The sequence below is a fragment of the Vanellus vanellus genome (genome assembly GCF_965231255.1).
Source record: "Vanellus vanellus genome assembly, chromosome: 2".
Classification (NCBI taxonomy): Eukaryota; Metazoa; Chordata; class Aves; order Charadriiformes; family Charadriidae; genus Vanellus; species Vanellus vanellus.
In genome coordinates this window covers 139,625,410-139,697,498 of record NC_138906.1, presented here as the reverse complement: position 1 = coordinate 139,697,498, position 72,089 = coordinate 139,625,410, and positions in this window count along the sequence as shown.

Sequence of the window (72,089 nt, the reverse complement as noted above, 5' to 3'; positions counted from 1 at the left end):
ACCACTCTGAGCTCTGCTTTATAGCCCAGTTAAATAATAGAGGATGAGCCCACACAAATATTTTTGTTGCCAATATCGACTTTAATAAATAGAAATTACATTTGGAGATGCAGATGCCGACATACTTCTCTGCAGCTGTGTCTGAGCTACAGAGGTTTCATTCTGTCTGCTGGAAGGAATCAGCACTGATAATCTGGGCCATTAAAATGCTGTTCTTTTTTTTCTTCTCCTTGAGGCTCCATTATACAAACCTTCCCTATGGTTGTGCTTTTCTTCCATATAGTGATATGCAATTATTCACAAACTGAACCAACCTTGTTAATAACATTTTTATAATCAGAGACTTGTTTTCTACTGTCCAATCCATGGCTGATTATCTTTAGCTTCCTTCCTGCATTATATCTGGCCTAAGTAATAGAAAACATCATTTGCCAAATAGGAACACTCACAAAGTGTTTCAGTAATGAGTTTTGAGGGTAATTATGTCCTCTTTTTCTTTTTCCTAGTCATTTCAGTTTCTTTTCAAATAATGATCTCAGTTTTCTGCAAGAGATAAATATGAATTTAGATATTATTTAGATAGGTTCTGTTAATTCTTTGGTAAAGTTTCTTGATTTCAATTGCAGCAGTGCCTGAGCTATTTGTGTGAAGAAATACCATATACGTGGAATAAAGGAACTACTGAAGATCTTCTCAAAATTTTAACAATAAACTCAAAATGAGACAAAGAAGTATTATTACTATGGTTGCAATTATGTTAACACTTTCAGTCAGAATGACCCAACTACATCTTGTTCAAAACAATAATGTACTTACAACTAACATATGCAGCCTTTCTAGTATCTATCCCTTTCTCTGCTGGTCAGCACTCTTCCAGTATGTCATTGGGTCCTGAGATCAACCATCAGCCTTTCTCAATGGGAAAGGTGTCAAGGTAAGCCCTCAGTTCCCCGAGTTCTTTACAGTCTTCTGTTGGGGTTCATTCCTCTTTGGTTGTAGTTCCACTTGCATATATTTTTGTGTTTTCAGTCTGTTTGACCACTCATTTTTCTTATTGACCCTCAAGTTCAGTTAGGCAATGATCACTTAGTATTGTTAAACTTTATTATATGTGGTGAAATTTTTATAGAGTAAAATCAGATTATTTCACAAAGCTAAAGTGAGGTGTAAGTCCCTAAATATTGGACAGTTTGCTCCATTAGCTAAAACAAGCTGTAATAAGCTAAAGAACAGTAAAGGCTAATCCAGAAAAGGTCTGACAAGCCCTCAAGCCTTGCATCGTTGAGTTAATGAAAAACCTATGCTCTGCGACTAGCAGTGGTGATACCATGCTTGCTGGGCTACAATGGAGTACAGATGAATTTAGAGACACAAGAAAAAAGGGGTAGAATGAAACTATTAGGGAATCTAGCTTCTTGCTGAGTTGTATGGAAGAGCAGAAATTAATCTCTTAATCAAATCTTCCATGTTTGTGTATTTTTCTCTTTGTTTTAAAGACAACTCTTCATTCTGGTGGGATGCAAAAAATCATCAGCTGCAGTAATTTAATTTATACTTCATACCATGGATCAAGTAGGGAAAGGCTGACTTTTAGCGTTGGTTTGCAATGCATATTAGATCAAGTTTTCCACAGTCATACACCCATTTGAACATGGAATGAATCAGCCAAAATTCTGAAGTGCATCCCTGCTGGGGTATCCTAGTCTTCTCCATGTGTTTGATGCTCACTCTGCTTAAATGATTGTCTCCAGATCTAAGCACTGAGACACAGTTACTGAGACCATCATCAGGATGAAGCTCTCATATAACTGACTCACACATATTCAGGATATACACAAGTTTAGGATTTTACTATAAACCCACAGATTACTGCCACTGGGTTTCATTGGCAGTGATATGTGAGAAATGGAATGAAAGACATTTCTACAGATCCAGCAAATTCAGCCCAGTTTATTGAATTCTCTATGTTGGCAGTAGCAGATTTCTTATTCCCAATTGCTGCTAGATAAGCATGCTTCATAGGAATAATTTCTGACAAGATAAATGCTGGAAACTGAAAAAAACTAAGCATTTTTTTCTTCTTCACCTTTATCATTCAAAAAGAGCACATCATTTATTTCCTTTGTAAATGTCACAGAGAGATTGGTGCTCAGCTGGAAACTTCCACCGTGGTTTTTAATCTCTGCACAATTGTCTTGAGCTGGCTTATAAACACTGGCAAATGGAAAGTATTGCTGATCATTTTAAACAGTATTGGCACAAACATGCCGCTAGGATAATAGATATACCCTCTTTCCACTTCCTATGACAGCAACTTAGGAGAACTTTTAACTGTTCCTTCACTTGCCAAGAGATTAGGGAAGACTACATTAAGTGGTGGATTTCAGCTCCTCTAGGTGTAGAAGGTGTCATCAGCTCAGCAATATTTGTGCTGATTCAGCTAAACGTGCAGAGCTCAAAGCATTAATTTAGTTTTAAAAGTGTGCTTGGAAGCAATTCTGTTTCAGAAATAGGAACAGTCAGCTGAAAAACTGGAGTCAAATTCTATTTTAAAAGGAAATAAAAAAAATCAATTTCTTGTAAATCGTTATTTATGGAGGAAAAGCTAATACTCTACTCATCCTAATTTTTTATGATAAAACTAATTTAGTGTATTCTTTAGCACTAGTGCTTTTCAGGTGAGGATATGTAACAGTTAACCAGTTCTTTAACTTGAACCCTTGGTCTCAGTTGCCAGCCTCAGAAGATTTGACTGAAATACTGTAAATTTCCTGCTTATACTACATTTTTCCCCCTAAAACAACTGACAGTAAAGAAAGGAAAAAGGCAAAGAATTTTGAATAAAAAAAAAAATAAATTCCTGTAACTCCCTTTCCTAATAAAGTCTCGTCTAGTGAATATCCACTAATTTATCTGTCATGCTAATCTTTTACTAAGCTAGAGTACTTCTATACAATGCTTATTATCAATGTCTTTGCTTTAAGTCATTCCTTCCTCATCTCACAGAATTTGTGAGTGGTTTAGAAAACACTGTACATACAGAATTCTACATAGGCACCGTTCCACTGCACAGGGCTTGTTTCAGGTTCACTGAAATGGAAGATAAGCACAGGCATGACAGGATAAAAGGATAAAAAAATCAGCATTGATAGTGAAGCATTTCCAAAGCATCATCAAAAAGTAAATTTGCCTGCCTTGTCCAGTCATGTCTGTGAACTTCAAAACTGCAGTTGCGTAGAGAGTGGCTATTTACTGTGGTTACAGGTATGAATGAAAAATAATTCAGCAAACATGGAAGATAATCGAATCTGAAACTCTTTAACCATATCCCAACTCATTAGTAAACCACTATTTCAACAGATGAAGAAAGCGATGCTTTTGAGACACTGAAAGAAAGGGGCAGTTTTAATGCCCTTTCTAATCAAGAACTATGTGAATATCTATTTTACAAATATATATATATATATAAGGGAATATGTAAAAATGATGAATGCTTACCATAAAATATTATGGAATGAGGGAAGAGGAAATCTGCCTTCATCACATTTCCACATTTCCAACATAATTCTATCACGAGTGGCTCTTTCTACTCTGTTGGTCACTTAGGTGGAAATGGAGGTCTCTCTACAGCATCTTTTTGCTAAGAAAGTGCTCAGTGATGCAGAGTTCTGAAACCTCTGTGGACTACTTAAGGCAGTGCTACCTCACTTGTAGAAAATGAATTCATAGTCTACTAGAATACTGGTGTGTGTCTTCCTTCCATAAACCAATTGCCAGGTTGATGAGGTTTCAGAGGGCATGCAAGGAATGTTTTTCAGATCCTCAAGGAACACACTTGTTTTAAAAAAAAAGAAGAAGAGTAACATAAGAAATCTCAGTTGTGCCTGCACACCCTCAAGATTTCATTGGAAACAGAAAATGTTTTACATGTTTCCGGACCTGGAGCCCTCCCTGCAACCATCATTTGCATCTCAAAGCTAATGCAGAGAGGCACTGGAAGAGACTCTATGATATTTTTCTTTGGCAGTCAAGTCCTTCATTCTCTGGAAGTTTTCCTTTTTATGAAATGAGTGATGCCTAAGGTCAGATATATTGAAATCTTACAATCTAGATGTCTGTCTGTGCCATCATATACAGAAAGCCATCTGCTAATTTGATGTTCAGTCTGTACTCTGGAAACACAAAGAGTTCTTTATAAAAGTAGCAAACTTCTAACACCAGGATACTTTACATTTACCAGTAATTTCAGTTTTCAATCATAAAAAAGGCTCAGTTCCCTATCTTCAGTGTATGAGTGGCTCTATTCAAAAAGGAAACTCACTTTCAGAAAGAGAAACAGAAGCAGTTAGGATGTGAACTTGTGGACATTACAAATAGACACACACACACACACACACCATCTACCATACTTTGAAATCAGATGGCCTATTTGAGGAGAAAAACCTGGAGGAAAATCTGGGTGCCATTATAGACAATCTAATGAAAACTTCTCACTGGGGAAAAAAAAAAAAACAACCCAAACCTAGAGAAAAGAAACTGTTATAGGGCAGACAGAAAATGGGAAAAAAGCAACCAACACACCCCCCCCCCAAAAAAACAACAAAAAGTCCCAAAGCATTGTAGCAGTACCTTAAAAATATTTTGCATACTGGAAACCCAAAACAGTCTTCGTTTTTGAATGCAGAAATTAAGTTATTTATCAAAGGCACACAGTTCAGTTCAGGGTTGGAGTCATGATAAGAGCTTGAGAGTTAATAACCTTTCATTTTCTCTCAAGCAAGCAATACAGTTTTCTTTTGAATGGTGTCACAGATTTTAAAGAACACAATGAATACAGAACACTTTTCATGTTGCATTTTGTCATATATGCCACCACACTGACCTTCCTTAAACACCTATAGTTTGGATTTTTTTCCCCAGTGACAACAGAGACAAGGTCTGCTTTAAACATTCGTGCAACTTTTCTTTGCTTCAGCACTTCCTCTGCAAACCATCTTTGGGGAAAAAAAAAAACAAACCAACAACAAAACCCCCCTCCACTACTTAATATTATTCCAGCAGAGCAAGCATTTAAAAATTGATAGCAGTGTTTCCTACTAGGCTGTAATTTTTACCTCCTTGGTAAATGAAACTCTAAAAGAGCCAATCTTAATTTCAGGGATGTGGGAGTATTAAGGTGCCTGCTATCTGACACTCACATGAAAATCGCAAGATTTATGTATTGGTGGAAAGGTAGATAGGAAGGAAAATAATGAAAAAACTCTTTTAAATGAAGTTTCCTTGAGAATGTTACCCCTTAATATAGAAATAAACATTTTTATCAATAAAAATATAATCTCTGTTTTGGTTTTAAGGCATTGCTTATGAATTTATTTTGCTTACAAATTTTGTATACAATGGGTTTGCATTTTTTGTGGAAAAAAATTTGACAGTTACCACAGATTTTGCTTTTCCCTCATAACATACTGGATGAGGTGACACAGTAGTCACATTCTACAGAGAGAAAAGTGTTTGGAGTTCTTACAGGAAGTTTATAAACCATGTTCACTCTCCACTCCAGTGTTTGTTGAAGATGGGTGTTGGTGATGCTCTAACTACCGAGTTTATCTTGTCCATCTCTCTGCACGACTGTTTCACAGCCAGGTGATTTGGTCCTGCAGTCAGCAGGGGACAAAGATCTTGACCTTACCAGACAGATAGGATTTATAAAGGCTTAACTTGCTTTTCATTATTATTTAATAGATAAGTTACTATTTAATTTTAATGGCTGAAAGTCATACAATTTATGTATAGCTTTGTATAGAACTTGATAATAGCAGTCATGATAAATGATGCAACATCAAGTATAAGAACAAAACCTGATACATTCTAAATATCCCTGGTGGCTGTAAGTCAAGTTTGTTCTGAGTAGCATTGACTTGTTCATTTATTTGGGCCTTGACACTGCAAAAATTATGTACCTAACATTCTCTAAAATAAATTCTGGAATGTGATCTTGGGTTTTGTCATGCTTATCATATGAATATTTTGACTTAATTTGATATAAGAAATAGGGAAAAGAAAGCGAGAGACTGATGAGATGAAAAACACTCTTGTCATAAACCAATTCTTGATCTCCAGAGATTCTGAAAAGGAGAATCTTCTGATAAGGGGAAGAGTTGATAAACTAGATGGATACACTAGCTTATCGAGTATGAAGAAGCAAGTGAAGTAAGACCTGACTAGCATCCTATCTGGTGATATTAAAACTTAAATAAGAGAGATGAACATGTATAGACTATCTATCATTTAAAATGCTTTGTTTGCACTGTAAGAATAAATGATAACACTTTGTCTTAAAGAGAACTTTCTCAGCATGAAATATGACTATTCCACACATTTCATTGAGGAAAAGGAAGACACCTTCAGTTCAGGAGGGCCAAGGTCAGGAGCACTGTCCTGGTTTGAGGCGTAAACCATAACAAACTGGCCATACACAAGTCACTGGGATCTGATAGGATGCACCATTGAGTACTGAGGGAGACAACTGATCACATTACAGGGCCACTCTAGATTATCTTTGAAAGGTCATGGCAACTGGAGGAGGTTCATGAGGAATGAAGGAAGGAAAAAGTCACTCCTATCTCGGAGAAGGGCAAGAAGGAAGAGACAGGGACTACACTGCTGGTTAGCCTCACCTCTATTCCCAAGAAGGTAACTAATCATGGAAAACGTTTCAAAACATCTTAAGAACAAGAATGTGATTGAGAGTAGTCAGCATTGATTTATGAAAGGCAAATCATGCCTGTCCACCCTGATAGCCTTCTACAGTTAAGTGACTAGCTCAATGGATGAAAGAGGGGAAGAGTGAATTTTTTATTTTTAGTGAGGTTTTTCACACTGCCACTAATAATATCTTTAGAGACAAACTGATGTTACATAAGCTAGATAAATGGACAGCAGGATGGACTGAAAATTGGCTGAACTGCTGGGCTCAGAGAGTTGTGGTCAGTGACACTAAGTCTAGCTGGAGGTCAGTCACTGGTGTTGAATCCCAGGGGTCAATACTGGGGTCAATATTATTTAGCATCTTCATTAATGAAGAACAGATTAAGGTGATGGGACAGAGTACACCCTTGGCAAGTCTGCAGATGATACAAAACTGGCAGGAGTGGTTGATATCTGAGATGATTGTGCTGCCATTCAGAGGGACCTCAACAGGCTAGAGAAATGGGCTGAGAGGAATCTCATGAAGTTCAGCAAAGACAAATGACAAATGACAAGTCCTGAACCCAGGTAGGAATAAGTCCATGCTCTAGTAGAGGCTTAGAGGTTAACCATATGGAAAGGTTTGCAAAAAAGGACCTGGGGTTCCTGGTGGACACCAAACTGAACACGAGCCACCAATGTGCCCTTGCAGCAAAGGTGGCCAATGGCTTCCTGGGCTGTATTAGGAGGAGTGCTGCCAGCAGGTCAAGGGAGGTGATTGTTCCCCTCTACTCAGCACTGGTGAGGCCACTCTTAGATTACTGTACCCAGTTTTGGACAGTACAAAAAGCACATGAGCAAACTTCTTTCCTTTAAAGTCATGCTCAAGGCATTATTTTTTTTATTGGTGTATATGAAAGTTTGTCCTTTCTTTTTTTTGGGGGGGGTTATCATGTTTTAACCCCAGCCAGCAACCAGGCACCACACAGATGTTTGCTTACTCCTCCTTTCCCACCCTGCCAGCCCCCCCCAAGCAGTATGAGGGTGACAGGAATCATAAGGGTAAAAGTGAGACAACTCATGGGTTGAGATAAGAACAGTTTAATAAAATGATAATAATAATAATAATAATGAAAAGGAAAATAACAAAGAGAGAGAAATAAAGCCCAAGAAAAACAAGTGATGCAAATGAAAACAATTGCTCATCACCAACAGACTGATGCCCAGCCTGTTCCCGAGCAGTGGCCTCTGGCCAACCTTCTCCTTAGTTTTATTGCTGAGAGTGATGTAATATGGTATGGAATATCCCTTTGGTGAGTTAGGGTCAGCTCTCCTAGCTCTGTCTCTTCCCAACTTCTTGTGCACCCTCAGCCTGCTCACTGGTGGGGCAGTAAAAGGAGCAGAAAAGACCTTGACTCTGTTTAAGCATTGCTCAGCAGTAAGGAAAATATCCCTGTATTATCACCATTGTTTTCAGCACAAACGTAGCCCCATACTAGCTACTATGAAGAAAATTCTCTACCCCAGCCAAAACCAGCACAGGGTGGAGAATGGCTTGAGAGTAGCCCTAAGGAGAAGGACTGGGGATGTTGGTGGATGGGCACGCTATGAGTGCCCACAGCCCAGAAAGCCAACTGCATCCTGGTCTGCATCAAAAGAAGTGTGGCTGCCTCTCTACTCTCCTCTCATGAGACCACACCTGGAGTACGGCATCCAGCTCTGGAGCTCTGAGTACAGGAAAGACATGGACCTGTTGGAGCAGGTCCAGAGAAGGGCCATGAAGATATCAGAGGGGATGGAACACCTGTTCTATGACAGCAGGCTGAGAGAGTTAGGGTTCTTCAGTCTGCAGAAGAGAATGCTCCAGGGAGACCTTATAGCAGCCTTCCAGTATCTGAAGGGGGCCTACAGGAGAGCCGGGGAGGGACTTTTTACGAGGCCATGTAGTAATAGGACAAGGGGTAACAGTTCTAAACTGAAAGAGGATAGATTTAGATTAGATTTTAGGAAGAAATTTTTCACTGTGATGGTGGAGAGACAGTGGAACAGGTTGCCCAGAGAAGTTCTGGATGCCTCATCCTTGGAAGTATTGAAGATGAGGCTGGATGGAGCTTTGAGCAACCTGGTCTAGTGAGAGGGGTCCCTGCCTATGGCAGAGGCGTTGGAACTAGATGATCTTTAAGGTCCCTTCCAACCTAAAGCATTCTGTGATTCTATGATTCTATATGAAAGTTTTTCAGCTTTCTGTACTGATGAAAAGGTTTAAGGCAACTAAAACACAAAAAGATGTGAAGAAAAGCTTTTTCCCAAACAATCCTTTGTTTTCTCTTCCCTAGTTCCAGAAGCCTTCAATAATCTATTTCGATAGTACTTACCCTAGAATTATGTAAAAATTAGCATATTTTTCTCCAAGGTATACACTAGCTTTAAGTCCAAACAGTAAGTATCTGTACTTGTCTTTTCTTTTCCTGAAAATGTCCTACATATTGTTGAATATAAAGAACCCCTACCCAAAGTACGTTGTTTCACCTTCATGACATCAAACTTCTATTGATATCAGTAAAGTCTGGATTTTGCTGAAAGTCATCAAAGCTCAATGCATCATTTGATGCAGAATAACAAGGCAGAGTGTGTCAGACATCAATGGATCAGAATTTTTGTTTTTTGTTTTTTTTTTTTTTCTCAGAGTTATGGAATATGTCAGCAGGGATTCTCATCATATATGTGGTTGTGCGCAGCGCATGTTACTACCGTGGTAAACTATCAAAATCATTGCTGAGGCATTTAAACTCTTTACTAAGCTATTGCTTTAAACCTCGCTGCAGAGGACAAAGCAAGGATGTTTGTTTCCTTGGAAGTACTCTAATGCCGAGGCCGTCATTGTATTCTTTCTTTCCTCAGCAGAGGAAATCTACATGACAGCAGAAAGTGAGAAAAGACACTGGTCCTTGTTTTTATGAATCTGAAGGAAAGGAACCTGGAAGATGGTTTGTCTTCAGGTGTCCTATTCTACTTCTCCATCACTTCCTGATGTAGCAAATGATATAGTAGAGTCTCTGCTGGAAGGGGGTAGTGGGGGAACACTCGTATGTACACTTTCTAAAAGGACCTGGTATTTTGCTAATAGGGAAACACATAAATTCTAAATGAATGCAGGCCAATTCCTGAGCCACCTACCTGGTTTATCTCTAACTCATCTCTGAGCCTACACAGGTGAATGAGGTGAATTTCAATTACCTGACTGCAAACTGTAGCAGCTGAGACTGATCCCTTACACCTCCTCCTGGGAAACGCAACCCTGCCAGGCTTTGGTAAATGTACACTGTGGTTGGTGAGTGGGCAGTTTGACAGCACACATTGCCTCTTGACATCTGGGGAGTCATCTGAATCCATCAGAGGAATGTATTTCTCAAAATGTACACAAGTGCTTTGTAGCTGACCCTACTTGTTCACCATAGTAAAAGCAGCGTAGGAGTGTATGTGATCATTACAATTAAGTAAAGCATTTAGTCAGCTTCAGCTTTTGGTTTTCATTCTTTCATTTTTTTTTCCTAATTCATTAACAGATTATGGGCCAGGTTATTAGTTCATGTAAGATGGCCTTACACTTCAATAAAAGACCCATTTATACCTACTAAAATCAAATTCCGTGATGCATCTCAGATACATCTATTATTTAAAATGATTTAAAATTGAATTAACTGTTTAATTACTGTCACAAGTAGTAAAAAAAATGGAAAACTTGTTAATACAGACATGAATGAAGGATAGGAGAAAAGTGAGGCAAAAGTTAAATGACTTTTGAGATGAAGTTGATATTTTAAGAAAGACTAAGTTATCTAGAGGTAAGTTGTCTATATATACTCTAAAGACTCCTCATACAAGCAACTCTTGGACTGTTGAAATATTATTTATTAAATCAAAGATGATTGTTAGGTTTAAGTTCATGTTTAGGAGAAGGAAACTTGTGATTATTACAGTACTAAGAGCAACAAAAGAGAAGATATATGTATTTCCAGTCAGTTTCCATGCTCTCTGTGGTGAGTTAACTACGGCTGGATGCCAGGTACTCACCAAAGCTGCTCCGTCACTCCTGTCCTTAGCTGCATAGGGGAGAGAAAATATAATGAAAGGCTTATGGGTCGAGATAAGGACAGTTAGAGATCATTCACTAATAATGCCACAGACAAAACAGACTCAAATTGTGGGGAAAAAAAAAACACAACAAATTAATTTATTACCAATCAAATAACAGTAGGATAATGAGAAATAAAACCAAATCTTAAAAACACCTTCTTCCCATCCCTCCTTTCTTCCTGCGCTCAACTTCATTCCTGATTTCTCTACCTCCTCCCCACTCAGCAGCACAGGGGGATGGGGAACGGGGGTTGCGGTCAGTTCATCACAGGTTGCTCTGCCGCTTCTTCATCCTCAGTATGACTGCTCATACTCTTCCCCTGCTCCAGCTGCAGCTTCACAGTGGAGCCAAGCATGAAGTCTTATGAATCAGGATTTTTTTTCCATTACATGATCTCCTCATCCTAAGCAAAGAGAAATTATTGGTCAGTTGCAGGTTCAGGCCAACCACGTCTATGCCTGAAATATGGAGTGATGGTGAGAGAGGGTAGAGACAGAGCACAGTGATGAAAATGTATGAGTCAGTGGCTTGGCTGCAGTGGTGTCTGAGGCAGAGCTGGTTGTCTGAGTCTGACTCATTGTCTGAGATTTGACAGATACACACACCACACAGGGAAATGCTAATGGTTGGGGAATGAAGAGACCCGGTGTCTGACTTCTTGCAGACGAGCCATTCCTCCACAGAGAACTCAAAATACAGGTTTCAGACTCTGCTGTTTCTTGCATCAGTAGCAGCCTTGATGTCAGAGAGGTTTCATATTGCCCATAAAGCTGTTTGCAGATTAGGGAAAAAGGATATCATGAAATAGCTTTATTCCTTGCAAGCATCGAGAGGGTATAGACAATATACATCCATCAACACTTGTATGTATGTTTACATCTCAGGTTAACACCTCCATCTTTCATCTCTCTTTCTTTCATATGAGCTTGGATATCAGCTGATTTGCTGATTTCATGGTGTGCATGGTTTGATCCAGGGAGATCACACAGCGGATTGTTAAAGTTTTGTCTGCCAGAATGGAAGCTCAATTGAGAGAGGAGTGTTTGTGGGTTAATTGCATATGAGTAATGTTAACTGCTGATTGCAAATTCTTCTTCAGGCACCATGCTGATGATATTACAGTTATAGACAGTTCCTGAGACACATGGAGTTGATGTTTTTCTTGAAGAGTAGAAAAAATGAAACTGAAAATATGTCCAGTAGTATCCATAAAAACAGGTATTGAGAGGGATGTTAAGTATTTGTAAATGCATTTGGCAATGTTGACAAAGACTTTCCCATTTCTGCCTAGATTTTACAAAGTGCTGTCAGTAGGAAAACAGAAAAAATAAACTTTTCTAAAAACAGTTCATAAGATTTTTTATAAAAGAACTTATACGAAATTATACCTATATATCAAAAATACAAATTTTCAAAGTAAAAATAGCAGAATGAAAAAATATTAATTCTACTTTTTTCTTTTTAGTTTGTGAGGACAAATATGTATTTAAGAGTGAATTAATATTTCTGTAACAATCTTTTTTCACAACTTCTTTTCATTCATACCTAGAGCACTCACCTGCACTAAATCGAGCTTTATTCCATTTTCCAAGAGTGCATTTTTTCCTGATATCATAAAACCAAAACTGTGGAGGTAACCAGGGTTGAGCTATAACAAAAACGTTTTCTTTTTTTTGATTGTGTAATGCGTTGACCTTGGATGGAAGCCCGGTACCCACCAAGCAGCACTATCTATTCACAACCCGCGGTATCAATACAGGTAGATGAAGAGATCGAAAGCAGCTCTGCTGAGAAGGACTTGAGGGTACTGGTGTATTAAAAGTTGGACATGAGTAGATAATGTGCGCTCATGCCCAGAAGACCAACTGTATCCTGGGTGTCATCAAAAGAAATGTGGGCAGCAGGTCAAGGGAAGTGTTTCTGCCCCTCTACTCCTCTCTGGTGAGACCCCACTTGGAGTACTGCATCCTCAGCACAGGAAAGACATGGATCTGTTGGAGGGGGTCCAGAGGAGGGCCACAAAAATGATCAGGGGTGTAGAACACCTGTCCTATGAGGACAGGCTGAGAGATTTGGAGTTCTTCAGCCTGCAGAAGAAAAGGCTCCAGGGAGACTTATAGCAGCCTCCCAGTACTTAAAGGGGGCCTATAAGAAAGATGGGGACAAACTTTTTAGCAGGGCCTGTTGCAATACGACAAAGGGTGATGGTTTTAACCTAAAGGAGGGTAGATTTAGATGAGATACAAGGAAGACATTTTTTTATCACGAGGGTGGTGAAATATTGGCACAGGTTGCCCCAAGAGATGGAAGACACCCCATCCTGGAAATATTCAAAATAGGTTGGACAGGGCTCTGAGCAACCCGATCTAGTTGAAGATGTTGGATTAGTTGAAGAAGGGAGGTTGGATTAGATGATCTTTAAAGGCCCTTTCAACCCAAAATATTCTAGAATTCTGCGATTCTATGATTCTATGATCACCCCTCTCCTCAGCAGGACAGGTAAGGGAGAAAATAAGATGAAAAAAGAATTTTCGTTCAAGATAAAGTCACTTTAATAAAACAAAAACAAAGGCCACACATGGAAGCAAAGGAAAACAAAAGATTTATTCTCTACTTCCTATCAGCAGATGATGCCCAGCCACTTCCTGGGAAGTAGGACTTCAGTATGCATAGCAGTTGCTCCGGAAGACAAACATCATAATAATGAATGCTCCCCCTCCTCCTCCTTTCTCTTAGATTTTATCGCTAAGCATGACATCATATGGTATGGAATATTCTTTTGGTCAGTTTGGGTCAACTGTTCTGTCCCCTCCCAAGAGTTTGCCGGCTGCCATCCTACTGGTGAGGGAAGGATGTTGGAGAGATGGCCTTGATTCTTTGGGATCACAGCTCAGCAATAGGCAAAACACTGGTGTGTCATCAGAGCCTTTCTAGCTAAAAATGCAAAGCACAACACTATTAGAGCTGCTGTAGGGAAAATTAAGTCCATCTCAGACAGACCCTAAACGGGTATTTTCTTTTCATTTTATATTAGCAGCGAGGAAAATTATAGCTGAGTCTATAAATATCCCATATTTGCCCAGCACCAGTGCTCTGTAACATACACTGAAGAGGAATAGTCTGGAAAGGGATCAGTGTGCCTGAGCCAGTTCTTACTCAAAACCATGAAAAAAACCACATTTTCCTCTGGAAATTCAATATTGGAAATAATCTGTTGCAAAATGTCTATGTCTTTCTCCAATCCATGTTGGAGGAACTTTGGGGGTTTGAATACCATGTTGTTTATACGTATTAATCATTAGAGAAAAAAACAATACACTATTGCCTATGAAAACAGTATCAAATATCACTTATTAGAGAGAAGGTACTGTATCAGACTGGAAGTTCTTTTCATTAAAATGACACAGGCTCTCTTTTTAATTTGGAGATATGACCCTTAGATAATGCAAAACAATACAATAAATTTTCCATTACTATTGCAGGCTCTAAAATATATCTTGAGGACTATAAAAGATGTTTCGTCTTCTCTGGCTATCCGGAAGTGTGCAGCAGAGCTGTTCACAGAACTGAAGCACTGAGATTTAAAAACTGTAAGGACCCAACACATTCTCAGTAATAGCTGAAGAACATTCAAAGACCATTCACAGAAAAAACCTCCAACTTTAACAAAAACTGTTAAAATGCATTTGGCCTTTGTGACTTATACTTTGTTTTTCAAACTATGATCATACCCGCTGTCTGGCCTTTTGAATTCCTTTCAGTAAGTCGTATATTTCTCATTGTTGTTTCTTTGAGTTAAACATTTCTTTGAAATGCCTAAATACCCCACCAGGCTTTTCTACAATTTCTATTGAATGGGTGGTAGAACAAAAGACTGTTGACTACTAATCCAATTTATTTGCAATAGCAATAGGGGCTGTCCATCGGCATTTCATGTGTTGATCGTGCCTTCTTTTTTTCTACTTGTTCTCATGAGAACTGGGGAGTTAATACTAAATGTTACCCTCTGTGGGCATAAAAACTACCACACAGGGAGATAAATGGGGTATTCATGCTTTTTTTTATAGCTGTTACTATTAAAAAAAATAAATCCTAAAAATGTAAGTCAAATGGATCTGAGCAACATAACAAGAGATTGATTTTTAAAACAAACAAAAAAACCCCAAACTCACAGCTTTGTGAAGAATTGGAGACTTGGCTGAAAAAAATTTGCTGGTTTGAATAAAACAGATAATTTATAAACTATGTGGGATGCCATATGAATATTGGTGAAGATTTTTAACTCTTTAAGATTTGTGATATGTCTTTGCTACTGCTGAGTGATCTGATCCTCAAAAAGTCTTGCATATAAGATCTCTATATCAGTACAGCCGCCACATATGCCGTTTGCATAAAATTCTGTATGAAAGTGATTAAATACCGGAACAAGTTGCTCAGAGAAGTTGTACAATCTTCAAATTTCAGGTGGAGTTGAGTTAAACTTGAGCAACTTGATCTGACTTTGGAGAAGGGCTTCCTCTTTTTCGGAGGTTCTTGTCAATAAAAATTGTTTTGTGATTCTAAATCGGTAATAAAATTACTATGGTGGCGAAAAGCAGTAAGCTAGCACAGTTATTGCTAAGAGGAGGAACAGCTGATATAACAGAGTTCTTGGAAGATGTTGTAAACATTTACCTGGTATGTAAATCTTCATCTGAACGTAGTGGGATCACACAACCTGGCATGATTTCTTTACTATGTTTCATGTTTTTAGTTTTGGGGTTTGGTTGGGTTTTTTTTGTGTGTGTGTGTTGCTTTATCCACCCCTCCCCCACACCCATCCCCTGGAAGAATTTATCCCAAGTAGTTTTATTTTCTTCTAGGGGTGTAATATTATGATATCCTTGGCAACTTTTGATTCACTGCAGCTTTTTATCTGCCTCTCTGTAATTCTTTCCTCTACTCTTTTTACATGCACATTGTGTTGAACAATAGCTAGCCCTTGATTTTATGAATCATTCTCCCTGAAACACTTCCACTGCCAAAGTTAAATTGTTTGGTGAGTCCTCCATGTTTTTGGTAATTGCTACTATTTCTTTTAATCCATAAAGAAAATGAACTGTTGGGGTTTTGTTTGTTTGTTTCCTAAATGCAGAACATTCTTCCACATCCTTTTTAAGGGTTGTGTGGTACAAGAACTGAAAAAAAATAACTCAGGAACAAGAGACTAAGACAGAAGCAGCAACAAACTAACGTCAGAGGATGAGTTTTATAGAAGTCTTATTCAGGACACAAAGTGTACACATTAACTGCCTGGTTTCAGAACTCTTAATTTAAGGGAACTTCCCTTGTCAAAGCCAATTAATCTGGATCGTTTAATTATAATATCCAAGCTTTTGGCTGCTAAATTACTTACAGTTACAAGTAAATTGCAACCCCTGCTTCTGCAATGGTAGCTTGTCCTCTGGATTGCTTTACTAGACCTTTCTCTACTAGGACAAAAGGAATTATAGTATCTCTGGAAATGCCAGTGACTAATACTCAAATGCCATACACAAATTTCAGCTCCATTTTCTCCTGGAGAATGATAATGTTCTGAATACAGAAAAAGTCACCAGAATACTCTAAAATATTCATTTATGCAGAAAGATTAAAGAACTTCCAGCCAGCCAGTTTAACAAAAGGAATATTACGAGGTTTTTGTTTCTAGTCTATACTGATGCAGAAAATAAAAGCTTGATTCAAAGAAAAAAAAAAGACAAAACAAAAAACCTCACATTTTTTTCCCTCATTTTACTTAGAACAAAAACTTAGAATTTTTTATTCTACAGATTTAGACTAGAAGAAAAATATAATAAGATATATGTGTTTATTGACCACTGCCATGACTTACTAAGTTTCCATTGATCTCTTTAGCCATGAAAATTTCTAAAAATAATTGGTTGGTTTTCTAGAAAATATAGAGCTGAAAAAGAAGTTCCAGAAGAAGTTGCATTAATAAATTTATATCAGATAAAATAATATAGTTACTGTCAAACATCGATATGCAATAACTACACGCTTTTAAGCAGAGAAATTTCTCAGTGTCTAGCTTGATTAATCAGAAAGTTATGTACACTTCTTAATAATATATCACTCCTGAGTTGTCATATAAAGAATAACTTGTCACTTCTGACAAGTTCTAACCCTCATGAAGGAAAGAAAGAAGAAAGGAAATATAAGAAATAGATTTTAAAATTCTAATACAGTTCATAAACACTTTTATTTAATTTTTTTATTAAAGTATTCATTTCCAGAACCAAATCATTAATTTAAGTCACAATTCAGAAAGTAGGGTTATAGAATGGAGAATACTTTCAGAAACTTTTAATGTAATTTTTTAAGACTATAAACATTCACATATGTGTCTGAAAGTAGTTTACACTTTTACTATTCTGAAATCCACAAATATATGTTATTCATTATGCAGCTTCATTTTTTATAATCAGGTATTAACTCTTACTTGCTTCAGGCAAACTCAGTAAAATTGAATTTGCATTGAAAACAACACAATAATGAATGGGAGAAATATACCAGATGTGTCCATTTCCCATGTTAGAGTGTGGGTTCATATGCTGCAATCCTCGACCCCAGTGAGTAATTAAGAAACATTTGTTCGTATGTTAGAACTTACAGAGCATTCTATAGATTGCTGACAAACAAGCTTTAAAAGGTTTAGAAACTCCTTTGAAATAAGCACTACACCTTCTGCCTAGTAAGGTAAAAATAATTCCTGCAAGAAATGATGGGCATAAAAAGAATGAAGAATATTTCAGGAAGTATATAGGAGCTAAAAACCCCTCTTAACTTTCTTGATTCTGTTTTTGTAAGGTGAATAATTTGCAACAGTAATGTTACAATAGTAGAAGGTATGAAAATTTGTACAAAATCTAGGTAACCTTGAAGCTAAAATAAGCAGCCGTCCTTGAAATAATGACTATTCAGGAAGTATGACAAATACAGAATTTATGTATTTTATTTATTTTATGTTTTGAAGTTGTGTGGTTTAAGATTGTGCTGTGAATTTTGTAAAGAGTCATGTTAGAAAATTCTTTCACAGGTAAAGAATAACAATGATTATTTACTGGGGAAAAGACAGTATTATTTAAAAACCCAATAGTGTACAAAATTTGCCAAAACTCACTGAATATCTAAGAATTTTCAAATTCCCTCAGCAAGTTTGCAGATGACACCAGACTGGAGGAGTGGATGATACACCAGAGGGTCATGCTGCCACCCAGAGGGACTTTGACAGGCTGGAGGAATGGGCCAACAGGAATGTCATGAAGTTCCTGTCAAGTCCTGCACCTGGGGAAGAAAACAACCTTATGCACCAATATATATTGGGTGTCACCCAGCTGGAAAGCAGCTTGGCAGAAAAGGATCTGGGGGTACTTCTGGACATAAAGTTGAGCATGAGACAGCGTTATGCCCTTGCAGCAAAAGTATCAAATGGTATCCTGGGCTGCATTAGACAAAACATCGCCAGCAGGGCAAGGGAGGTGATCCTTCCCCTCTATTCAGCACTGGTGAGGCCGCACCTGCAGTTCTGGGTCCAGCTCTGGGCTCCTCGGTACAAGACATGGACATAATGGAGAAAGTCCAGCAATGGGCCACAGGGATTATTAGGGAACTTGTGTAACTGTCCTATGAGGAAAGGCTGAGAGAGCTGGGGAAAGAGAAAGTTCCGGGGGGATCTCATCAATGTGTATAAATACCTGAAGGGAGGATGCAAAGAGGATGGAGTCACACTCTTTTCAGTGGTGTCCAGCAAGAGGACAAGAGACAATGGGCTAAAACTGAAATGAGAGGGTCCCTCAGAACATCAGGAAACACTTTTTTATTACTGTGATGGTGACTAAGCACTAGCACAGGTTGTTGAGAGAGGTTTTGGAATCTCTCTTCTTGGAGATATTCAAAAGCCATCTGGACATAGTCCTGGGCAACCAGCTCTAGACAGCAAAATTTGAGCAGGGAGTGTTGGAGCACAGAATCACAGAATCACAGAATCACAGAATCACAGAATAGTCAGGGTTGGAAGGGACCTCTGGAGATCATCTAGTCCAACCTCCCTGCCAGAGCAGGGTCACCTACAACAGGTTGCACAGGACAGCGTCCAGGCGGGTTTTGAATGTCTCCAGAGTGGGAGACGCCACAACCTCTCTGGGCAGCCTGTTCCAGTGCTCCACTACCCTCAAAGTGAAGAAGTTCCTCCTCATGTTAAGATGGAACTTCCTGTGTTCGAGCTTGTGCCCATTACCCCTTGTCCGATCAATGGGCACCACTGAAAAAAGACTCCTCCCATCCCTCTGGCATCCTCCCTGTAAGTATTTAAAAGCATTAATAAGATCCCCCCTCATTCTTCTTTTCTCTAGACTAAAGAGACCCAAGTTCCTCAGCCTTTCCTCATATGAAAGATGTTCTAATCCCCTAATCATCTTCGTAGCCCTTTGCTGGACCCTCTCCAGCAGATCCCTGTCTTTCTTGAACTAGGGAGCCCAGAACTGGACACAATACTCCAGGTGTGGCCTCACCAGGGCAGAGTAGAGGGGGAGGATGACCTCCCTCGACCTGCTGGCCACACTCTTTTTGATGCACCCCAGGATGCCATTGGCCCTCTTGGCCACCAGGGCACATTGCTGGCTCATGGTCATCCTGTTCTCCGCCAGGACTCCCAGGTCCCTTTCCACAGAGCTGCTCTCCAGGACATCAGCCCCCAGCTTGTACTGATGCATGGGGTTATTCCTCCCCAGATGCAGCACCCTACATTTACCCTTGTTGAATTTCATTAGGTTCCTCTCTGCCCAACTCTCCAGCCTGTCCAGGTCTCTCTGTATGGCAGCACAGCCTTCTGGCGTGTCAGCCACTCCTCCCAGTTTTGTGTCATCAGCAAACTTGCTGAGGGTGCACTCTATCCCTTCATCCAGATCATCAATGAATATATTGACCAGGACTGGACCCAGTACTGACCCTTGAGGGACACCACTTGTTACTGACCTCCAACTAGACTCTGCACCACTAACCACAACCCTCTCAGCTCTGTCAGCCAGTTCTCAATCCATCCCACTGTCCATTCATCTAGCCGGCACTTCCTAAGCTTGCATGTGAGGATGATGTGGGAGACAGTGTCAAAAGCCTTGCCAAAGTCAAGGTAGACAACATCCACTGCCCTCCCCTCATCCACCCATCTAGTCACTTCATCATAGAATGCTATCAGATTAGTCAGACACGACTTCACCTTAGTGAATCCATGTTGGCTACTTCTGATAACCTTCTTTTCATCCAGGTGCTTTGAGATGATACCCAGCACAAGCTGTTCCATCATCTTTCCAGGGATGGAGGTGAGACTGATGGGCCTGTAGTTTCCTGGGTCATCCTTCTTGCCCTTTTTGAAGACTGGAGTGACATTAGCTATCCTCCAGTCCTCAGGCACCTCACCTGTCCTCCAGGACCCTTCCAGGACCTCCAGAAGGCCCTTCCAACTTCAACCATTCCGTGATCCTATGAAATCTCCCCTTTTTTATAATTCAGGTTATTTTACGTATTTTTCTATTTTCATAGAATTTGCAGCAAATCTAGGCAGTTTGGTGACATAGAAACAAGATCTGGCAGGCTTGTAGAGTAGGGTAGGGGAAAGTTAAATGTTGTGCTTATCTGTAGAGTCACTCATGAACACAAATTTAGTCCGCTTTTTTAAAATTTTGTCACCCAATAAAAGCATGGACCTCTGATTGTTTTCAATTTACAGAAAACACGATTCAGATTCAAGTTCAGAATTTCAACTGCTGCAAATTATTTGGGATATATCTGTTCATAGTAAATCCTGTCTTCCCATTCTTTAGGCCCAGAGACCTTTCTACACAGAATAAAGTCATCTACAACAGCATTTACTTCCACTTAGTGTCATACAAAACTTATGTGTGCATGCATCCATGACACGTAATTGACAAAAGGTGGCAATTGGATTCTCCATTTTCAACTTTCACTTTAAACTATGATGCCACTAAACACTACTCTCTTCAGTAAAAAAACAGTACCTGCTGTTTTCCTTTTGCCTTCAATAGGTTGTCATTATGGCCTCTATTGTTAAGATGCTTTAACATATGTCATAAAGTGCCTTAAAAGAAAACTTGGCATGGCAAGGTGCTTTAAAAGAGCCAAGGATTGATTTCACCAGTTATCTCCTACCTCTCTTCTGACATGGTGGACTACCTTGACTGAAGCTCCGTTAACCATCCCAATCACTTGCCATGCTTCATATCTCTATTTCCAGCCTGGTAGCTACAATATGTATAAAATCTTTTTGATCTGTTTGGAATAACAATTCATATGCCTGAGGCAAACACACACATCCTGAGCTGTAGTTAAAGCCTTCCTGAAAGTTACTGCTTGCAAGTCCCTTTTTTTCTTCTAATAATCAGATATTTTAAAACAATATGGCAACTGAATGTCCCAGAATTACCCAGTTGTACCATTTTTACTTCTAACAAGTGTCTCAAGAGCTGAATAACAGACAGAAGAAGCAAGATAACAATTGTGCACCACCCCCTCCATTTTTGTTGCACGGCTGGTACTCTGGTACAGCAGAGGAATAATTACTAGAAATTGGTACCATAGTCAATGGAGCTACGTCCCTAGAAGATGGTGACTCAAACTGTTATCTTTGCATTAGACAAATTCTATCTCCTCCTTTAAGTTTTTACATTCAAAGTATTTATAAACTCTTTAAGATTAATAATCACGGAATCACAGAACCACAGAATGGTAGGGGTTGAAAGGGACCTCTGGAGATCACCTAGTCCAACTCCCCTGCCAGAGCAGGTTCACTTACAGCAGGTTGGACAAGAACACATCCAGGCAGGTTTTGAATATCTCCAGAGAAGGAGACTCCACAACCTCTCTGGGCAGCCTGTTCCACTGCTGTCACCCTCGGGTAAGGAAGTTTTTCCTCATGTTCAGATGCAACTTCCTGTGTTCAAGTTTGTGCCCTTTGCCCCCTGTCCTGTTGCCGAGCACCACTGAAAAGAGTCTGGTCCCATCCTCTTGACACCCACCCTTTAGATATTGATAAGCATTGATAAGATCCCCTCTCAGTCTTCTCTTCTCTGGGCTAAAGAGTCTCAGGTCTCTCAACCTTTCCTGATAAGAGAGGTGCTCCATTCCCTTGATTATCTTTGTAACCCTCTGCTGAACTCTCCCCAGTAGTTCCCTGTCCTTCTTGAACTGGAAGGCCCAGAACTGGACACAGTATTGCAGAAGTGGCCTCACCAGGGCAGAGTTGAGGGGGAGGATGATCTCCCTCGACCTGCTGGCCATGTTCTTTTTAATGCATCCTGGGATAGCACTGGCCTTCTTGGCCACAAGGGCACATTGCTGCCTCATGGTCAACTTGTAGTCCACCGGGACTCTCAGGTCCCTCTGCTTTCCAGCAAGTCTGTCCCTAACCTGTACTGATGCATGGTGTTATTCCTCCCCAGGTACAGGACCCTACACTTGCCCTTGTTGAACTTCACTATGTTCATCTCCACCCAAACCTCCAGCCTGTCCAGGTCTCACTGTATGACAGCACAGCCTTCTGGTATGTCAGCCACTCCTCCCAGTTTTGTGTCATCAGCAAACACTGTCCCCTCATCTATGTCATTGCTGAATACATTAATCAAGAATGGACCCGGTACTGACTCGTGGGGAACACCACTGGTTACAGGCCTCAAACTGGACTCTATGCCACTGATCACAAATCTCTGAGCTCTGCCGTTCAGCCAGTTCTCAATCCACCTCACTGTCCATTCATCTAACCCACACTTCCTAAGTTTGCCTATGAGGATGTAATGTGAGACAGTGTCAAAAGCCTTGGAGAAGTCAAGGTACACTCATTCTCTCCCCTCATCCACCCAGCCAGTCATGCTGTCATAGAAGGCTATCAGATTGTTCAAGCTTGATTTCCCCTTGGTGAATCCATGTTTACCACTCCCAACAACCTTCTATTCCTCTACATGCTTAGGGATGACATCCACAACGAGTTGTTCCATCACCTTTCCAGGGATGGAGGTAAGGTTGACTGTCCTGTAGTTTCCCAAGTCCTTCTTGCCCTTTTTGAAGGCTGGCGTGACATTAACGTTCCTGCAGTCCTCAGGTACCTTGCCTGTTCTCCATGACCTTCCAAAGATGATGAAAAGCAGCTTTGCAATAACATCTGCCAGCACCCTCAGTATTTGTGTGTGCATCCCATGAGGGCCCATGGATTTGAGGGTCTCAAGTTTGCCTGAACGATCTCTAACTCAATCCCCAGTCAAGGGAGAGTCTTCCTTTCTCCAGGCTCTCTCTCTTACCTCCAGGGTCTGGGATTCTTGAGGGCTGGCCTTAGCAGTAAAGACTGCAGCAAGGAAGGCATTCAGTAACTCTGCCTTCTCTGCATCCCCCGTCAGCAGGGCACCTACCTCACTCAGCAGCAGGCCCTAGTCTTCCTTTCACTACTGGTGTACTTGAACTTGTACTTCTTATTGTCCTTGACATCTCTTGCCATGTTTAATTCCAAGTGGGCTTAGCCTTCCTTATTGCATCCCTGCATACTCTGACAACATTCCTATACCCCTCCCAAGTGTCCAGTCCCTTTTTCCACACTGCGTAAACTTCCTTTTCCCATCTGAGATTTCTCAGAAGCTCCTTGCTCATCTATACTTGTTCCCTGCCTCCTTTGCCTGATTTCTTGCTCCTAGGGATGCACCGATCTCGGGCTTGGAGGAAGTGGTGCTTGAATACTAATGAGCTCTCTTGCACCCCTCTTCCTTGTAGAGCCTCAGCCCATGGGATTCCTGCAAGTAGGTCTTTGAAGAGGCCAAAGTTAGCTCTCCTGAAGTCCAGGGTTGTAATTCTACATTTTTCCCTGCTTCTTCCATGCAGGATCCTGAACTCCGTCATCTCATGGTGTGGAATGATTACTAAAAATGATCAATAATACAGCATTAGTCACACATTAAAATCAAAAGGTTCCTAGGGTAAAATACAGCCGCAGCTGGTATGTGAAGAATCTGCTACATCTGTGATTCCCTGTACAATATTGCTTGCAGAGCAACACAGGGAGTCGAGTGGAGACTCCAAGGCCAAACCCTGTGATAATCCAAAAAACATGGTGTCCTGGTTTGAGGTAAAACAGAACCAATTTTGTTCAGTAACTTCGCTTCTTAGCTGGGCCTCTTCTAACAACTGAAATTAACTGCATATTGTGCAGAAAATGTTCACTCTCTCAGAGTGATAAGACCAATGTTTAGAGCTGTATGGCATGGTATGCAGAGAGGCTCTTGCTTATACTTATAGCTGTAACCCCCAAGGCCAACCAACTTTGTTATTTGCCACGTTGGAAGGTCGGAAGCGGAAAAGCATAGTGAGGTCCTACCTGCAGGGAGGAGCGGACAGGACAGGTGACCCAAAACTGACCAACAGGGTATTCCATCCCATCTGCCTCATGCTCAGTATAAAAGCTGAGGGATCAAAGGGTCGGGGCTCTTCCTTCAATGGCCGACATCTGAGGAGGACTCTGTTTGTCTGCCTGTGATCCCGATCCTGAATCCAGATCCGGAATCCAGTTCCCGTCCGTCACTGAGTCCAGCCTGGGACTGCCCCAGTGCCAGCTGGTGACGTGATTATCATCTCAGGAGCTTGATACGGTTTTGTATATATTTTTCATTTCATTAAAGTAGTTTAATTTCTTCTAAACTCATAAGTCTCTTTTTCCTCCTCTGCCTCTCTCTTTGTAGAGGGGTAGAGGGGAGCATCTGTCGGTCCCATCTGGGGTCCCCCAGGTCCCCAGTGGTGGATTTGGCCTAAAACACGACACATGGGAACGAGATGGCACCATGGAAGAAAAACAGTGAGAAAGATGGAGCAGAGTGGAGACACCGCAGCTAAAACTCTGTGATAAATTGGGAACTTGGGGACCGAATGGAGCCCTTGAAGGTTTTACAGAACTGATAAACTGCCCACTTGTTACCCTGAGCCAACAATCTCTCATTTTATTTTTTTTTTCTGAAATACTGTCCATTAGTGAACTTTGCTCATTATAGTGTCATTATAATACCAAAATACACCTCCATCCCAAAAGCTACCTGCCTCCAAGGTGCACTCCTCCTTGAGTCTGCGTCCTGAATTTTTTGTAAACTATACCTTTAAATGCGAGGTGAGAAAATTTTACACCAATCATAATGAAAGTATTTATGACTAGAGTCACTCAAACCTCACCTTGAAGATAAAAAATAGTATAAAAATAGCCCAAGAAAAGGGGGACGTGAGGGAAGACACCGTCGTGGAGTTTGGGACCTGTCGATGGGCTGAGCCTCTGTTCCCCCCCCGCCCCATAAGGACACTTTCGAACACTTGGTTATACCAAGTGCTTCCCCGGGAAACTTAGAAATCTCTATATAGAGTGGTTTTATAACTTAGTGCTTTTGTAACCGAGCTGTAGTGCTAGCATCTTTAGTATTTGCACGTACTTTGCAGACAGTCAGTATCACCGGCAACCCAAAAGAACCTGTGTATCTGTTGTTTAAATAAACTGTACTGTGTAGGCAGCTAGTCATTTGGGTTTTCTCATTGAACGTGACCAAAGCGAGGCTGTGTTAGTTCATGAGCACGACTGGGCTGAAAGTGCAGTCTGCTATTAGTGTATCCAGAACCGTAACAGTTTAATATATTAAACGTGCCTGGGCTGATAGTGGTGAATTGGGCATCACTCAGAATTTAAACCTAGCCGCACCTGGCCTCCCACCTCGGTGAGGAGTGTTAGAACGCAAGGGGGTTTATTTTCTGCCAAAACTACTTTGCCCCTTTAACGCAACACGGTCACTGCAGCCAAGGCTACCCCCAATCTTCACATCCCCAAGTAGTCCTTCCTTGTTTGTCAGCACAAGGTCCAGCAGCACACCTGTCGCGTTGGTTCCTCCACCACCTGTGTCAAAAAGTTATCATCAGTGCTCTGCAGAAACCTCTTGGAGTGCGTGTTGCCTTTTCAGCAAATTTTGGGGTGGTTGAAGTGCCCCATGAGAACCAGGGCCCATGATCATAAGATTATTTCCAGCTGTCTGTAGAAAGCCTCATTGACTTCCTCTTCCCAATCCAGTGATCTGCAACAGTGTCTCCCATATTAGCCTACACTTTAATTCTTACCCACAAGCTCTCAACATGTTCTTCATCCACCACTAGGCAGAGCTCAACACATTCCAGTTGTTCTCTCATGTAGAGAGCAACTCCACCACCTCACCTTGCTGTCTTCTCTTTCCTAAAAGGTACATAACCATCCATGACAGCATTCCAGTCATGTGAGCTATCCCACCCTGCCTCTGTAATTATAATGGGATTGTGGCCCTGCAGCTGCACACAGATCTCATCTCTAGTTCTTCCCATTTATTCCCCGTGCTGTGTGTGTTGGTGTACTGGCATTTCAGAGAGGTAATTGAGCATGCAGGTTTCCCTGGAGGGGAGCAAGAGGATCCACCACAGCCATACACATCCTTGAGGTGGTTGACCTTCTGGATCTCATCTTGGGAGTCAGCTAAGGAATATTTGTCACTGGTCTGGTTGGCCTGGGTTTTTTCCCAGTAGGATAAGTTGGTGTGAGCATTGCCATGCCACTGCCCACTTTTTTGACTAGCTTAATGCATATTCTAACAAGGCCTGTTGCTTTAGAATTAAGTAGGTTGGTGACTTGTTTCTTTTAATATGAACCCCAAGAAACATTTTTTTGCATTGTTACCATTGGTACCAGTGGTAGTCTTTCCCATTCATTATTTCTACTTGGCATTGAAAGTACTTCAAAGAAGATAGTCAACACTGACTTAATTTATTCTTGTAGTTTTTGATATTATTCTCATTCTTATGAAGTTGCCTTCTCCCATTTTCACCACAGAAAGAAATAGTCTTAACTCTGGACTCTAACTCAGAAAATATTAGATGTACAAATTCTGTAGTCCAAGTGTAATCCTGTATGTAAGACACACATGTTAGTTTGCTGACTGTAAATGTGACAGATGAGTTGACTGAGATTCCTTACAATGGGATCATCAATAATCAAGATAGTTGATTTTCCTTCTTTATGGTCAGGACTTGAGCCTTGACTTGGTTTGAACTTCTGTTTGTCTGAATTTGGCCTGTTCTTAAGGGAAAAACTATAGGACCTTTAAGTTAACAAAACATTTATATAGATGAGAGTGCTAGTTTTTTTGGTTTGTTTGTTTTTGTTGTTTTTTTTTTTTTTAAAATATTATTAGATATTTCAAGGTTTTCCTACTACACATAAGACTTTAGGTATATGTCCTCAGTAAAGTTCTGCAGTGTGTCTTATGTATATTGAAAGCTCAACTCACCGTGGCCCACACTGTCAGAGGTTTTTGTGTCAAACTCCTGCTTGCTTCAGTGACCAAATAGACAGAAAATGCCTTAGCAAGCAATGTAAGGTCTTCTGTAAATTTTGCTCCTGGCTTCTTCAAGTACTGTGATGAAGTACCTTTTATGCTTATAGACAGATACACTCAGACCTAAAAAGTAAGAGAGAAGTCCATGAGAAATCTTCATCAATTCACTGCAGCATTCTTTTCACAAAGATTGAATTATAACGTATAAAGGAAATGTGCTAGTGCAGACCTCATCCTTTATGGCTACTCTCAAAAATTATAGTTACTTGTTTCCAAGGAGCACAATAAAACCATTGCTTTTGTTACTATATCTTACTAACTGTACTATGGTCATTTAATGAAGTATGCAGATATATTTGGTGTTATATAAACTGTGTTTTATAGAGCTTCTCTTGGGAAACATAATCAGGCAAATACAATTTAGGTGTCATTTGTTTTTATAAAGAATAATGAAAAGGGAACAAGCTATCTCAGCAGTCAACTACCTTTCTTCAACATTTATACTGTAATTCTTATAATAATTGAGTCTCAAAGCATATAAACGAAGAAAGAATACATTGTGAATTTTCATTTTTTTTTGCCTTGCTTAAACTTGTATATGTTTTCACAAATACAGATGTGAAAAAATCTTTCCTTTGTATATGTACACACACACATAGATATATACGTGTATATACAGATATATATGCTTGCACATATATATAAATACATCCATGCAATATTTAACACTTTAGTTGACAGTAGCATAATACCACACCCAAAGAAAAAAGAAAAAAATACAGAAAACTTTACTCTGGGTGGATGTGTGCATTGGTAAATTGGAACGAAAACTGCTAAAGTACATTAACCAGAAAAATATGTATTTTAATGTTATGACTAAGACTTGTAATCCACTGTCATTGCAGAGAGGATACTCATGAACAAATAAGAAACCCAAGGGTTACCCAGCTATCGAAATAATATCAACTTTATACTGGACATCTCTTTGTAAATAAGATGCCTTCTTTGTTATAATCAATTAATCAGTACAATAACGGCAAAGCAGTATGATTATTACAATGATTTTAAAAATGTAATGCTATATATAATCTCAATAATGTATATATTGTACTTTCCTATTATAAACAAATATATTTACAATAGTATTTTTTGATTTAATTTACAGAAGAGGAGTTTTAAAAATTCTTTATAAGGACAGCTTTCATATGTATAAGTTTATAGACTTCACCACCTTAGGTAAGAACTTCTTTGATGCCTGTCCAGAACAGTGTCAACACCCATGCTTCATTCTAGTTAGACTGAATTGGAAACCTCCCATCAGACAAGAAAAAAATGGAAAAAAAAATTCAAAACCAGAAAAAGCTGTACAATACATTGATTTATTTACCTTCATAGTAATCACATTAGTACTAGCATGCAAGTAGTATACTGTCCAATAAACACTGCAAATTGTAGGTGGATATTTTAGCCACATCTCCTGATTGTTATTTATCACAGCTGCAAGATATGTCAAAGATTTTTACAACATGGAATAAATTTGACAATACGTAATTTATGAAAAAATACTTCTGAAGAAGTAAGAAAGGGTGTTCATAGAGGTGATTTCCCAGGACAGCAGCATGGGTCAAAATACTTGGTATTCAAAGCATCTTCCTTTCAGTTGCATGACATTTGTCCTGTACAGATTTGTTTTTATTTTTAGTCCATTCTGTCTTGCAGAAACACTAAGTCATCTATCTTGAACACTATGGTTCCTATTATCAGCAACCTCTGGTACTTAAAACTATTCTTGCTGAAGTGAAATTAGCCTTAAATACCGTAAGAATTATTAGGAACTAGATGCCAATTTGGAACTAGGACAAAAATTAAATTGATCAGTAAATACTTACAATACATACAATTTTCTCAAGCTAGACTGCGTTATTGCTTTAGAGACTTTGAGCCTTATAACTTGTGGCAGAGCACTGTGCAACATGTAGCTTTCACTGGAACTATAGAAAGTGGTGTTTTTTCTTGCCCTTGAAAGATAAAAAAAAGTCAAATCAATATGGTGTCTAAGTATTCAGTTCTCTCTTCTTACTCTCTGAAACTCTTGGTTACATGGATCTGACTGCCAAAAATCGTATATAAGTTGCTTGTGTATATTTATCTCACTGACATGGATTTGTGTGAATAACATTACAGAAAACATTGAGCCATTGACTGTAGGAATATGGGCTTTGTTCTTCAAGCCACTGAAAATAATGGCCATGAAAGATTCCCTTTTATTTCACTGGATTTTTAAATCAGCTATGAGCCAAGGGCAAACTCAGAACTAAGGAGAACTGCCAAGAGTTAAAACTGAACTTTTGTGCCAAATGTGAAACAACTCCACTCACAGATATGCCATTGCAGCAAGGCTGAAGGGTGGTGATGTTGGGCTGTGTGTTTGCATATGGGTATTTGTGTGTGTAGAAAAGGGAGGATCTAAACAGACTTTGGCTAGACAAAAATATGTGGGTTAATTTGATTGAATTATGATGTGTCAGCATACAAAATGATACTTTGGATATCCAGTAGAAGATCACTAGCCAAACAAATGTCTTTTAGCTGAAGAAGAGTAACTAAATGAAAAAATCTTGAAAGAAAACCTGAAGTGTCAAGATATCCCATAACATGTTTGAGGCCACCATCACCATAATCACAAAAAACATGTATATCTCTGTTTTTCTTGTTCCTATAAAACTCAGAAGTAAACAATAGCAGGACTCACTCAATGACTTCACTGTGTTGTTGAAGGTATGGCCCTGTTCTGAAAGAGCACCTTGGAAAAGGTGAAGGCTTACTGCGATGTGAGGGTACAGCAGGGAGAAAAGGTCTTGCAAGGAGAAGAAATAAAGACCAGGAAAAAGCCTGCCTTAATGGCTTTATGCAATTTCCCAGCTTAGGAGAAAAGATATGTTTTATTTCACATTTAACTATTTTTCTAGGGGTGGCATACTTAGAGCACACAAACTGATTTCAATAATTTCTTACCTTATTTCTTTTAAGAAATTAACATTCTATTTGAGAGAGACAATTATTTTGCTGTGATAGTTTTGTAAGAGACATTATAAGGTCACCTTATAAAAAACAACCCTACAATATTATTCTTCATTATGGTAATGAAATGAAACAAACAGCACCTAGAACAAAAAGTCATTAATATTTATTTGCAAAAGTTGCATTTTCTTGATAAGGAATAATACTCTACAAAACTTTTTATTCGTTGGCTTGAAAAAAGATATCATCAATCAAAACCAAGGTATCATTGCTTCACAATGCTAAAAGGACATTTAGTTTGAAAAGCCAAGCATTCAAAAGTTAGGAAATGCAAAAATTTAACCATTTTATAGATAAATATTAGGATTTTTATGTCATAATCATTTTTTTTCTATTGAATTTCTGAAATATTCCAGTTATTTCACTTATTTTTAGATCTTCCATATTCAGATTATATTTCCATGCCTTACTTATTCCATCCCTCAATAACATGAATATGGCAAGCACAGAAACAGAATCACAGGGTGGTCGAGCTTGGAAGGGACCATAGTTCAACTAGTCCAACAGTCATCTAGTCCAGCTCCCCTGGTCAAAGGATAGTCAGCTACTGCAGGTTACTCCAGACCATTTCCAGTCAGATTTTGAATATCTCCACAGATGGAGACTTCAGAACTTGTCTGGGAAACTTGTTCCAGTGTTTGACCACCCTCAGATTTAAAAATGTTCCCTGTCTTCAAATCAAATTTCCTGTGTTTTAATTTGCATCCATTGCATCTTATCCTGTTAGTGGGCACCACTGCAAAGATTCTGTCTCCATCTTCTTCATTGCCTTCCATCAGGTGTTTATACACATTGATAAGATCACCCCCAAGACTTCTTTTCTTCCAGCCTCTCCTCATATGGATGATGCTCCAGTCTCTTGATCATCTTCATGGCTCTTTGCTGGACTTTCTCCAGTAAGTCAATATCTTTCTTGCACTTGGGTGCCTGTAACTGGACACAGTATTCCATATGTGTCTCACCTGTCCTGAGTAGAGGGTCACTACTCACCTGTCACCTGAGTAGAGCAGAAACATCTCTTCCTTTGACCTGTTGACAGTGCTCTCCATAATGCTGCCCAGTATGTAGCCAGCCTTCTTTGCCAGAAGAGTACACTGCTGGCTCATGTTCAACTTCATGTCCACCAGGATCCCCAGGTCCTTTTCTGCAAAGCTGCTTTCCAGCTGGTTGGCCTCCAGTATGTAATGTTGTTTGGGGTTATTCCTCCATAGGTGCAGGATTTGACATTTCACGGAATCACGGAATCACGGAATTTTCAGAGTTGGAAGGGACCTCTAGAGATCATCTAGTCCAACTCCCCTGCTAAAGCAGGATTGCCCAAAGCACATTACTCAGGACTGCATCCAGGCGGGTCTGGAAAATCTCCAGAGAAGGGGACTCCACAACCTCCTTGGGCAGCCTGTTCCAGTGCTCTTCACCCTTACCATAAAGAAGTGTTTCCGTGTATTTGAACGGAACTTCCTGTGTTCTAACTTGTGCCCATTACCCCTTGTCCTGTTACTGGGAACCAGTGAAAAGAGCCTGGCTCCATCCTCCTTCAACCCATCCTTTAGATACTTGTACGCCATAATAAGGTCTACCCTCAGCCTTCTCTTCTCCAGGCTAAAGAGTCCCAGCTCTCTCAGCCTTTCCTCATAAGGCAGATGCTCCAAGTCCTTAATCATCTTAGTTGCCCTTCGCTGGATTCGCTCCAGCAGTTCCTTGTCCCTCTTGAAGTGGGAAGCCCAAAACTGGACACAGTATTCCAGTCGTGGCCTCAACAGTGCAGAGTAAAGGGGGAGAATGACCTCCCTCGACCTACTGGCCACACTCTTCCCTATGCAGCCCAGGATTCCATTGGCCTTTTTGGCAACAAGGGCACATTGCTTGCTCATGGATAATTTACTGTCTACCACGACCCCCAGATCCTTCTCCTCAGAGCTGTTTCCCAGCAGGTCCACCCCTAACAGCATTCTTCCTCCCCAGGTGCAGGACCTTGCACTTGCTTTTGTTGAACCTCATTAGGTTCTCAGTCTCAGAGAGGACATTATCCCAGTCTCAAAGAGGACATTGAGAATTTAGTTGGCAAACTCTCCCAATTTTCAAGTAAGATCATCTTTGAGTATATTTCTAATTTTGTTCTGAAGAATGAAACTGCTAGAGTTTCTCAGTGTAAGAGATTTACAAATATGTTTTAATATGGACAAATAAAATGCATTATTTCCTGCTTTCAAACAGAGTATTTATAAATTTGTAAATCATCTAAGTGATATGGGTGATTCTCAGCCTGAAGCAAGCACCTGGCATACAAATTTCAGCTCAAAATACTTGAAGTTATAAGTCACTTCCAATGGAGGTTGTTGGCAATATTAACTATTGCCAATGCAGTGCAGATTGTCATGGGAACTGTCTGTTTATATTTTCTGTGGCAAAAAAAGTTGGCACGGTAGGAGTAAAAAATGTTCTGGCAATGGAGACCTTGAGGAAGCAAAAAGATCTGTCTCAAAAAACTTGGGGGAAAAGTATATGTCTTCAGGATATAATTTTAGAAGCCTTGATAAATGTAGCAATCGCTGTATAAATAAAAAGGCTACTTTTTAAACAGTGAAGAAATCAATGCATTAAAACACCACACACTAATAGCCAATTCAAGCACACACTGATACCTGATGACCAGTTCAAGTGCTTGCAAGGCCACAGCATTTATAAGATTTTTTTTTTTTTTAAAAAAAAGCACTGCTATAAAACAATGGCAAAATTATTCCCGTGTACAAATTAGTTTAAAATAAAGCCTCTGAAATGTAATCTACTTTAATCATGCATCTGTTCAACCCAGTAGTCCATGCATGTCTTCACCTTCTAAAGTACTCATACAGTTGAAAGATAAGGGAACCCAATTCTACCTGTCTGCACATTTAATACCAATGAGACACTGAGACTACAAAAAGGTTCACATGACCCTAAATGATGTACAGTCTATATTAGCTTTCATTAGGACTATCAACTTTTTTTTTTTCTGACAGTCAGAACAGCACATGTACTAATGAGTTCACACACACAAGGCTTCATGTATTTTAAAACTAATCCTTGTACCAACTGGTTTGATAAAGATTGTGATGCGGGAAACATGATGCATCTGGCACATGTGTGTTCATTAAAAAGTTATTTGTAATTAAAAAATGAAAACTGCCACTATATGTTGCTTAACATTCACAAGGGATGCTCTCCTAAAGTCGAGTAAGGCCTGATCCTGAAAGGACGAAGCAGCAAATCCTCCTCCTCCTCCTCCTCCTTTTTCCCTCTAGCTTATAAAACAAGAAACCCGGAGCCTTGGGAAGATTAAAGTCTCACTTTAACCTCAAAATCGTGGTGCAAAATTTATTGATGGACATCTAGAAAACACTGAACTCTACTGGATGTTAACTAACAGCAGGAATTTCAGCCAGGAAAAGCAGATCAGTAAGTCCTAACTATATACCAAGGAGAAATAATTAGTGAGGCAGCAGTAAAGCTCTGTAATAAGGATCCCAAGGGACCTACGGGTCCTATTGCTTGTGAGTCGTGGAAAGGAAAGTGCAGGTTAGAATCCAGCCAACATCCAATGTTAAATTGTAGCAACTCAACACTTTAAGGACTCTAGGTCATCACAGTAACTCTGGCTTACATTGCTGAGAGGGAAGATCAGTCTTTTTCTGTTCTTTTTTGGTATGCAGGGCTGAAAAAAGGAAAAAAAAAAAAAGAGAAGAAGAAAATAAACCTATAGTAAACTAATAGTCAAAGAATGTAAAAGGGATAAAGGAATTTGGTTTCTCATCTCTGGAGCAACATGCTAAGGACTACACTATGCCATGTTTCACTTTTAAACATTTGATCAGATTCCATTCAGATTATTGAAGTCTTTGTACAGGTAAGTCTATTAAATCCATTGTTTTTGTGCAAAAACTATTTGAATGTATCAACATTTTTTAGTGCTTTGAATATTTAGGATAACTCTAATTTCTATCAAATTATAAATTATAAAAGTTAATTCTTTCATATAAGACATTTTGTTCTCTATTTATGACCCTAACTCTTTTTCACATGGTGAAATAAATTTCAACTTGTGATTTATTACCATTTGTGAAGAACAAGATCAATGTATGAATTATTTACAAAACAACAAGCAAACACTCCTAAATATTTCATTCTCAGTTACACATTTCACTAGCTTTAGTCTGGGTCCTTGCATTATATTTATTTTTGTTACTTAAAAGACTGTCATGAAATTAAATTAAACAAAAGAAATAATGACAGAGAACATTTTCTTATTACCAGTAGGTATTAACATTATTTATTATATCAATGTATATGTGTGCATGGATGGAACCTAAAGTCCTTACATTCTCTGTCTTACTCAGAGTTTGAAAGAACACACAACTCAGCAGATCAAGAAGATTCATTTCACCTAACTGAAGCTGCCTACAGTTGTGAGTTGTCTAAAAGACCACTGTAGATGGTGGAGATATAATCGATAGAGTAAATGGGATGAAAGATAATGATTCTTTGCCCTCTCCCTCTGGGGCAGACTGATTGAGAAGCTGGGTGGTGTTTAGCTGCCTACTGGGGTTAACCCACGACACAAATACACTATATATACACGCACACATGCATATTTATGATATATATATCATATATATAAATATATATATTTCTGCATATACGTGCATATACATATATGTACATTTTTGTATATTTACCCTAGCAGAAAAACAGAAAATCCATAAACATGTACGAAGACAAAACACTTGACTTTTTAAATGCAAAAACAATAGAGAAAATTACTATAACAAAGGAGTTAAACATTTGCAAGTGTGTGTTAAACTTCAATCTGGTTTTAGATAAATATCTTCTTTCATAAAAAAACAGAAGTGAAACTTCATATTTGGAGATTTGTTTTGCTATTGGCATAATTAAATTCCTGTCCTCTGATGAATCATGCTGTTATAGGCACATCAAAATCAAAAACAGGTGCAAGAGACTATCTTCATTTCTGTTCCCCTCCTTTAGGATGGAGGTATTTTAAATGTGTTTAAATGTTTAGTTGAGCAGAGAACTAATGATGATCTGGGATAAAATTGTCATCTTTTTTCTTCCTTTTAGTACTAGTTAAAGCAAGTCAGGAGTGATACGATAGCTGCCGTGAATAATCTTATTTCATTATGAACTCAGATTGATGCTTCATCTTCCTTGACAAGATGTGATGATTTTTGAATATAGTCAAGGGTTAGAGTATCAGTTTCTGTGGATGACAACTTTGTTTTTCTAAGATACATGACTATGTGCCTGGCCAGATGATTTTTGCAAGGCAAATGTGACAGAGCATGAATCAAAAAAAACCCAGATATTAGTGCTGCATTATATCTGCTGCATAGAAATAATGATATTTTTAACCAGACGAAGATACCTTCTCATTGAAAGTTGACAAAGTATGGGAAATATATAGCAGACGTGAAAGTCTACTTAAAGAACAGTTTTCTGCTACAGTTACTTTCTTTTTTTTTTTTTAAATTCTTTTACTCTTGATGATAAAGGAAGTCAGAAAAGGAAGAATGTGGGCCTGAAGACTCTGCTATACCTCTTTACAACCATATCTAGCAGCTGAAGCTTAGCCACATTATTGCCTGTTGTGGTTATGGTGTCAGGCAAGCCTGGCAAATAATAGGGGAAGTTCAAGCTCTGCTGGTATACGGGTATGAAAAAGAGGACGAGTTGCTCCTACAATCTGTTTTTCTTCTCAGTTTTCCCTCTATGTGCCTGGGACTTTATCTACAATTTTTGTCTGAAATCTAATAAATACCACACTACCAATATTTTAATTGTTTATTCATTTTGACAAGAGAAAAAAAAATGAAAAAGTTGCTATTTATTTTACAGAATCACAGAATGGTAGGGGTTGGAAGGGACCTCTGGAGATCACCTAGTCCAACTCCCCTGCCAGAGCAGGTTCACTTACAGCAAGTTGGACAAGAACACATCCAGGCAGGTTTTGAATATCTCCAGAGAAGGAGACTCCACAACCTCTCTGGGCAGTCCGTTCCACTGCTGTCACCCTCAAGTAAGGAAGTTTTTCCTCGTGTTCAGATGCAACTTCCTGTGTTCAAGTTTGTGCCCTTTGCCCCCTGTTCTGTTGCTGAGCACCACTGAAAAGAGTCTGGTCCCATCCTCTTGACACCCACCCTTTAGATATTGATAAGCATTGATAAGATCCCCTCTCAGTCTTCTCTTCTCTGGGCTAAAGAGTCTCAGGTCTCTCAACCTTTCCTGATAAGAGAGGTGCTCCATTCCCTTGATTATCTTTGTAACCCTCTGCTGAACTCTCCCCAGTAGTTCCCTGTCCTTCTTGAACTGGAAGGCCCAGAACTGGACACAGTATTGCAGAAGTGGCCTCACCAGGGCAGAGTTGAGGGGGAGGATGACCTCCCTCGATCTGCTGGCCAAGCTCTTTTTAATGCACCCCAGGGTACCACTGGCCCTCTTGGCCACAAAGACACATTGCTGCCTCATGGTCAACTTGTTGTTCACCAGGACTCCCAGGTCCTTCTCTGCAGAACTGCTTTCTGGCAGGTCACCCCTAACCTGTACCGATGCATGGGGTTATTCCTCCCCGGGTGCAGGACCCTACACTTGCCCTTGTTGAACTTTATTAGGTTCCTCACCACCCAACTTGCCAGCCTGTCCAGGTCTTGCTGTATGGCGGCACAGCTTTCTGGTATGTCAGCCACTCCTCCCAGTTTTGTTTCATGCAGTGTAGAGATATCATCAAGTCCTTAACTTCCATGACAGTCCAGGTAATTTGGTTACCCTGACATGAAACTGAATGGGTTGAGCTTGAACCATTTATGTGCACTTAGTTTGCTCATGATCTGCACTTAGTTATTAACCTGTCCTTGAATACACTTAACATATTGGCTTCTTGGCAGTACAGAAAGATATGATACCATAAATGCATATAGAATTCACATTTCAAAACTATAAATAGCATGCATTAGAAATGTCTTTCTGGTATTAAGTAAGAAACATCAATAATGGGAGGGAATAATCCCTAGTGCTGGGTTTAAGACATGAGGTAATTTTTAAACTTCTTTGGACACTAATTAAATTCTTCTCCCAAAATTGCAACAGTGTTATTCTAAAATTATGGTAAACTATATGTGAAAATCATCTGGATTTGTCTCCACAAGATATCATCTGCTCTCTTGAACAAGACCGTTATTTTTCTCCTATGTCAACTAAGTTACAAAATAAGGTGTCCTTTACAGAACAAAATACAAGGATCTCATATGACTTTGTGGATAGGTTTTAACATGCATTCAGAAGAACTGGCAGGATCTATGCGTTATACATTATAAATCAGTAAAAAACCTATATCCGTTGGGGCAAAATGCAGGTAGATATAATACTGAACTTGGTACTAAAAGGATGCTGTTATGAAGTATATTGCTGTTAGTTTTAAAGTTGTGGGCTTGCCTCACAAAAGAAGGGATGTGCAAGAGAATGCCCATAAACTCTAGAAACAACTGAAAATCTGGAAATAACTATGAACTCGCTCACCTTTTACGGATGTAAGCTGCATAAGAAGTTCGTTATATTGTAGTTCAATAAGCAGGAACAAAAGATGCAAAGGAACAGCACAAACTTAGAGGCAAGGTAAAATACAGAGCTAATTTTGAGTGGCAACACTTGGATGGTTGCAGTTCTTGACTCCCACCTGAAATTTGTAAAATTCAGCAATTGCTTCATGGTGAAAAAGATAGTGAGTGGAAATATTAATGTGAAGAAACCTTTTATAATTGTAGACTTCATTATCATCCAGACAAAATAAAATATAGGAAAAGAAATCCAGGAAATTTACAACATCCTCAATGTGTAAGTCTTATTAGTGCCCACTGTTCAATTATTTTACATGATCTGAATGAAGTGCCTAAGGCACAGTTCACAATCATGACAATGAAGTTGTCACACAGGAACAATTCAAATTGCTGAGTATCAGAATCAGACTTCATCACAGGCCTTAGGACAAGACTATTATTATTCCTCAAGCCCTCATGCAGCCAATACAAGCTGGAAAAAGAAACAATGCTACTAATGAATTGAGATAGCTCAGTATTATACCCAATCTGCTCATCAGAGCTACTGAGGTGGAAATAAATGCTTTTCTAGATGTAGGAGTCATACTGCATCACTTTTGAAGGAATAATAAAGCAACTAGGAATCATATATATATTACTGAGCCAATTCTTACTATTGTTACTAATCTTGCTAGAATATTAAGCAGCAGGTTATTTTGCTTTCAATAATCCAGTAGCACAAGGGTTTTTAATAAACATGTCTTGGTAGTATTTAGGAATTTTGGCAGGGATGGTATGATGTTTGCAGAGAAATAACAGGATTTATCAATCAGGAATCTTGGTTCATATTCTGCTTCATGCTCAGATTTCTTCTAAGGATCAGCAATCTAACAATAGTACCTACTAGCTACCATTAGAAATATTTCACTTTCTGTCTAATACTAATCACTGTCATAAAATTATCTGTCAGTAATTCAGTCTCACAGATTTGTTTGCTAAAAGTCTTAGGAACAGCTATTCAAAAGGTGTCAATGTGACCTAAAATCAAAATCCTGGTGATTGCTCAACATATTTTCCTTGAAGTATTTATTTATATAAATTTAACACCAATTACATACTATGATATAAGCAATGCACTCTTCTTTTTGTTATTTTTGTTGTCATCTTAAACTAATTGTTTGGAAAACCGACAAAAGCCTGACAAACTGTACTATAAAAAGGAGATTGAGCACAGGTTTCCAGAAACTACTAAAAACCTAGAAAACACTGAGGAGTCTTGATTAATGTCCAGCCACCTCCTGAGAGTCAATTCGGTTAGTCTGCTGGGCAAGTAATGTTTTGCTGGTGCAATACATTAAAAGAAAACAAACCAGGTTTTCTTATTCCACAATTCAAAACGGAATTTTCTTCCATCTTTGCTCTCCCTCCATGGTACAAGGTCATGCACAAAACCTTCTGCTTTTTACCTTACAAAAATTCTTCTTAAGTAGCTTTAGAAATGCGAATTCAGGCGTATTCTATAGATTGTGCATCTTTAGTATTTACAATTAGGATTAAATAGGTGAGAAAGATCAAGCTGTTTGCAAAGTATTAAACATATAATCAGCTGACTGTCCGTTTTCTGGCAGGTAGTATGCCGATGTATTGGGACTATAATGTTTAAAACACCACTGCCACTAAGTTACCAAGCAATGATGGAATGTGATATCAGAGTTTCATTTGCTTATTGCAGTGTCGTCGTCAGTACTTTGATGCACCTAACTGAGAGAGTGTTCTTGTGTAGGAAGCATGTTAAGAGAGGCTGTTGTTTTGTGCATTACAAGAAAACCAAAGGCTGGTGAGTAGCTGTGGCCAATCTCTTAAAGTAGCACCTACATCTTTGTTCGATGAAATCTACCTGAGCAAACATAAACATTCTTGAGGGTAAATATACTTTAAAAATCTGCTTTTCTTTTTTTCTTTATTATGCATTTTTGACTGGGAAACTCTAAAAAAAAATATGTTAATGAGTTTTTCATCTTCCTGTTGTAAAATCCTTGACCCATATATTTGACATAGTTTTTGCAGTTGAAGTGTGGAACTGTTCACTCAGGGCTTCTATTAAAAAGCTGCTTATTTCCCAAATGATGGATGAACTTTAAAATGTCCCAGTTTTAGTTCAGATGTATCTTAAAAAAATTGAATGAACTTCTGTGATGCATATACTTATTTGTGATAGTATGTGTTTCATTGTAAGCTGTATATTTTGTTAACAGCAATGAACAGGAAAGCATTTTTTTTTCACCTGAGAAGTCAAGCTGACACATGGAAAACTGAAAATACTATTTAAAATTATACTAAAAAAATATTTTAAAATGGTGATAACAAAATCTGTTTAGATCAGTCTATAAAGATTGCTAAAAGATATTCCTTCAAACATTGATTCATGACTTTAAAATTCATGATAGTATTATTTCAGGAAAATTCAGAAATGGAAAAGTGAGAAAAAGTGTATGGAAAAATTCACAGGGCAAAGACAGTAACTGAATTATTTATATTTGTAGAAGCAAAGCATTCTAAATATATGGAAAGTTTTGGTGTTTTTTCCTTTCCCTAGTTAATATATTTTTAGACCTGAATGTAAATCTGAAAGAATTAGTATTACTATAGCAACCAAGATCCAGCTCTGCATATATACTCCACAGAGAATAGTAATTTTTATCTTAGTGAGTAAAAATCAACAATGCCTAACCTGGATTTAAGGTGGAATACAGGACACACAAAATGTATTTTTTTTCTAAGTGCAGACACCTGAATTAGTTATCAAAACACCCTTTATGATCATGAGGGGTAAGTAGCCATTTCTGCAGTCTGATTCAGCGTATACTAAAAGTACCTCAAATAGATCAGCTGAGCTGTGTTCAAAAAATGTTTTATTTTTTTTCTTCCCACTGCAGTTATTGTAAAGAGAAGTGATGGTGGCTAGATGTAGAGAGATCTACAGTGTCAGCATCTCACCTCAGGTAAAATGAATCCCTCCCAATGCTGTTCACATAGAGAGGGTGGTTAAGTAACTACCTTATAGGGTTTTTTGAAAGCACACTTGTGAACTGTGCAGGTTCTACCTGAAGCTGGGTTTTCATCCATACAGAGAAAGTCATGGCAGTGGTGGCTCAGATGTCCTCACAGGTACCCTACATGGGCCTGAGTGCTCACTCACCCTGTGCTGCGCACAGGATGGATGGACTGCTGCTGGACACTCATTTCTGTGAAGTGCATTTGCTTTCATATAGAATTAGTCCAGGTAGTTAGCACATAAGTTAATGTGCATTATATTCTTATTAAAGATCCTGCATATAATATTGGCTTTTACGTCATTAGATTTTAATTCCTTTCCTTTGTACGCCGGGATGTCAAAATGCAACTAATTATGGGGTGATGAGTGACTACCAGCCAGAAATCTCTCTTCATGGTGCACAAAAGTCATGAGGGAAAATGAAAAATATAATGTAAATAATTGAAGCAAAATTATAGGTTGGAATTTTAGGTTGAGATAATATAATTACCTAAGGTAACATTTTGACCAGGAAACCTGTTATATCATTTTTCATTTTGAAATTAATAAGGCTTGAAAAAGCCTTTACAAGAAATAAAGTAATTTCACTAACTTAAAATGTAAAAATGCTCCTTTATTTCTTCCAAGAAAATTATTATGGGCACTCCCTTCAGATTTTAACATGTCTTTTCCTTACTATCATTGTATAATATTTGAATATAATTCTCTATATGATATAAAGTGGTAAAAAAACCAAAACAAATAAAAAAGTAAAAATCCATGTAGAATGAATCTTAGCTGTACTGTGAAAGAACTAGCCTTTCACAACTGAGGAATGATTCACAGTTGAATGGACCTTTATTTATAAAAATCTCTGCTTAGAAGGAGTTAAATGTAGTTACATTGATCATACTAGAGCACAGCTCCCATCAGTGGATTGATCAAAAAAATAATGAGTCTCTTGCCAATGTACTTGATTTGAAGTTCAGAAGCCAGGAAAAATAGTCTCAGTTGTCCACTGGGAAATCTTATGGGAAGTATTAGATCTTACTTTTACTAGAATTTAAAATACTGCACAACACACCATAAAATTTATGAGGCAAATATTTATATATCTTCTTTGGGTAATGAAATAGTTCTTGTTCTCAGCACAACTAGAATCTTTTTTATATCCATATTATCATTCGCTGTACAAAAATATGCATAATTCTTGGATCTCAATACAGAAGACGTCATATTACATACTGTAATACAACCATTTGGAAGCCATTTATAAAAAGGCTTATATTTGAATACAATTTGGCTATAGACATCTTTTGGCAGATGTTTTAAATAAGACTGTCAATTACAGAAAAAAAAATATGAATTTTAGAAATCATAAATATACAGAAATATCCAGAAGGACCACTTAACAGATCATACAATGTACATTTCTGAAACATGTCCACAGGCATCTGACAATCCATCTGCACCATGAGGTTAGTTATTTATACAATTACTTGCATTTATTTAGAAACTTAAAGCTCTTATAATTTTCTCATTCTTTAAAATTATTTGAAAACATTTCTTCTTGTGGGGAAGGAGGGGTTGAGAGCCCTGGTTCATAAAAAAAAAAAAAACACCAGAATTTGTTTTTTTTTTTTTTTAAATTTGCAATTGCCAATGAACAGAATATAACATAAGTTGCAGTTGTGGGAGGACTGTTTGAATTTGAATTGACTTTACAAATCCAAAAATGAATGTGATTCACCAATCTTTGACATAATTTCTTCTTTCATTTACATATTTGCCATGTTGTTATATTATGTTGTTCTCACTAGTAAGTTACATTAGCCCTTAAAAAAAAAAAAAAGAAAAAAAAGAAAAGGAAGTTGAGATGTTCTGTGACTTGGTTGAGTCATAAATTCACTGGAAGACAAGGATCTTAATTAAAGACAAAAACTTTCTTCGTATGATGTCAAAAATGGAAAACCTGACAAATTTCACAAAGAAAAACCCTTACAATGTGTTCACACTTCATATGGTTCAAAATAACACCAAAATATCAGACCGTTTTAAAAGAACATTTTATTTAATTATTAAAATCTCAACATAGTAATGCTTCTTATAATACCCTTTTCTCCCTCTCTTGTTCAGGACTATTTTGGTTTTACTTTTCTTTTTTTTTTTTTTTTAATTTAAATCGATGTTCACTCTTTCTTTTCCCTTAAAACTTTTCAATTAATTAAATCCTTAAAGGAACCCTTCACCATCAGAATGATTGTAATATCAGATATCCTACCAGGTATTAGCTAGCGACTATACATACCCTAGATTGCTTGGAAGTGCATAAGTATCCATCTGATGGATAACGCATATCTGACAAACTTATGAAACCATAGCAGAAGTTAGCTACCACATTCAGGATCATAACTGATTCCATAAAATACTATTTTTGGAATGACTATTAGACAAAATTACTTCAAGACACGCTTGCAACCACACTATATTATAAGATGGAACAGGATGCTCGCTTTCCCTAAGAGTCTCTCTCCTAGTAACACATTAAATAAAACTTTTTAAGTATTCATTATATCATAGTGATGTAATCATGAATGTGTCTTCGTGGACTAAAAAAACCCAACACAGTATTAATAGAATCCTAACCCCTAAATTAAGAAAATGTATATAAAACCAGCCTGAATTATATATTACAGTAGATTAACTGCATCCTAGTGAAGAGGTCATGTGAAAGAACTAGCATGATCCTTGGACATATGCATAAAGACATGCTGAAATTTCTGTACATAACATTAGGTTTATTGAAGAACTGTGTTCGTTTCTGATGCCAAGAAGGATATCAAAAATTGGAAAGGCTTGTCCACTATCGCTAAAGCAACCTAAGTTAAACTCAGAGATACACAGATGCGGATGATGCATTTGCACATAAGAGGAGGCAGAAATAACATGGGTACCTTGTGGATATATGAGCAAGAGCTTTGTGTACATACCTGTGGTATTTGTGTGATTAACCCTCATAATTTTATATGTAACTAACACAATTGTGAATAAAGACAGACAGGGAAATAAGATATTCCTAATAATGTACCTTCACAACAGCGCTGGGAACATGAGCTTTAAATTAACGTTGTTCTTTCTTAAATTGGGAAAAATGACGTCCTCAAAACCAGCTACATCTCTGAAATTTTTCCCTAAATGAATTCCATTTCAGGAATAATATTTAACATTGTCTCCAGCTAATGTCATTATGTTACTTGCATTCTTCTCTAAAAATATGGACTATTTGAGATACCTTTTAAAATGTAAATGTCTCAGTATGATAAATGTCAGGGTTTTTTTCATATCCACTGCATCTCAAGGTTACACCTCATCCTTTTACTCTCCCCTCCTGTTTTTCCTTGATTTCCAGGTACTGCTTGTCTTAAGGCAAAGGAAGACTAACTTGGCATGACTTTGGATCACAACTAAATTTTCTTGCCTAATGGTCGAGCTTTGCTACCTGTCTTCCTGATCTCATTCAGTGCCAAGTACAAGAAAGACTCTAAAATCTACCTTAAAATTCTTCTGCCTCTTCTGTGCATTAGTTTTCTTTTATCCTGAACTTTCTTAGGCTACCTTTAGGAAGAGTCTGAGTGGTCCTAAAAATGAAATTATGATTATTGTAACAAATATACTCAGATTTAATAAAAAGTCAACTATTATATTTAGGATTAAATGAGAGCGTATGTAGGTACTAAGGTTCATTTGCAAATATCAGAATTTTCGTTCCTTACATTAAAGCAGGTTAACAACATGCAAAAATTAACTTTTCCTTTTACAGATTTGTAAGTATAAAAATGGATAGAAGGTGTAAACCTTTAAGCAGTTAAGCAGCGTTTTTCATGAATAAAGATGAAATTAAAGAACAGGAATACTATTTGATCCAATTTTTTATGCCTAATCATTAATCATTGTTAGGGAGAGACTAGTGCCTGTTAAATGAGTCTTAAATACTAAATACAACGCTTTGAACTATTCAATTAGTCTATTAGATCGCGAGAAATTAATTCTTCATTGAAATAGCTCTCTAAACTGCTTTAAGATCTACAAAAGCTACAAAACTAACAAACATTTCCTTTTTTAATAGTACCAGTTCTATGTAATACTGAAGATTGTCACAGGTGAAAATATGATTATTATATGATTTCTATATCCCTACTGACATGAAAATCTTTAAAAGCATCTCTATCAGAGACTAACAAACAATTTTGATGCATGTACAAAAAAATCTTATTAATTTGAACACGAAGGGGACGACAGCAAGGTAATAGTGTATTCTTTAAAACCCATGAGCGTTTCAAAGGAAGAATGTAAAACAGTGTATTAAAAGTACAATCTGTGCATGCTAAAACTTCTAAAATCTCTTTTATATTCTAGACAGGAAAAAGATGTAAGAAGGTGTTGAGGCAATACAGGACACATAATACATACAAGTCTGGTTCAATTTCAGGGAGGGGAGGGAAGCAGGACATGAGTTTTCATTGTTTAAATCTAGAAGAAATGTCTAAGAACAAGAATATTAATAAAAATCAGGGAGAGGATACACCAAACTTATGATTTATTTGCATCCCAAACTTGCACTTTCATCACAGCCTTCCTCCACCGGGGCAGAGGACAGTGGGAGTAGGCAATAGGGACCCTATTGTCTGACACGTACATAAGAGAGGGCTGGTATGTACAGGCATAAACACACACTTGAGAGTGTGTGTGTGTGTGTGTATACATATATGCATATACACATGAACCTTATCTTGATTGTCATCTTAAAATTCAAATCCTTGAAATTTATTTGTGCCAGCTTAGCTTGCTTACTACGGAATAATTTTAGTCCATTAGTGTTGACTCCCTGTTATAGAACAATACAGTATAAATAAAAATGCAAATGAAAGTATTCAACTCACCAAAAAAAAAATCATTGGTTTCAAAGAAAGTCAATGGTATGCCAATACTTTTGTTTGTTTATTTGCTCATTTAGAGCAATTTAAATAATAGTCTTGATTAAGCATACAATGATACGCACAAGGGAAATTAAAAGGCTGCCAAAGAAAAAAATATGCATGTAGACTTATAATTTTAATTTAAAAAAAAAAAAAAACTTTAAATGAAGAAGAAAAGACATATGTAGTAAAATGTTATTTTCTGCAGATTGGATATATCTTCAGGTATATGCATGCCATACCTTTTTAAACATTAAGATGCGTCTCATCCAATTGTGTACTCTAATCTTCTAGTAGTATTAACATCATATATTAGTAATATTATATCAGTAGTATCATAGTGGTATTAACATCATATATAACTCACAAAAATAATGTATCTTTTGTCAGTTTGTGTTATCGTGTATTATAGAACTACTAGTGCTTTTATTTTGCTTGCTTATGATCCAAAGAATCTCCTTGGCTTTTTAAGAAGAATCACGTGTGCTCCTTTCAAAAAAATAGGACAAATCTTCAGCCAGAGCAAATTGCCGTAGCATCATAATTAAATGTTTATTGCAACAAATGCAGGCGGGTGTCATGACTTTATTACCTGAAGTAGAGTTTAGTTGCACCTTGTGGAGGAGGATGGTATAGTCGATAATAAATATAGTCCATCTGCAGATGGACTTTCCATGCATATATATAACTGTGGATAAACAGTTACTGTGGATAAAAGATGTAGTAATGTAGGAATTGAACTACAATATACCTTTAAACCTGTAAAGTAATTCACTTGGGAATTATAGACCCCACACAAAGGTCATCAGTGACAAAGCCCAATACATAAAAGACATTAAATGTGATTCTCCTGCCCCAGGGCTGGCCTGCTGGTGTGATGTCTCAGTGTTATTCATTGTAGGTGTATGTACAAGACATTGCCACTGAGTGTTGACTGAATGTTGGTCTAGCCGTTCATGAAGGTTTTCTCATCCCCTGTTGTTTTCTGTTCACATTATGTAGGACTTATGGCAGGGGGGTTGGACTAGATGATCTCGAGAGGTCCCTTCCAACCCTGACTGTTCTGTGATTCTGTGATTCATTCTGTGACTTTTTAATAGGTATTGGTTTAATCAAGCCACAATGGTAATATTTACTGAAGGGACTGGTAAACTCTTTCAGTGGATGAAAATTTCCTATCTATTCCTACAAAATGCTGGAAGAGGATTCTGTAGTCTTAAGCAGTGGTAGAAAATAGAGCCTGCAGTCTTTCTTTTCCAGGTATACATGTACACTTAATATGTGCAGAAAGGACTTCACCCTGATAGCTAAGCTTTATAGGAAATCTGATATATTGCCTTCTATTTTACTTTTTTCAACCCACTAATTTTCAGTTCTTTTTCCTTTTAATGTCACACTCCAAAGTGTACTTTAGTAGATTGTCTAGTGGTAGAGAAACATATAAAAAAAATTGGAATTATTTCTTGCTAAATAAAATAATAAATAGTAAATTAGGTCTGGTCTACATGCTGTTAGAGCACTGTTTGAAGTCCATTACTTGATTTTTTAATCAAATGCCTTATGATTTTATTATATGTGAGGGTATGATTATGAAAAAGATGTGCTGACTTCTTGTACTTTATTAACTCAGTACATATTGTTGTGCATATATGAAACAAACTGAATACGTGGAAAGACACTTTTTTGTTTTGTACCAAAAGAAAAAATAGATCGTTTTTTGTGCAATCTCGAGTGGGATCTGGCAATAATGTTCCGTCTCCATGGTGTAATGTTTTTCTTGATATCTTAATTCACATTCGTTTTCTTGTCCTTATTCATTGTTCTGTTAATACAAGTAAAGCTGTAGAAATAATTTTATTTTTTATTAATAATGTTCAAGTAACTATCTCTGGTTAAAAATATTGTAAACAACATACTGGGTTTTTTTTTAAGCTTCAGTTATCGTTCAATTGGAAGGCCTAAGACTGTCTATTGTTAACTTCTTAAAGATTTGTAGCTAAAAAGCCAGGTCAGATTTTTCCAGTATTTCAGAAGTTTAAATTATCTGAAGAAATATTATCCTGAGGCCATTTGTATCCTTTAGCTTATCTCACACATTCACAAAAAAAAAATAAGACAGAGAGAGAGAGACATCAACTTCCAAATTATTTCCGTTAAAAAAAAAATAAGATGAGATTGCATAAAAAGATTTTCCTTAGGACATACTGACAAAAGATGTATTTTTGATAAGTGAGAAACCCAGGGAAAATCTCTCTAGCTGTTGGATCCATAGATGTTTTAGTGTAATATATCCAACAGGAAAACATGTAAATGCCACACCTTTTGGAGGTTGATAACACTTTTAAGTCATCAGTCTCAGTATCTTGAAGCCATCCAGGAAACTATCAATTCTCTTAACATATGGCTCAGCAGTTTACTTTTAGCAATATTCTCATTTTCTAAGAGAGTTAACAGAAGATAGTTGCTGTATCACCATGAAAACCCTACCACCAGTGCTCGGAAGTGGTGTTCAACATCTATATGCATCATATTAAAACTGCCTGAAACATGTTTAAAATACCTGACTTATTTCATCCTTTTGATAACAACACTCCTTCCAGCTAAGTTACATCACAATTTAATTTGAACTCTCTGACAATAATGATTTTTAGGTTGGTAAAGAAATTTTTTTTTTTTAATGTAAAAATTTTATTTGCAATGAAATGTATTTTTCTTAAAAAAAAAACAAAACAAAAAAAAAAAAACAAAACCAAAAAGAAGTTAGTCAGCCTAGAATTACATATTATATGTGAAAAAAAAGAAACAAAAGAAAAAAAATTAAAAGGGAATGGGAATTTCTCCTCAAAGAAGCCTTAAACACATTAACAGGAAATAGTTTCCCTTGATTCAGTTCCATAGTTTTAGTGCTTCTTTTTTGTGATAAAAGGCAACTAAACTTTGAAAGGTCTCAGCTCCACCCCATATGCAGAGGGACTTTGAAATCTCACAATATTTTGCCAATCAGAAAAACTTTCCATATCCAAGTTCAAGCAAACTGTCTATGCAGTTGAAAAGCATCGTGATTTACAGAAGCCGAACTGTTGAAAATAAAGGGTTGTAACCCCTCTGCATTCCTGAATTATTGCTCTTGTCCAAAGTAGCTGATTGTCTTATTTCTGCACAGTGAACTTGCTACGATAAACTAGACGCTGATTGGAAAGGTCAAAACTCCATACACAGAGATTAACCAGCCTCAACTGGTCTACCACTCTTTGTAGTTTCCCATCATTTGGCTAAAATGGGTGGATAGGTAGAAATTGTTTTGGACTTAGAAGGAAGGAAACAATCTGGGTAAGAAGAAAACGAATTAAGATGAAGGAAAAGGATGCAGCAGGAAGGAACACAAGTGCAATTATTTGCAAAAGACTCACACTACATCTGCTTTGAAGATGCTGATCTTAGCACCTCCAGAAAAGTTACAGAGAGTAATGAATAAAGTTGCAAATAATAAAATATAACAGGCATGGAAGTGCCGCTTTCAAAACTACCTTGTCCTCTTGTGAATGTCAAATCACTTGCCGGGTCCTTTCCATGGTTAAAGCTCTACATTGGCTCCAACTGAGGGTCGGCCATTGCTTTAGAAGATGCCAATAGTACATGAAGGTAGTGATCAGGATGCATCCTGGAAAAATTACACTGAAATAAAATACAATATTTTTCTTCATTGCTGATACTGTTTTTGAAAAAAACTAAGAAAAATATAGCTCAGTTCTGTCAAATTTTATTAGACAATACAAGTTCATCTCATCAGTTCATCTTTAATGAACAAATATTTATTAGCTACAATGAACTACAAACCTCCCCATGTAAATAAAAGGAAGAGAGTTAGAGGTAATTTTTGTAGTTTTGAAATGTCACAGGTTTAATTTTATCTGTCAGATCTTCACAAACATCCTTTTTGAAAAGCAGGAGAGTATAACATGTTAATGTTGTCTGTTAGGCAAATAAAAATTTGTCCTACCAAATAAAGGGAAAGAATTTGAGCTTATATGACAAAAATTAAGTATATATAAACACGCTCTACTGTGAGTGAAATTATAAATTCAAAACTGCGTATCATATTTTGAGACAAAATCACCTGTAATCATAGAATCATAGAATGGTTTATGTTGGAAAGGACCTTGAAAATCATCGAGTTCCAACCCCCCTGCCATAGGCAGGGACACCTCCCACTAGACCACATTGCCCAAGGCCACGTCCAGCCTGGCCTTGAACACCTTCAGGGATGGGGCCTCAACGACTTCTCTGGGCAACATGTATCCAGTACCTTACCACCCTCAAAGTGAAAATCTTCTTCCTAATGTTTAATCTGAACCTGCCCTCTTCCAGCTTAAAGCCATTCCCCCTTGTCCTATCACTACATGCCCGAGTAAAATTTCCTTCCCCAGCTCTCCTGTAGGCCCCCTTTAAGTACTGGAAGGCCGCAATAACATCTCCCTAGAGCCTTCTCTTCTCCAGGCTGAACAGCCCCAACTCTTTCAGCCTCTCCTCATCGGGGAGGTGCTCCAGCCCTCAGATCATCCTTGTGGCTCTCCTCTGGACACGCTCCAGCAGGTCCATGTCCTTCTTCTGTTGGGGACTCCAGAGCTGGATGCAGTACTCCAGGTGGGGTCTCACAAGAGTGGAGTAGAGGGGCAGAATCACCTCCTTTGACCTGCTGGCCACACTTCTGATGCAGCCCAGGATATGGTTGGCCTTCTGGGCTGTGTTCACACACTGCTGGCTCATGTTGAGCTTATCGTCAGTCAGCACCCCCAGGTCCTTCTCCTCAGGGCTGCTCTCCAGCCATTCCCTGTCGAGCCTGCATTTGTGCTTGGGAGTGCCCCGACCCAGATGTAGGACCTTGCACTTGGCCTTGTTGAACTGCATGAGGTTGGCTTGGGCCCACCTCTCCAGCCTGTCCAGATCCCTCTGGATGGCATCCCTCCCCTCCAGCGTGTCTACCTCACCCAATAGCTTGGTATCGTCGGCAAACATGCTGAGGGTGCAGTCGACCCCCCTGTCCATGTCGCTGACAAAGATGTTGAACAGTACAGGCCCCAGTACCGACCCCTCAGAAACGCCACTCGTCACTGCTCTCCACTTGGACATCAAGCCATTGACTGCAACTCTTTGAGTGCGACCATCCAGCCAGTTCTTTATCCATTGAGTGGTCCATGTGAGGAAGCAAATTATGTATGATCCAAATTATGCATGATTCATCACCTTTTAATTGAGTTATACAATAAAACAAGTTTCCTTCAGAATAATTACATAAAGGTGGTCTGCAGAATCATCTAAATGTGTGATTTCCTTTACAGTTATGATAAATGTTGAATAATTAATTCTACTGTAAACTATTAAAATCACTTCTTAACCCATAAGGAACAGATAAAAATGTAGATACTAATGTCTATTCTATTACATCCTGTATTGATTTTGAGGTTTCTATGTTTAGATGCATGGGAACTTTCCAGGGTTGATTAAAAATGTTCTTTCTGTACTATGGTGGTAAGTTTCTCATTTGAGTATTATGTTTGCTGTTGGTATTTTTAACAAAGCTCTTCTTCCAGGTTTGAGTCTGGAAGACTGAAGAGGAAGGAAAATCATGAAAGTGAGAAAGTCCATGTGCAGGACAAAATTGAGACCAAATATTTTATCCAGAGAAATGTAGACAGTGACTGCTTTTGAAAGCTAGAACCTGGCCAGTCACACATTTGGTTAGATCCTGTATTTCCTGATTTGACTGAGTTTTTCACTTTATTCTGTGGACAGATCACTTGGTGGACAAATTGAGAAGCAGCAATAAAGTGAAGTTTCCTTGTGGAATTAATTCTGACGCAGTTGATTGCTGCAAAGTATCTTACAGACACAGAGACTACACAAGGATTCTGGTCAGCAGAAGTTCCTTGTCAGCAGGAAAGATGGAAGAAATGTCCAGGTTTGACAGGTAAATAAGAATTCCTGAGGCTGAACAGCTGAGTTACTGAAAATTTCAAAGACCAGTATGAGGACACCAATTTTCTCTGAAATATAAGCCAGTTAAGTAATACAAAATATACAAATATACAAAAAATACAAATATATCCAAAATCCTTTGAAATCAATGGATATCGCTATGGAGCTTCGTGTATCATAGATCTTCACGTGATCTGAGACTTTGATCACAGACCACTAACACATTAAAGCAGCAAGGACTATGTAGATTGATTTTTTTCTGTGAACATATTTAAGAGAAATTGCTGTTCCAAAGTAATTATGTTGAAAAAGAGTCACGTATAAAGAAGTAACAGTTAAAAATGTAACCAAACATACATGTAATCATATATTGAGAACAGGTCAAACTTGGGTACTAAGTTATTTAAGTGTTAGCACTGAGTAGGCATATTAATACTTATCATTAACAGTAGGTTTCTTGATGATATCTCTTGTCTGATAAACTTACTGAAATTTTAATCAAAGTGTATCTCAGTCCTTGTGTGTTGCTGCTTTCTCTCCCTGCTGTCAGGATGTCTTACAGATCAGGGAGCGGCAAACAAAGTAGTAAACAAGAGCTGGCATAGAACTAGAAGCAACCATAAATATAAGCGTCTTTATTAGCATATAAACTAACCATAAACCACAAGGTCATAGATGTGCTTAGTTGGGAATGACAGAACTGTTACTGACACATGGAACTGCCAAAAAAACAACTTTCATGCAATATCTGCATCTCTCACAAGAATGCATTTTCCTAATAAAATGAAAAGCAGAATATCTGAATTAAAAGTAGCAAATTAGGATGGATGAATGCAGCAAGTGGAAGGAGTTTGCTTGTAACAACCCATTGTGCTAGTAAAGAAGGTCAAATGTTTCTTCTTTCTGTTACGAGGCAGCTCACCTCGAATATCAGACTGCAACGACTTAAGCGTAAGCACATACACATAAGGTAGGTACACATTAGGCTCCCTCAGAGCAGCCAGTGAACCTGTAGGTCTCTGCAGCTGCACCTTCAGTGCAAGGGAAGGTTCCACTGATTCACCAACACCATATAAGTGTAACATGTAACAGCTATGGTTTCATTTGTTTGCTTAAACATAGATGCATAATACTATTTCAGATGCACTTGTGCTCCGGGACATCTGGACAGAGTTTGCAAGATGTGACAAAAAACCTACAAGAGTCTTCTCTTGTATCCATCATGTAGATATATAGGTTTTTTCACTTCAGAGATCAATTTGATTCTCATTTAAAAGTGAGGCTCTATGGCATACCCAGGAAAGTTAGAGAAAACATCAAATGGAAACAATTCAAGAAGGAGCCAGACCTTTGGAGAAAGCTTTAACCATGTAGCCCAGTAGTGCCATGGCTAGTAACAAGCCATAAGCTTTGTACTGAGTTTGTAAGGCCTCAGGACTTGCCTTGTCAAGCTTGCTCTGTCGGAACCTTTCGTCACCTGCCTGCAGCTTTGTTTTGGCCATTTTTTCTACAACAGTAGGGTTTATGACCGTGTGACAAAGGCTGTTTTGTTTTTCTTGCATTCACCTTCGTGTAGCACCCATATAGTTTTATATAAATAACAGTAATGAGCAGTTTTTCTAGACAATAGGAGAGAATTATGGCTCTAACAATAATGTAGTGCAGGGCGATACAATACAATGCAATACTGGTGCAATACTGGTACAATACTGGTAAACCAGCAAGGCTCTTGAGAAGAGATGGCACAGGACACAATGTAGAAGAGTGCAGGCATGGGATGATAGGAGATGGGGTAGAATCTTGGCACTGGAGACCCTGTGGTAATAAACATCTCACCAATGGTCAGTTAAAAGACATGCAAACCAGGAGCAAGGCAGAACTAGTTTTAGGGGTAACAAGGAGAGCAATGAAGTAGTATGTAACATAAGCAAAAAGCACCATATATAGTAAATTTGTATGTAAGATGGAGCCGCAGACCAATGAAGAAAGCAAAGGTGTTAAAACCTGTGGATTCTACAGCAAGGAAGAAGTAACCACCAACGTGAATATCATATTTTCCCCACAAAAAATTCCAGAGGCTTATGATTTGCTGTAACACACACCCCAGCAGCCTGAAGCTACCTGCCTTAAAAGGAGCTGTGGAAGAGTGAGAGTAACATCAGAAAAAGGGTAAAAATGAAAAAGTGTGCGTATTATAACTGTAGTTGTATTATTAGTATTATTTAGTGTTTTTTTTCTTTATGGCAGTTATTATTTTTTAATAATTAGATCCAGAAACATAATTATTCTTGACTTAAAATGCCAAGATTTCAATTATATTAACAGTACATTCTTGGCTTTATATATAAGATGTTTTTCCCCCTTTTTAATAAACAAGATTTTGAGCATAACAAGGATAAATGACCAGGTAGTGTTTACTAATAAATAGAAGAACTAGAAGAGGGAATGAATTTAGTAATATGTACTGGAAGACTTCGTTTCCCAGCCTTAACTTAAGCACCTATTTTCAACGAAAGCAAAAATCTAGATTCAGTCTGTATCAATGACTCACTCTTAAGTAATACTTAAAGTATTAGGGTGCAGCCACTACCCTATTTTTCAAAAGGAAGTGGCAATTCTGCTCTCATTTGTCGATAGTGACTGTCGGTACTACAGTGCATCAGTGAAAGCAAGGGAACCAAAGATGAAATAAATAAGCAAGTAACCAACCAATAAAAAAAAGAAGGAAAGTAAATAATTAGAGAAACTCTATCACTCCTGTCACTAAGTGATATTTGTATGATATTTTGAAAAAGAAAATATTTCTTTAGATGGGGCCTAGAAAAGGTAAATGTGAATATAAGAGTGAATATTTGTATAACTCAATTTTTGAAAGAGTGTTTTGAAAACTTTTATAATGAAACCTGGACACACACTGAGTAGCTTCGGAAATGTTCCAGTTGTGCCAGGTGTTGTGGATTTTTTTGTTTTGGTTTATGTTTTTTTTTCTTTTTTTTTTTTTTCTTTTAATCACTTGATATTTTGATGCAGAAACAGTAAAATCTTGTAGGGAGATATGTCATAAACCACTGCAGTATATCAAAGTATATTTATAATTTCTAGGAAGGGCTTCACTGGAAAAGGTTATATCGCTAAATAACATACCAAACATCCTATTCACTATAATGTCTGTCATGCATATTACATTTGATTAGAACTATAACAGCATAGAAAGAACTAGGTACTTTTGTCCTAGAGTATTAACACACTTGACTGATATTTTTAAAATCATGAATAAGACACTTATTTAAATATTAGGCTAGAAATCTTAGTCATGGACCAGTATGCCCTGTGTTGTATAAGGGTATTTGGCAGCAAAATTTGTTTATGCCACAACAGGTTTCTTTCCATTTACATTGGCTTTATCTTTGTGACCAAAAAGGGGGATTGTTTTCTTGTGAAATGTCTTCATTGTAATTCAACAAAGGAGAGAATCACATGAGAGAAAAAGCACAGAGATGCATCTATCTATGTGACAGGAAATATCCATGGTATATCGTTTTTAGCAGAATAGAAATATTTTTTTAAAATATTTTTGTGAAGTTTTATCAAAGAGAGGAGGCACACAGGCAACCGTTGAAAAATCGTTCTCTTTTTCCCACTCAATTGGTAGTTTATTAGACATAGACATGACAAACACTGACGAGGACTTGCCTCCTGCAGTATTTTGACAGAAGGTGATTGTTCTTCCAGTGTTGTTCACATGCAAAACCCAGACAAACAGTGACTTAAAGTCACTCAGGGGATTTTGTTGTCATGCATATACTAAAAAGGAAAACATACCCGGTTCTTTGAAGTATGATGTTTTATTCTGATTTCACTATAAACAAGACCGAGGTTTTTAAAAATTACCAAAGAACCTCTTTTTTAATGGATCCACTTCTTATGATGGAATTAAGACCTGAAGACTCATTCAACCCAACAAACAGAAGTATGTCGGACCCCCATTTTACCCTGGTAACAAACAGGCTAAAGGAAATGTGCTTAGACTGCTTTGGATTCTCCTGCTGTCTTCTGCTTACAGTAAAGCTTTTTCGGTTTTTATATTGAAGGTCTTCAATCTGTTTATGGAAGTGTTTTGTGTAATTATTCTTGAACATCTTACTACACTTATATTACATGACTGACTGCCTATGGGGATAGGATTCAAAGAGTAAAGGCTTGTGTAAGCCATTACCCACTGAGAGAATACAAAACCATGTTTTCAGTGGCAATGAAACATCATTGCAAAAGAAAGCATTCTTTTTAAATTCCCATCAAACTACTCAACCCACATTCCTCGTTGCATGCTGCACTACTTGGAGAACTCAAAACTACAAGTGTGCAAGGAAATCTCCTTTTGTGGTTCTCAAACATCTATTCCCTATTTAATCTATGAACATCTCTTTAGAACTTTCAGCCTTTGGAAAAATAACCTTTTCAGATTGGTAAGAGCTCGTGCACTCAAAATCTTGTAGAGGACAAAGAGGAACCCACCATAGAGATGGAGCCAAAAATGTCTTACTCCGATTAGTATCTTAGAAGTATAATAGCCTAAATTATTTAATTAAGACCCAGAAGCTTCATTTATAAAATAGCTAAATTTTTTACACAAAGGCTTCCAAGTTTCTATGCCTTGGGTGTAGTGTTAGACCCACCCTTCTTCCTGGGGTCCTACCGTTGGTGGTTTCAGTCTTCCTTTAGTAGAATGGGAGGAAAGGGGCCTGTTCCCCAATGTCACCAGCACACTGAGATCTTTGCTGGCAGAAGATCACACTCCTGCTGGGGTTTTCTCCTTCCTCACTCTTGAGGTCAGGTTGGGGTTACTTTTACACATTCTTCTGACACAATCTGTGTCCTTCTCACTGACTCCCAGCCAAAGTTTGGGAGCTGTGCAGTAGCCTTTGTCGGCCTCAGTTGACCTAAAAGGCTGTTTATAAATGTATAGTGTTTGTGTGGCAAGGTTTTGGTAGCAGGGGAGTTACAGGGGTAACCAGTCTTGTGACTGGTCTTTATGCATTCACCTACAAAACTATCATAAAGGTGATGTAACATTTCGTGCTTATAAATTCATCATTCTTGATAATACTTACAAGCTTGATCTTTTTATTCACTTGTTAGTAGAGGATGCAATGCTGTCTTTACTGAGCAAATGAATCCTCTGTGTTTAAGGATGATGGGTGTAAATCAGGGAAGGATTTGAACATGATAGGGTTCATGTAAGGTTTCCAGCCAAACTGCTCCTAATCCTTAATGTGCCTAAATGTATGTAAATACATTTACATCAGCACACTGCTAACTGGGGACAAGATCTTTGTGTCTCAAAAGAGTCATGTCCATCAAAGGGCATGAAGGTATGCCAGCTTGCACCAGCAACAATTTTTGAACCTATAATTATTGAATGTCTATTACACATCAGGAGACAAATAATATCATTGGGGTGTCTATTAAAATATCCCCACAAAGACTAAGTCATTTCTAGGCATTCATTCTCAGTATTGAATTAACACTCTCTGTGTTCTGGTGCATGACAAATGAGAAAAATCTTGACCAAATCTCTGATTAGAGGAAGATAAAATTAACAGTTTAACCTATTACAGCCACAATTAGTAATATGGTAGCAGACCTCTTCTCTTTGTAGCTTCAGTGCCTTTTTAACTTAATAAAATTAAATAAAATCTGGACTTTTATCTGTCATTGGGGCTTTCAGTTTCATTTATTCAGTCTATGGATAAAGCACTAACTTGCTGCCTAGGTGAAATGGTTATAATAGAACATCATAACATATTGTTAAAGGTAATTATTTCAGCCAAGTTCCAATAGGAAAAAGCTACAAATGTATGTGAATACACATGAAGCTAATTTTATATGTGGTATGAATATTTCAATTAAGTGCACGATATATACAAAAAAACAGAAAGGATGAGGATAAATGAGTCACCAAATTCTGAGTTACTGTATAAAAAATCAACATCAAGATTTCAGATACAGTGCATGGATGATAACATTATTGTGCCTTATATCACTATGTGATCTTGCTACATACTGTCAGTATTTCTTGATGTAATTCACTGTAATTTATTCATTAAACTTGTGACAACTTATGACAGAAATGAAGAGTGAATATACCTATTGTTACCCACGTTCTAGAAAAACAATGTGCTTTTAAATTATACTGTCATTATTTAATAATTCATTCTTTCCCTATGTCTTCCCAAATTAGTTATTATATGTTTGGCTGTTAGCTTGGACACATGGAAAGGCAGCTAAGATCCAATGAACAGGGCCAGGCTGAAGTAGATATAGCAGCTAAACCATCATTAATTTATCAGTATAATTCATCCATGATCTTCCAATAATCATTTGTGATTCTTAATAATTTCTACTTGCTGCATACACCTGTCAATAGAATCTTGTCTTCCTCTTTTAGGAGATTTATGTATATCTCATCATATTTATGACTGCAGATGCATTGTTGTCTTGCAGTAGTTTTGGGGAAACTGTCTTCCACTGAAACTAGTTTCAATTCCCAAACTTGTCTATACCTTAAATCTGTTTAGTTAGGACATAGGAAATCTCAGTATGGTGCTTCTAAACCATACAAATATTCATGTATATTAACCTCCCTGTTAAAAAAACAACAACAACAACAACAAAAAAACTAAACCAAAATGTGCAAAACCAAACAAAAATGTAAGACCAAAACCAAACCAAATTATTTCTAGAGTTTCTTCCTCTTTTGTGCTTGACTGTCCCCTCACATGCTCTCAAAAAATTGGAAAATCTCTACCTAATTTCCTAATCCTCGATTCTGTAGTAAAGCCAAGTATCTTTCACTCCATACACTGTCTTCTTTTTGTTCCTATTCCCACTCTGTGTGTTCCTCAAGCTGCCCCTACATTGCCAAATGTCTGTTCTCCTTTGGTGGCATGCGAAAACTGTTCAGGCAGAACAGGAAAGTCAGTCTTCTCCACTTCCGCATACTGCCCTGTTGTCTGCATTTTCTCCCTCTCCTAGGCAAATAAATGAAAGCGAAAACACATTTAACAGACAGGAGAGCTGAAATGAAGTTCTTCACTTCTCACTGACAAAGCCTAACGACACCCATGCCCTTAGGCCTGTGACAGAGAGGCTCCTTCTGCGATTCCTTCCCTGTCTCTTTCTTCATACCTCTGTTGTAGCCCTTAGGTTGTATAAAGATGTTCTCACTGGTAATTAATGGTTATGTTAACTGTGTCTTTCCTAATTTGACAAGAGGGTCTGAATTCATGTTTGAGTTCCCCAAAGCAAGTAGTTCAAGTGAGCTGACAACTCCATTGACCTTGGCCTGTTTATGACATATTTCAAACAAGTCATCACTGTCCTTTGACAGGAATGAACTCAGAGCTCTAAATTCTCCTAAATGATTTTGTATTCCATCATTACATTCCCAGGTAAGGGCAGACAGCCATTACACATACCTGCTAGACTGCTATGACTCCTAAGGGAGTCCATCTAAGCTGAGAGAGGAGAGAGAGAGAGAGAGAGAGAGAGGGATGTTGTGCTGAGGGCCCCATGATTTGATGCAAGATTTTATCTCCTAGCTTTCATTAAAGTCTTCCAAGAAAGATCATTGGTACTCACAGGTTTCCAAAGAGATGACCTTGAGTTTGGACCTCCAGTGCATCTCTGTTCTGGCATTTACAGATTAGACATCAAGTTTTTAAATTTTACAAGCAGGGGAGCTGTTTATGTAGCTATGTTCTTACTAAGATGTTAACATCGGCTATGTCTTCCTTGGTGCTCTAAGCAGTTTCTCTGCCAGCACCAGCTTTGATGTTGGGAAAGAGTGATCTTCTGAGCTTTGCTGCACTCAGCTTTTGTAGTGTGACACTGGTCACAGTATAGGGCATGCAGGCAGAGAAGTATGTGTGAAGCACTGTTGCCAAGAATGTGTGGGTGCTATGGCTGGGTAAGGCAGGTTAAGGCAATTAGTTACTGTTTGAGGCCATTCTGTTCATAAGAGCAGAACAGATGTGGGAAAGATTCTCAGCCAGCACTGTCTCCTTAACCACCACACCTCCCCTAACCTAAAAGTCGATTGAATTTCTTCAGAGTTGAACTAGATTGTGACCGCACATTATTAACAGTGTGGATGATGATGCAGAGCTAATATGCAACCAGAATGTAATTAATTAAAACAACATTTATGTATCTCCAGTATTTCCAGTGGCAAAACTTTTGGACATGGCCATGCCAAGATAATTCTTCATTGTCCTTTCTATTTTTATTTTGAGTTTGTAGGTGCAGCATTTCATTTTCTCTTCAACATTTAAATTTAGTGTTGTCCTGAAAAATTTCAGGAATCACTGAAAAGCATATACACATCTAATAAGTACAAGACCCCCATTCTTATTTCATTAGGTTTTGCTTAAGCTCTCTAACAGTGAGGATCTGTGAGACTAAAAGAGCTGCTATATTCGTAATTGGTATATTAATGTAATGTTGCAAAAATCATTAGCTTCAACCTCCGCCAGCATTAAAACATGTTAGTTAGTAAAAGGCAAAAAAGAACAACAGCCAAACAGTCTGGTTTTATGAAAATTATCAACAGGTAGTCTGTGACAACCTCCCTGCCCCTGAATGAAAAACCATTTAGAAAACCAATTCTAAAGTAAAATCAGGTTACTTGGTAACATGCTGAGTACAACAAAGCGGTCTCTACTACCACTCCCCAAATTGTCAGAATGAAATACAGAACTAATGTAGATATGAACCCTACTATAATACATCTTTCCCAAGCACATTACTCCCTAGAATTATCATCAGTGGCTACCAAATTTCTTGTAATCATAAATAAGCTATATTTAAATCAATAGGTTCTAGAAAGTTCTGTACATTTGAGTCTTGCTTTCAATGCCCAGTGAATTTAAGAAAGTATGTGAAAGCTATAATCACCTTATGCTCTGAAAACTCAAACCCCATGTTTGCTAGTCTGTAAAACTATCGTGAGTCCAGTTTCAGAGAACAGGTATTATTCTCCCACTTCCTCAAACAGAATTTGCTTCCCAGTTTGGCCAATATGCATTCACTTATGTTGAAAGAAGACAAACCATCTAGTCAAGGTCTGAGCCTGATAGTTATTACTTTGTTTTTGATGCTGTATGGTAGTTTTATAAAACACCTTCAGGGACATTTTTTTTCATACTGATGCCAGAACTAAGTTAAAACAAATGTAAACAGGATTAATATAATTTTACAGTATATGAATTACCATACACAGACTGAATATTTATGTTCATTCCACAGATTGGAATTTGGATTTATAAGGCACCTTTCATATTGAAGATATTTTAGAGCTTTACAATCTAAGTTATATGCTGGCAAGGCACTGACTATGAAAGTAAATATTTGTTCAGCAATAGCTCATGTATATCTCTAGAGCTATTTTTATGGAGGGAAAGATATTCGACATCTATTCCCTTTCGAAGATGCCACAAACCGAACAACACAATTGAACAATCACTAGAGATACAGAAGAGCTCATTAATTAAATTACCTACAAACATAGATGTTGCCAGGTTTTATAATTCCAGGCATTTCACAAACTAAGACCTTCCAGAAATATTTGGTTCTTTGACTAGTCATTTACCCGCGGACGTTTTACTGGGTTAACATGGTCTTGTACAGTCTTTTAGAGGTTGACCTTTCTCCTAGCTGTAGTCCCTTACTGAGTTCATGGAATCATCCAAATCCTAGTGGGACTTCTGTAAGCTTTGAAAGCTCATCCTTTGCTTGGAATTCATACATCACATTTTCTAAGAATCAACTGCTCCTTAGAAAAAAAGTAAATTCTGACAAGTTTTGCACAGCTCTAAGGATTTTTATTCCTCCATGTATTGGCTTTTTAACCACTATTTGTAAACTGGTTTCTATTTCTTGCACGCCTTTATATTTTGTCTCTGTTTTCAGAGACTGCCCATTTTTCTTTTGTATTTTTTCCCAGGCTGCAGTTAATAGTATTGCTTGACTAGGGGTTAGAAATCTTAAAAGATTATTCATAAAAATTCCTGCCCGTAAACCAATATCAGCATGCTTCTGAGACCTGTTCACAACTTCAGATATTCACAAACTGCCTTGAAGACATTCTTTTTCTATGGCCCTTGTAAAGTTTTCAAGTCTTAGAACAACTGAAGATATGAAACAATAAATTTCAAAGTGTTCCTCAAGGCCTGTCATGTAATGTCACCTTACTTTCTCCTGACGCTTCAGCAGAAATTCCAGCAGTTCTTTCCCACATGTAGATCCAAGGATGTACTTCAGGGGGGACAAACAGAAGCTGAGGTATTGGTCTCCACTTTCTCAGAATTTTGCTGTTAGACCTCAGGACAGCCCATCTATCTTGACAGCCCTGTCTTTTACTGTCTATATGCCAGATTTTGATTTAATGCATGCTTTGAACTCAGTCGGTATTCGACAAAGAGAAGAACAAAGTGGCTTTCTCTTTCCTTATCATTTATCTCTATTGCCTCCTGACAAGATATTCTTTGTGAAAAATCTTCCAGCTACCCAATGGCACCAGTTCTTGCTCGACCTGTGTCCCACCAGATGTCTCCTTGGTCTTGAACTGGCAATTTTTTCTTGACACTGAGCATTTTCAAGACAGCAAGAGCAAGTATACAGAGCCTCAGCCCCAGATGGTTTTTGCATACTGTATAATTCCGAATCCATAAGGCTCAAATTGTAATTATGAATCTCACATTCATTCCTGCCTCTCTAATTATAGCGCATCTATAGGATTCTGATATAGCAATACATTTATGAGGTATGGTAAAGCCTTCCAAATAACTGATATCCCCATTTTCTGGTCCAGAAATAATAATGTCATCCCCATGAAGTATCTTGGACATTTGCTTACAAATTTTAACTAGTAAAGTAGTTTGGGGATTTTGGTGTGCAATTAGATTCCATATAATTAACATTTATGTGATGCACTTGACCAGAATTCTCCTAGAAAATTTGAAAAATATCACTGAGACAGAATTGGGCAAGGGAGAGCATAATTTCCTCAGAAAACTTCTCTTGAAAACTCACTATGTTATCTATGCACTTATTTTAAAAAAATACTTTAAATTACTGACTAGTAACTGAGATTTACTATTCACAACAAAGTATAATCTCTTTCAAGTTATCATGATATCAGATTGTACTTTCACCCATCTATCTGGCAGATACTCATTTTTGTCACAAGAAACAATTATTTCAAACATGGACAATTCAGTGACAAAGGCAGATTACTATAAATGCAAGTTCATGACAGTCTCCTTTGGAATGTGTTTAAAATTTGCAGCTAGATCCCATCTGAGATTATGCAATTGACTATTCCCCTTCTTGTAGTAAAATTAACTCAGCTGACAGGAAATATCCTGTTGCATATACTAAGTTATGATTTTAATTAGCTGTGAAAAAATGATAAATTAAAATCATATTAAATTAAAAATATCTCTATGCCCAATATCTGATAAATACGTAGCATGGACATTAATTAAAGTTTTAATGTTTTGGTTAAGACTGTATCACTTCTGCTGATCAGGCATACCTGGCAAAGGAAGATTAGGGACAGCAGTAGACAGTTCACCTCACCAGCACGCACACAACATTAACAATTTATTTACCAAAATAGTTAGATTACTTCCAAGACATTTTATAGATAAATATTTATTATTTGTTCTATACAGAAGTTGGAGGAACGTTATTGCCCATAACATCAGTGTAATATTAGTAATACAGAGCTCATGTTTAAACGTGTTTATAAATAATAACGAAAAGTATACTATTTTTTTCTGTTATTCCACTTCAAAATTAAAAAGTACCATCAATCTACTGCTCTGGATACTTATCATGTTTATTGAAAATAACTCTGCAAAGAAAATTTTATAATACACTTGTCTCTGAACAGATCCTCCTGAAAAACCTTTAAAGTTTATCAATGAAAATATTGTTTGCTACATGCCACGTTGGAGAACAAGGATTCAAAACAAAAGCTCAAAGTGCTCCTACAAAATTTTCTTGATAGCAGTTCTGTAGCTGAGAACTCCACTCAAATATGTCAGCTACTTCAGCTGTTTTACCGCTGGAAACAAACACCATTTCATCCAAGCAGGTGTTAGGCTACTTACAAATGTGTATATTAAAACGAATAAATTCAAACCAAATGTTGCAGGATTAGTAGCCTAGTGAAACATGCTTATAATTAAATGTTTGTGTTTATTTTCAATTCATTTTTATTTTTTTTTCCAACATATTTATACATGTGCATTCTGGCTTTTATACATATTTATATCTATAGAGGGAAGATACTAAATGTCAGAGATAAAAAAATAAAATAAGAAAATCACCATCTTCAGAATAATAACTCTGCATCTAAGAGAAAATGCAGATGAAGTGAATTCTGAATTGTGATGGACTGAAAGACTGGACTGAAATAAATCAGCATTTCTTGGAAGAAGAGCTGCATTATGAAAAAAAATTGTTTCTCTTGGAGTTCCCTATAATACACGAGGAAAACTGCTAATGACTGAATAATAAATTCAATTTGCCTAAAAATCTTTTCTGACCCGTTTAGTCTTTTGTGGCACTGAACAATTGCCATGGAAACTTGGGTTTTCTTTTCAGTATTTAGTAGTATTCACACAAATACCGTAGTGTGATTTCAGCAATTAGGAGATCGGAACAAATGCTTTTTCTAGTAGAAGACCAATTTATTTAAAGGAAAAATATATCGCTATATTAAATAACGATGTTCTAATTGCCTAAAATGTCTTGTATCAAGAATGTGTAATCTTTACTGGTTTTACTCTGGCTGAATGTTAACGATTGTAGGTGCAACTCTACACATATATTTGCTTTTACCTAAGAAAACACTCTGGAACAAAGTGTGAATATTTTAAATGTCTGTTCCTTGAAATTTAGTGTTTCTTTTAAAAGCAAATAAATTTAATTAATTGCAAACTAGTTGTCATTCAACTGAAATTAATAATGAATTGATAAAGAATTATTTCAACAAAGATTTCTTCATTCTTGACTCAGAAAACTCTCAAAATCTAGATTCCATATAGAACTAGCAACACCCATAGTATGATGGAAAGTAAATATCTAAGCTATGATATTCAAAATAATTCTACCAAGTAGATGCTTACAGAATTGTTGTGGTTTAACCACAACAACCACAAGTCGGCAACCAAGCAGAAGTGAATTAATTCTGTGTTTCACATTGCTTGCATGCATGGCTTTTGCTTTACCTATTAAACTGTCTTTATCTCGGTGCTTGGAGGGTGTCCCCTCCTGAGTTCCAGCTGGCCACTCATCCCAACAGAGAACTACAACTTGAGCTTTACTAAGTCCTGAAGAACCCTCAATTGCCTTCTGGTTTCCCAGAATTTTTGCCAGCAGCAAACCCTGTTTTACCGTACTTGTTGAACACCCCACGACTGATGCTGTCCCCAGTTTTAGTACATCCCCGGGCAATGTGGATCCCACAAGGATAATTGGCTGAACTCGCCCAGTACCAACTGTGTCATATGCAGTAGCCACACTCAACAGGTCAGGAACCCACAGAGTCCCACCTGGGTCACCCCATTGCTACCAAAATGGATTTGCTTGCATTTTTCAGTTCTTCTAGTTTGCGTGCAGGTACTGGACAGAAGGCAGCAGAAGTACACACCAGCTAAAATTCTTTTTTTACTGCCAGCAACAAAGGTGGTTCTCAGCTGGGAGCACGAGTAGGACCCTGTGTTACTGCTCTTGATTTTTTATAAGCAACCGGAAGACCATTCACATATTCATTTTTACAATTGACGTACCTATTGGCTTTGGCCATGACATCATCTGCTACCATTCAGTTTTGAGCATTTGTAAGCACAAACCCCCTGTGCCAGCACACTTAATACATATTTATTAGCTGAGTTTGTACAATTTTATTTCAACTTTGCTACTTTCAGACGGTTCGGTCTGGTTTCTTCTAGTAGCAAACCCGCTCGTATAGGTGAGGTCCCTGTTGGTCAAGTCCTATTGCGCAAGTCTTAAAAGACATCTGTACATTGCAGCTTTGTGTCTTCTGGAACATGTCACACCTCTCCTTTGTGTGCAGGGGGGGCAGGGCAGACCATGTAAAGCTGTAGTGGGTCTGGCTGGGATGGAGTTAACTTTCCCTATAGCAGCCCTCGTAGTGCTGTGCTTTGTATTTTTAACTAGAAAGGCATTGACGATACACCGGTGTTTTGGGTACTGCTGAGCAGTGCTCCCACAGCACCAAGGTTGTCTGTCTAGCATCCCCTTCACCCCCAAAGGCCAGTAGGCTGGAGGGTGAGCAAGCCATTAGGAAAGGACATAGCCAGGACAGCTGACCCAAGCTGACTATATGACATTGTGCTCAGCAAGAGAGATGAGGAGGAGGAGGGTGAGGAGGAGGAAGGGAGGCATTTCTTAAGGCATTTGTCTTCTCTAGCAACCACTAAGCGTACTGAGGCCCTACTCCCCAGGAAGTAGCTCGACACTGCGTGCTGACTGGAAGTAAAGAATAAATCTTTTTTGCTTTTCTTTGCTTCTGCCCACAGCCTATGCTTTTCTGTGTTAAACTGCCTTTATCTCAAAGTACAAGTTTTTAATTTTCTTTTTCCCCCTGTCCCTCTGAGGAGAGGGAAAATGGCCAAGGCCATCCCATGACATTAAAGTTATAATGCAAACTGGAATGTTTTCTTCATCTTGTACATAGTTCCACTATTTTAAAAGCAATCAAACGAAGTATGTGTGACACTCCATCCCGCTTCGAAGTAATAGAACAAGATTGAAAGAGTTATATATTATTTATTTTTAGGAAAAATACTTGGAGATAACACTGTCTTAGAGATGGGGGAGAATTGAAAGGTAAGTGATTTTCAGTTCTGAATTTTGCCTTTAATTATTTTTCTGCATAGACTTTTCGCACAAAAGTCTAAATAATTAAGGCACTGTAAGCCACATATTTATCATGCATGCTATTTTGAAGTTTAATTTAGTTACTGGTGTGGGTCACCAAAAGAGTTTAAGAATTTCATTTCACTTCAAAGTACAAATTTTGATTTTTGTTAATCTTTTCATGAGGCTTTGCAAATTTATATTGAATACATACATTTTAGTATATTTCATAGTGATGGATTTTACAACAACAATCGACACACACTTCTCTTGAATGTACCTTTGTGGATTTATTTAAAATACCTAATTATTTTTCAATCTCAGCACAAAAGAAGACTTTTTGTATACTTCATGACTTATGTAAGCATTTTTCTTCTAACTGTGTCATAGATACTGAGATAATGAAAGCCAATATTTTAAAAATCTAGAAAACAAATTTATTAAATGATAGTTTTAAAGTTTGCTGTAATTGATGGGGAGGTTACCTCCTGATTTCACTGTGATTTAAAGTCTAGAATTTCAAAGCTATTTAGACATTTAGTGAATAATTTTTTGAAGTGAAAAAGTTTTTGATTTGAGGGAATTTCAGGTGATTCAGAGGATTAAATTATATCCTTATTCTGAGAGTATTTATGGGGAATCATTTCCATCGAGCAAAGTTAGGCACCTAAAACAAGGCATTTTCTAAATTTGCCCTCTGAAGTCCTGTATACACAGTCATTTAACTGGCAGTTAAATTCTTAAATGGTTTTTAAAATCTGGGCCAAAGTGTTCCAGGATTTCAGATATTTTTAACCTGCTGCAATACAAACACAACCCAACTTAGTTTGAAGTACTTTTATCTCCTTTAGCCCAGCACTGACATTCTCCTCATGCAATTGCAGTTTGAAGGTTAAATTGACACATGCTATCCTTTTTCTTAAAGTGAGTTTTCAGATGGGTTAATACCTTGCAGGGGTTAATCTCACTGTGGCATCAAGAAGGAACAAGTATCATCTTAAATAAAAGGGTTGTGAACAAGTATAAGTGGGATGATGGCAATGCTGACGTAAATTGTCATAGACTGGCACTGAACAGCACTAACAGAGCCCTGATTTTACAGCATATTTACAAATTTGGTTGCTTATGCTGTGGGGTTTGGCTTTTCTGGGCTTTTGCTATACATAAAATATTCTACGTACAAATTATAACAGAAGTTAGAGGAGCTTGAGATACCAAAGGCAAGTTCATGAAGTACTTTGAAATCTATACCTTCATTAGAACTAAGACTGAAGAACAAAGAAACAAAGCATTTTAAACTTCATATATAGGAACAAAAATTGAATATAAAATTATTGAACACACTATTTTTGGTAGAAAACTTTTCTCTTAATGGAGAAATAATAACAATATTTCTTTTTTGGATGGAATATTTTTTTCCCAAGAAAATAACATTCAAGAAATTCCATCATGAAAAAAATATGGTAAAACTCATTCTTATTAGCTGTCAGATTTATTTATCTAAATGAAGTACAGTGGAAGGTGGTTGCCATAGCTACAACAGAGCTCTGGAATAATTTTTCTTCTTCTTAATTGTTACATATTTGTGCACAAACAGCTTAAGAACATCTTACATTTTGAGTATGAAACCTTAAAGCTACAAGAAAAACTTTGGATTTGAATCTCCTGCTGATAAAAAGGTATAAAAGGCAGCATGATGAATGAAAACTTGTCACTAAAGAAAGTTTTCTATAGTTGTCTGCATAAAACCAATATTTTTTTTTCTTTGTAATATGCCGATTAAGAATCTTGCACTATATTTACTTCTGCAATCTTTATAATCATATCAGACTTTGGAAAGTTGAGGTACCTATAGCATTTTTTCCAGGAAAATCACATCAAATCTTACATTCCCAGAAGAATTTCAGTGGATCGGATGGGTAGAAAGAGCAACTCTTATTCAAAGCTTCTTGTGACATATGGCATCTTATTTTTGCCTGGTTAAAAGTCATCATTTCCCATTTCTTTAACAGAACAATGCTATTAGAAATCTACTTTCAATCTGTACAGTGAAATATTTATTCTTATAATCGAATGAAGACATGAAAATAGGCTCATCATAAAAAAGGAAAGACAGTGTTGAATTTTAATAAATTATTTTATATCATATTTTGCACTAATATTATTCTTATATATATATCAAGCAGCCAAGGAGATCGGTGTAGCTATGCTCATTCACAAAACAGTGAACTTGCACATATTGGTGTTAAGGCCAATATTCTTGTATCTGAGGATCAAAAGTTAATGAACTTTCTTTGTAACCAGGTATTGCATTGAAACAAGATCCTGGGGTTTTAGATGTTTTTAAGTGGGTCCGCAGTCTCAGCACTAGGCAGAGGTAGGTATGAGCAGAATACAAAAATGTAACTATTTCTTCTGGTATGTTGTGGGTAATAATATGTAATATAAATGTACTGATGCCTTTTACCCTTTCTTTGCCCCTTTTTAGTTAAAAGAATCAGAGAACATAAGAACATATAAACTGCATTTCAGTTTAATGGAGGCTCATTAACCTTTTTTTTCCTTTTTTTTATTTTCCCAAATATCAACAGAAGACCACTTCTATCATGCAGGCTACATGACTGAGTACAAGAATGCCTCTATCGTGGATTATCAGAAGATTCTGGTATTCTTCCCTGACCTATGTATAACATTTTTAGTTTGAATACTAAGCTGTCTTTACTTCTTCAAGTTCTCATTTGACTGAAGTCTATTCAAGACATCCTTTGCGTATGAAAATTTCAACCCATTTCTACCCTGGGAGTTCAAGGAGTTCATTGTTCCCACTGCTTTCCAGTGTCTGCGATATCTCTCTATGGATGTTTTGTTTCTGCCACAATCCACTGCAGAATTTTTCCACTTTATGACTTTACAGAATACTTTTCCAGAGCAACTATGTCAGGATTTGATCCATACTGATCTATGTGAACTGAAAAACTGCTGGTGACACACAGTGACATTTCAATATTTCTGTTTCCTAAGTAACCTGGCAAAACTGAAATCTGGCTCTGGCTTTATGCGATCACACAAACACAGGCTTAAATAAAACCCTGCTTTCTAGAGTTTAAAATATCCAATTATAACAATTATAATCAATTTGGAAATTGGCAGACTTCCAAAAGTTGTTTGCTGTTACATCAAAGAGAACAAAACTTTTTCTTCTTTGTATTCAGGAAGAGATTTATTTAGTAGTGATGGCAAACTACTGATTCTCTCTTCTTTCTGGCTCACAGAACATTTGAACTCTACCAAAAATAACATATGACTTTCAAGGACTTTATGCTCTAATTTTATACAGATTTTTGACATCTACTACACTACGTTAAAATATAGGTTTCATTGTAATTGGAATTTTATACGTATGTACTACCATGGTATAAAATTTATACTAAAAAGAGTAATAGTCTTCATTTCATACCTACTGATTTTGATCTCACTGAGAAAAATTCACTCATTATTTTATTTGCTCATGGATTTAATCATTCATTTACTGGCAGTGCAGTTTAAACAAATTGAAATGAGATATTCAAACACATCTGTCAGATGATAATTTATAGTATTTCAGAATCTGGATTATTTGCTCTTTAATAGCTCTTTTCTCTTCATGAATTCTATATTTATGACACAAAAGCTGATTTCATAGCACTCAAGAATAATGATGTTAGTAAGAAATAATTTTAAAGGTAGATGACTTCTTACATTTTAACAATATTTTTGAGTCAATCTTATGGGTTTCATATGGTTGTGAAAGTAAAAGCTAAAAAATTATGTCAGAGAACACAAAGCTGGTTGTGTAAACTCAAATCTGCACTAACAGGGCTATGTAGACCTGTTTTGGGATACACATTGCTCTTGCAATATAGAGTTGATTGTTCAGCACCTTGCAAAACTAAATTTACAGCAAATAATGTTTTCCTTCTTCTTAAGATGTGAAGTCGAATTTATGAGTACTGTGTTCTTGTATTCCCAGTCAAGACATCTCTGCATTATATATTTTCTACTACCTTTCTAGCCCTATTGTGTCATTTTGATTAAGTCCTTTTCTGACTTGCATTACAGCAATGACAAAAGTTTCAGTCAAGAAAAAAGTTTCATTATTATGGCTTCTGTAGAAACAGAACCGAAACATTTCCCTTCCAAAACAGCATGTTTCGCCATTTCTACTGGCATTTATTTGTCTCTTGAACTCTGTGGCCGTATTCTTCTTATTCATGGCTGTGTCTCTTTTGTGATTCGTTATATTTCATTAATTCATTGTGTTTCTCCCCCTCTTTTCCTTCTAAGGTGTCAAGGTTTAGGGTGGGCTGGCTACTAAATGAATGACAGATTCTTTTAACCCCTTTCCCTTCCCAGAAGGGAGAAGGGAGAGAGAATAAGGGAGAGAGAGAGACTTATGGGTTGGGAAAAAAATCCTTAAAAAGCTTTAATGAAATATTAACAATAAAAGGAAAAGATAATAATACTAACAAGAAAATAATGAAATACATATAAATATATACAAAACCAATATCGAGCTCCTAGGGTGGCGATCATACCTCCAGCATGCACTGGAACTGAACTTAGCAGCAGACAGGAGTTGGATTCAAGAACTGGATTCAGTAATGCATGGATCGGGATCAAAGGCAGAAGAACAGAGAGAGTCCTCCTTGGGCACCGGCGGTTGAAGAAGGAGAGTTAACCCCTTTGATCCTTCAGCTTTATACTGAGAATGATGTGCATGGGATGGAATACACCGTTGCTCAGTTTTGGGTCACCCAGCAGTAGTATTTCTGGTGATGACATACTAGTACAGTAATGAAACTTTGACTCTTTAGTCCTTTGTGATAGTCTCTCTTTTCAGTCCAGCTACTAACATGGAAATGAGTCATCTGTGCTTCATTGTATTGCTTCCTTATAGCCTTTTCATTGGGTGCCATATGAAGGATTAATTCACACCTTCTTATGTTTGAAAATAGCTTCTCAAGGCATTCTACTTTTCTAATTGAAAGCATTGCTTAACATACTTTATTGTTATTTGCTGCTTCTCCTTCAGAAAAAGACTACTGTAACGATTTCTTGGAAGAATTAAGCACCTTAATTTAAGTAATGTTTCAGGAAAACATACATTTAGTGACTAAATAGAGCAACATAATTCAGAAGTAAATGGATGGTTAATAAACCATTCAATTTAACTCGCAAGAAATTTTAATTATATTTCCA